Source organism: Gobius niger (genome assembly GCF_951799975.1).
Source record: "Gobius niger genome assembly, chromosome: 5".
Taxonomy (NCBI): domain Eukaryota; kingdom Metazoa; phylum Chordata; class Actinopteri; order Gobiiformes; family Gobiidae; genus Gobius; species Gobius niger.
In genome coordinates, this window is record NC_136856.1 from 29,578,366 (window position 1) to 29,650,454 (window position 72,089).

Genomic DNA, 72,089 nt, shown 5'->3' on the forward strand with positions numbered 1-72,089 from the left:
CATTACAGGTATGGTAACATTTAGATAATGGTACAGGAAACATAACATTTATGTATCGCTACATTTTGAAAATATTGTAACATTTCAGGTAAGAGCACATTTATATATTGCTAAATTCTGAAACATTGTAACATTACAGGTAACTTAACATTGTAACATTTCAGGTATAACATTTAGATAAAGCTACAGGAAACAACATTTTGATATTGCCTCATTTTGAAAACATAACAGTTCAAGTAACATTTATATAATGTTACATTTTGAAAACATTGTAACAGTTCAAGTAACATTTATATATTGTTGCATTTTGAAAACATTGTAACATTTAGACATTGTGACATTTAAGATGCAGACATTGTAGCATTTTCAAATAATGTAACATCTTTGTAGCATTTCAGACACTGTTAAATTTCAAAGATACAGACACATTATAAAACATTTGAAATCATGACATATACAAAGTAAATTACTATTTATAAACTGTGTTAAATTGTCACTTAAGACATGCTGTTCCATCTTGTTTTGGTTTTATTTTGGTGCATCGCAACAGTGGTACAGTGGGTCAAGTGTTTTCAATCAGGCCAGTTCAGTTGCGTTGCTGGGCTAAACAACAAACAACAACAAGTGGCGGATTGCGACCCTAACAGAGACATTCTTCTACTTCATTATTGGTTTATTTATTGGTTTATTTGGTTGGGACAGTGCGTGTTAATGAACACACCACGCCGGATTGTAGCCTTGGGCTACTTTGCATCCGTTGTCCCACACTCGCACACTCAATCACACTGTCATTCGTCCTGGCCTATTATACATGTTTTTAGTGGTAGGAAACCGGAGTACCCGTAAGAAACCTACGCAGACACGGGGAGAACATGCAAACTCCACACAGAAAGGCCTCGTCCAGGTGGGAATCGAAACCCAGGACCTTCTAGCTGTGAAGCACGATTGCTAACCGCGATGCCGCGAGCATAAACAAATTAAGAGGGAACTAAAGAAAAATATTTGATGTGGCAGCCTGAAAAAGGTTTGTATTTTGGTCGGATTTGAGGAGACGGACCATGAAATAATTTAGCTTTTACAATGCAAGTTTCACTCTAATTCAGTTGACAACGGCCTCAATAAAAAGAGAGACAATCCAAATCGTCGGCATTAATAATTAGTAAACTTTTGCGAGCTTGGGAGAGACGAGGGAGACGGCAGAGGCTCTTGTTGTGTTGCAGAGTGGGGATGTGCATGTGTTTGTGTGTGTGTGTGTGTGTGTGTGTGTGTGTGGGGGGGGTGTATATATGAGGGGGTCCGGGATTAGCAGTGTGCCAGGGGAATCTAATGCAATTACCAGTGTTTGCTTACACCATGTGTCCCCTTCCTTCCGTCTGCGCAGAGGCATGGAGGCATCGGCACTGCACCCTCCGCATCCCAGCCTCTCTCTTCCTCCCCCTGTCCCCACTCGGCTCTGTTTGTTTTCACTGCTCCCCCCCGCCCCCTAGCCAAGCCCCACGCCTTTATCACAGCAGTGCCCCCCCCCGCCCCCCCCCAATATCACTAATTAAAGTCAATCAATACTGTTGGGAGTGGGTAGATGGGGGGCTGTGCAAAAGGGCCGTGCGAATTTGCTCCACTAGGCTATATGTATCTTCTTGCAAGCAACATTTGGGTTTTATTAAAGATTGCAAAACATATTTCTCGCAATGCATTGTGGTCTATGTTGTTGCGCGATTGTTGGTAAAAACCACAACCACTCTGCGATGTGTGGTAGCTACTAGTGATGCGCGGGTTGCGGGTTCCACCGCGGGCCCCGCGGTCTGCCCGCGGTTCGGGTCGGGTCGGGTCGTGAAATTCTCCTTCGATCGCGGGGCGGGTTGGGGCGGGTCAAAAAATGCCGGTCGCGGGCACTCTATGCCTCCGTACGCGCATTCATTGAATTCATTCACAACTTATTCCGTCGTCTTTACAGCAGGTTTTTGGCGTAAATATACGTCGGATTTTCATAAAACAAGCAGCGTTTTGCAGCTTGTGATCCAGAGAACGCTTTTGTGGAGCTCATGTTTCCTATTTTCCACTGTATGTGCGACTGTGTGTGACTTCGCGTTAGGCCGACCTCTGCTCTCTTCCTCTCTCCCTCTTGCCCAGCGCTCTTCGGAGGGAGAGAGAGAGAGAGAGAGAGAGCGCGCGCGCGCGCGAGGGGCTGACACGCCGGTACTGTTCATACGGATCATAGTTGTAACGCGTAATTTTTAATGGTTGCGGGTGCGGGTGCGGGGCGGGCTGTAAAAATAGAACAACGTTGCGGGGCGGGCCGGGTCGGGTTAGAACCTGCTCCAAATGCGGGACCCGCGGGTTGAAAAAAACCCTGACCCGCGCATCACTAGTAGCTACTATTTCTTTGCGCTTTCTTGTCTTTCATATTTGTCATGAAATTATTAAACAATCCCAAATGAGTCACAAGTCACTTCAGTGCTGAAGGGTGTTGAATACAGTCGAGTTAGTCCAGTAGGAATGTTTTTTTGAAATCTCGTGGCCATCAAGCTAGGCTAACCGTTAGCATGTTCAAATCTTTCAAAAACAGAGGTGCTTTTATAATACTAACTTAAATTTAGGATTGTGCCTCTGATAACAGACTCGGAGGCTAGTGAATGATAATTATATATATTATTTATTTTGTATTCACGCGTAGATGATTTGATTTGCAGCAATTTTAAAGGCACGGCTTTTTTCTCTGTGGGTATTTGAACATCACAACAAAATGGTCTGATGACCACTATACCGGGCACTATATACATGTGGGGAATATTGTGGACATTCTGACTGTTTGTGATCTTACTCACTGCCATAATACCAGCACCTATCTCCAATTAAATGTATGTGTAATGTGTACTTGATCAAACCCAATTAGTGCTAATGAAGACCTCCATTGGATTGCAACCCTCTGGGACTTTAAAATTACACAATTTAAGGCAATCCAGGTTACATTGTGATTGTACGCGCTTTTTTTTATTATTCATCTTTTTTATTTAAGTTGGTACAGTGCATATTAATTAACAAAGTCCTCAAAGTCAACATGTAAATATGCCAGAGTTAGCCACAATGGCTATTTTTATCTGTAGTCCCAGGGTTGCTGTTTACATCTTTAATCTAGGTAGAATAAGATTCAATTTAAACCTCTGTTTTCTTCCAAAATGCATGAGGGTCGTTTAAATACTAAATATGCATCCCACTGTACAACATTTTGGCTGGAATGAGCAAAGGTCCAAGAGAGTCGAGACACAGAGTTTCATGAAAATAACATTTGTTAAGCCTGGGGGTGAATTGATCATCGTTTGAAGTTGTATTGGTGGGATCATTTCATGGGTAGAACAAAAACATTATTTAATTAAATTCCAACAAATTCTGCAAACAAGGTCTGCAAAAAAAGCTGAAATTAAAAAGCAAATGGCTTCCACAAATGGGTAATTATCCTGACACACCATAAAATCCACAAGGGATTACGTCAAGAGGTGCAGTCTAGAAGTTGTTCCATGGTCTTCACAGTCTCCTAACCAAAATATCATTGATAATCTGTGGATAGACCTCCGAAGAGCAGCCAAGAAATATCTCAGTTCAGGAAGAACTGTTTAAAGCTGTGATACCTGCCACACTGGGGGGCTATAGGGTGTTAAGTCTGCAAATGTGCCCAAACCATTGCTGTTGCCATTTTACTTTTATGCTGTTTTTAAAAGTTCAACAATGAAAAATAAAACCTGCTTTTTAATGTTATGGGAAAGTCTCATCTGTAACTTGCAGGTCATTTCATCTTCTCCTTGCTTCACTGTTCAAAGAAAATAGAAATTTGGATCCTAAACTTTTGTATAATGAGCGCTGTTCAGAGATGAATTATGGGCCATAGAAATGCTGGGGACAGGTAGGTAATGTGTTCTTTAAGACACAATGAAATCCGCAGATGGGAGCGCTTCAGAAGAAATGACTGAGGTGAGCCGGATCACACAAACCTGTGCGACTGTGGATGCTTCTCCTCACAATCACCCCGGATGTGGTGTTTATTTAGGTGACCCCAGGCCCACACAAATCCAAGCACCGCACCTGGACAACCACAGACATATTAAAGCGTGGCCTAATGATTGTCTAAATAAAGCAAACCAATAACGCTGGGGGGGGTGGGTCTTTCCAAATAAGACCTATTTGAAGACTATATTGAACTCTTCCAGGGACCCCCCAAGTCAAAGAGACACCCGGGACATCAGGAGGGAGAGGCGGCAAAGCTGGGAAAATATACATTATTTATAAGAGCGGACAGAAGGCCACATATAGGCCTGAGTGCTGGTTTGCTCAACAGATTAGCCGCGCAGTGCTTATTAGCTTTAGCGCTAATTCCCTGTCATTTGCCTGCTCCTCAGCAACCTCAGGCCATGCACATACAAGGAGCTAAAATATTGATCAGAAAGTCATTTTTAAGTAACGAGAAAAATGGTAATAGTCATTCTCACATTATCCAAACGAGCTTCGCATTTGTTTTTCTTCTTCTGTCTCGGGCATTAGCTGCATCAGATGAATGGTTTTGAGTTTCCATAAAGCATATTCTTAAGTGTTTAGAGCGGTGGTTACACATGCCAGTGCACAGGTGTTTGAAATTCCCATAGTCACAAGACGATCTCTGCCAAAAATCAGATTCAAGATCCAGTTGGTTTCGATTTATTGGACTTTTATATGATGTTGATTAGGACTGTACAATATATCACCAAATTATCGACTTCTCATAGTATATTCATCCATTTCTGACTTGTTTTGGCACAATTTTATGTAAAGGTTTCATAAGATATCACAATGTTATTGAATAGAGGTCTGGTTCACAATTCCTTGTTTTGTTTTTCCTAACGTGAAGCCAAATTCGAAAATTATGACTAAATTTTAAGGCTGTCAATAGATTAATTTTTTTAATTGCGATTAATCGCACTTGTGAAATGCGAATAATCGTGATTAATCGCAGTTAATTTTTTTCTAATAATTATATTCATTTTTTATGTTTTTATGTTTTATCCAACATAAAACACTTACATTTAAAGCATGTGATTACTGATTACACATTTCATTGACCAAATCCACAGTTTCATATTTATGTGAGAAGCCCAACAGCTGAGAACCAGGATCTTCAGCCATTTCTGAAGATCCCGGGATTGATAACTCACTTTTTAGAGACATTTTCTTTTTGTGCTGAACCTTTAGGACAGAAACTGCAAACTTTAAGGTTCATGAAATAGAATATAAGGACAAAATATATATTTTTTGTTGTTGAAATAGGATGATTAAATTAATCGCGATTAATTTAATTAATCGCGATGAATTATTTTTGCGATTAATTTGATTAATCGTGATTAATGTTGACAGCCCTACTAAAATTTAACAAAACCTTGTGATTCTCCATGGATACTCCCCTTGACATTTGACTGTGTGTATTTAGCGCCAAAATTGATATTAGACTAATCTGCTCCGCTTGTATTTGCTCTCAGGGATTTGGGAAGTTGAAGCAAATGTAAAACTCAGTCAGTCTCCGGCTCAGTTTTAGAAGGCAAGTGTTGGTTCTCTCAGCCAGTGGTCGTCCCCATACTACAAGGTTGTTCCATCGATGGATTCTAATCAGATTAGGACCGATAATAAAACATTTTACTCAGAGCGACCAAGAAGCAACCGTTCTCAAACCGCAAGAGGGGTGGTAAGTTAATTTTAGCCTTTCTCTTGCAAATCCTTCCACGGTCAATGTCGATTCTTCATGATGAAATCAAGAGTTCATTCACTGAAAAGGAGCTTACAGTGATGGGAAAACTGAAAACTCAGAGTTCATCATTGATAAATATGGTTCATAGTATGATGCAGTTCTCAAGCAGCGATATCTTACTTTTTCCACTAAAAACAACTCTGCTTCTATACTATAAACTATGAGTAGTAGGGGCGCATTATGAACTCACTCCTCTCCCGGTGCCGCCACCTGCGATACGCATAGTGACTGAATGGCATTGCACAGTATTTGCGCCGCTGTTTTATGGATGCGGCTGACAATAAACGTCCCATATTCAATGAGAACGACGAGGAAGAGGAATAGAAGAAACATGCGCCAACACGGCCAGCGATCAGGGGAGATTTCACACACAGGCATCGTGCATGAACTCTCCGTTCATTCATCAGGCATTTCAACCTGGATAGACTCAGACAAAAGCGGTGATTAGGAAGATTTATTGACATGTATATAGGTTTGGTGATCAGACCCCGGCGGTAGACATCGATGTATGAAAGTCAGTATGGATAAACAGCTTGTAGTTAGGGATGCCTTCCCCGGAGCCTGGACACTGGTGGTGGCAATGGAAGACCCGTGAAGCCGCAGCAGGTCGAAGCCGTGATGGAAGAGGTGGCGATGGGGTGGAGGCGGGTCGCAGCGCAGCTGGGAAGCGAACGAACCATGATTGCTGGGGCTTAAAAGCAGGACCGAGGGTGATGATTGGCTGCTATGGAGGTGCGGCTCTTACGCTGATGGCTGAGGTGGAGGTGTGGCCCTCTCGGAAGCGATCATTGACTGGAGGTATGTGATGCTGAAAATCGTCTCCCAGGTTGAATTAACGCCTAGGCTTCATAAGGTAAAACAATCTTCAGCAAACATAGGTTCATATGCCCCTACAGAAAGTTAGCCACCTGTACTGTTCTCTGCAGCCAGTCACAGCAGAGAGTGAAAGACAGGAGGCGCAGAGAGAAAGGAAAGATGAGTTTCCTTGTACAAAGTCTGAACTTCTGTCGATACTTCTGTGACTTCTGACGCTATTGACCAATGATCAGCAGCTCGATTCTTTTCCATACCTGGTCACCAACAGTGCTGTGGGGATAAGCCGGGTCGGGGACATGGGGAACAGACACAGTTTTTGGAGCAGAGCGATGCAACACTCTGCACAGAGATAGTCAGATGTGCGCGGTAGGTTCTGCAGACAAAGGTGCAGGACAGGGACAGCTGCCTCTACCAGGACAGCTGTCCCTGTCCTGGTAGAGGCAGTGAACACTGAATGATGCGCATCATCAGGTGGGCCATAGACAAAGCTACCAATGGCGCCGCGTATGCCACCTGGATTGAACAAAGTGTTCTGATCTGGTGCTGTTGCAGTCGGTCAGGTTTAGGTTCAGCAACACTATGTGCCCAAAGAATGAGATCAGCCGACGACCTAAACGTCCTGAATGACCAGGTTACTCCACCAATGTGTTCCTTCTTCTCGGGCAGCACGGACAATGACAATGCCAGGATTCATCAGCTTTGTGCAGTGATCACGTTTAATACAAGATCTTAGTGAAAAACAAATGCAACACTGGATCTGTTGACATCGCGGAAGCTTATTCCAACGAATATTCAAAGCTAAATGCGGTCCAACTAAATGTCAGAACGTGTGACCTAAAAATAACAGGCATCACCTTCTGAATATATTTCACCGCAAAAAGCTTTCTCTCGTTGCTGCGTACTTTGTATTATATCGTTTTTTGTGTCCACCACACAGAATCGGCCCTTTGAAAAGTGAACTGTGGCCAGAAAAAGCCCATTTAGCCTCCTGTCAGCTGCCGGCATATACCCATAGGCCTCTGTATGTTGGAGTAAGCCCCGGTGCTGTCTCTGTGGAGAGAGTGGATATAGGGTAGGCTGAAGGCGGCTATGGAAGAGCGCTCACTTAAGTCACTAAAGACTGAGGATGTTTTATCAGTAAATCCTGGTCATTATGTGCTAATGCTAGTGACATCCAGCCTCTGCAGCCTGACACTGTTAGCTTTGGCCACGCGGCGCGGAGGATACAGCTGCCTCAGAGGGACGACAGATCAGGCAGAGCACTGTGCGGAGGAGAGTCAATGGAACTGAAAAATATTCAAATGCAAATAGAAATGCTTTACAGTCGGGCGTCATAATCTGTGAAGCTCAGTTAAGAAGGAATTAAAGGAGCTATATCATGCTATTTTAGCCATTCCAAGTTAAGTATAGGCATTCATATGATATATTGTACCTCTACCATTATGGAGCACTCATTTTTGTGATAAATATAAGTGTTTTCTGGAGGTATTTTTCGAACCCGGAAGACACAACGCTTCGATTCAGTTAACTCCGCCCCCTCTCTCCGCACATACAACTTTACCGTAATATAAATAAACAGCAATAAGTGAAGTTACTTCACGATGCAGTTATAAGGAGTTGACATCTGCAACACAGCTTGATAAATGGCTAACACACATGCTAATATGCTAACACACAAGCTAATATGCTAACCCGCGTTTGGACTGACTCACCACTCTGGTCCATCGCTGTTTACATTATGGTACTCGCGTTGGTTATAAAAGTTAATCCACTTTGATTCTGGCGAAGGTTGTGTTTGTTTTGGCCACAGCTGACCTGGAAGCACCTCGGGCACATCCTTTTTTCTTTTTTTAATTCTTTTTTTTCCTCTTTGTTTCTCTCTTACGACAGAAATAATGAAAAGGCTGTTTTACAAATTAAAATCAGGCCGTAAGCATAGAATTAAGACATTACATTACAGACGTCGAGCACTTCCGTTCCGCTGTTACGACTCAACTGAACACTCAGTCGTTCACCAGGAGAGGGAGGAGCAGCTGCTCAGAGAGCAGGATTCAGGAGGATTACTGAGAGCTGCGTGAATGAAGCCACAAACCACTCCAGGGGTGTTTTTGATAAGGAAATAGCATAACAACATGGCTAAAAGCTCCAAAAAGTTGATTTTGCATGATATAGGACCTTTAATAAAAGCTTTCTGTGTGTTTTTTTAAGCAAGATAATTCCTTAGGACCTTTTGTTTCAAAAATGCCCAAAACATTTAGAAAGTATTGGTGTCATTTTCCCAAGCTGGTTTTCAATGACCGACCCTTATATATTTTTTCATTTTCGTTTTCAACTGTGTTTAGTTGGGGTGGCCTCAGCCCATCAAAATCACAGCCTTTTTTGCCCAAATTGTCCTTATTTGGTCCCAGGACCCAAAACATCTTCTACAGCAGGGGTTCCCAAACTTTTCAGGCCGCCATCCCCAAAATCTCTCGACCAATAACTTAGAACCCCCTTCTGTAAAATGTAATGAGGATTTATAATAATATAAGGTACTGTATTTTGATATTTGGCTTAATTTCACAAAAATATGCTGCTTTCAATCAAAAATACATCAAATTCAATATCAGAAATGTGAATAATCATCTTACGAACCCCACTTCAGTATCCCGTGACCCCCGCTTTGGGAACCACTGTTCTACAGGGCCGGATTGATTCAAACGAGCGATGTTATTGTTTACTTCCGCAATTTTCGCCAGATGTTTTGGTGAATGGTTGGCAACAGCTGATGCATACAGGCCTCTAGCTTGGTTTTATAAAATGATAGATCTGTTACAGCGCAAGAGAAGCAATGCCCTGTTTATGGACATTGTTTTTGCTGATCATAAGATTTTAATAAAATGTTTATCAAATATGAAAATGTAAAATGCCTACCATGGCCAGCGGATGTGACGACATGGCGATCGCTCGTATACTCAGGTGTTTTAAGCATTGAAACCATAGACTGTAGAAGCCTCTGCTCACTCCTCCCCGTTTACCATAATGACCACTTTCGAAAGGGAAATCATGGGGGATTTACAGACTCCTATACTCTGCTGTGACGGCACATGTTCCTAAAAAGGGAAAAAGGGCGGGATCTTCACTGTAGTTCGTTCATAGCCACGCCTGTGCCTTTAGCGCTAATGCTAATGGCCTGTCAATCAAAGTCCGGCCCTCATTAGTATACGAGATTTCAAAAAAATGTTTGTACAAAAACCCACCAGGTCCCTTTAATTGTAACTAACCCAGCGTTATCACAGGATATCTACCTATAGGATTTTTTTAGGCACCAGGCTTTAAAGTTGTTTAGAACGTGTTTAAAGTGCAATGCTTTCTAATGGAAAACTAGCTTGTTTTGCCCGCCCACATATGGAGGTACTGCAGCAAAGGCGGACAATGTCGGCCCCTAGCGTTGCGGTCATAAAGCAGTGCAACCAGGGGCCATTGGTTCAAACATTTAAGTATTTAAAGGTGAATTACGGGACTTTTTATCCCCCCAAAAAACAACAATGGCTAATGACCGTGTGGGTGGTTAACATCGCCATTACTTTCAATCAATCTGGCCTCTACAACGCTTCAGGATCAATTGTTTTGTAAGTTTTCCGGTGAAAGCGTCCATGATAGAGGTCTCTGTAATGGGAGGTAAAGGCGCCATGCTGACCACTCATACAGCCGGTGGGTCACTGAAAGGTCAAATATACCCTCACATAAAAAGTTGCAGAATGCACTTTATTTGTATTGCTACACAACAAGAAAGAAATAGTCAAAAGAAATCTAAAAAAAACTGTTTGAAACCATCGTAAACCATAGCCAATGTTTTTATTTGTTGCTGTTTGCGGTGCTTTGGAGACCCCTAGAGTGCATATGCCCCGTATCCCGTGTTGTCAGTGAGGTTGCAGCATGGGATAAAGATAAAAACCGCGGACCACACATGAAAATACTCCCAGGCGTGTTGGTGCCCGCCTGACAGCTCTAAGCCTTTGCTGTGTAACTCTGACTGCTGCCCTCATTGTGAGATTAGGAGCCATCATCTTTTGTTTAGGTGCCCACAGTTCCACAGAGCAGGACGCTGTGAGAAGAAACTGCACCTGACAAGCGCCCCCTCTTTTGCCGCGGTGAATGTGGCTCAACAACAGTAATGACGGCTTGGATTTATATGGCGGTTTGAACGGATTGACAGTAAGTTTGTTATTCATTCACTCCCACAAACTTGGTTAACTGCTTCTGTACCCACAGCTGCCCAGGGGCTGACTTGATGGAAGTGGAACAGCCTTTCCTGCCACCACCATTGTATTAACACAAAACATGTACAATGATTCTCCAAACAATGAAACTTAAAAATATCTCAAGATGGGTCCATGGGCGCAACACCATGGTTTCCAATAAACATTTTTCTTATGAGGACAGTAGATAGTATAGGACAGGTAATAATGTTAATGCCTTGCCACTTTAAACATAACATAGGCCTATTAGGCTTTCTTCAGGACCTTAAAACTACTTTTGGACATGTTAGCTTTAATATTTGTTTTAATTTACCTGCTGCTATATGACTATACAGCATATTGCTAAGTTAAGGGGAGGAGCTACTGCTAAAGTTTGTTGTAGCTAACGGTTAGCCTAGTTAGCCATGATTAGCCTGTGGTGCGTTCAGACTGAACTGTTAACTGCAATGTCACACAGATCTTAACTTTAGATCTATTGTACTTAACTTAATATGGCTAAACAATATATTGCTTATTATTGTTAATAATAATAATGAATTATTGTTTGTCAATATTATGTGACACACAATCTATATAACAAGATATGATACTGTATATCGAAAATCACAGAGATCTTCTTGACTGAGATTTACTTTTTTCCTTTTGCTGATTCACACATGATGAACACACGATAACAAATAATTGCTGAAGTCATATTTTAGTTGCATTTTTCCTCATTTACTTCCACTTTCTGTTCCAAAGAGAGAGGTGTGCAGACACTGTGAATCATGATTGAAGTTTTGACAAAAATGCCATCTTTTATGGGAAATTAGTTTTATCATGAGTGACTAGAACAACATAGCAACATGATGCTAACTTCATAATAATAATAATGCATTAGTCTTATATAGCGCTTTTCCAGACGCTCAAAGCCGCTTTACAATTTTGTGCATATTCATTCACTTCATACTCAGGGGTAGACAACCAGTCTTTCCGACCACCACCAACCACTCACTACATTCAGTCAGGCTTCCTGGTGTTCCCAAACAGTCTCCTATCCAAGTACCGACCAGGCCCCTCCCTGCTTAGCTTCCAAGATCTGACGGGATTGGGCAGAGCAAAGGCGGCATGGCCCCTGGCTAAACAATTGTACCCCTGTTTATTGAAGGTGTACATTTATATCATCATCATTATTGCTTTTATTTTCATTGTTTACTGATTTGTTTCATTGCTTTAATGTTTGTACAGTCCTGTGAGGCAACTGCTGTTGTGACATTGGGCTAAACAAAACCATTGATTGATTGATTTAGGTCAAAGCCTGTTTAGAACATACAGACAATTTGAATTTTTTATTTAGATACAAACTGGCATATAAAAGCAGCCTCTGAGCTAAATGCTGAATCACATTCACATAATCACTGCTTTTTGTACGGTCGGATACACATCATTTGTCCACTAACCAAAACGTATAATGTGTTAATGATAGAGAAATCACTGAAATTATATAAATGCCATACTTACAGGCTTACCAATACTAATATTGGGCCTGGCTTCAACATTCATTTGTATGGGGATAGAGCGCTCTATTCAAACAGGTCCGGGAAGCCAACAACAGAAGTATGCATTTGCAGGAACTGGCTCAGATAGCTATCGGCGTTTGTCATTTCTATGGATGCCAAGTACATAGGAGACTAAATGTAGACGCTTTAGCCTTGAAGTTAAAACGCTAATTTAATGCAAACAAATGATAAAATAGCAGCACCATCCAAACATTTTTTTTGGAAACGAACTCAGCTTGACCTTTAAGCTCATATTTAAGCTTATTTTATTTTAATCTACAGTCAAATTTGGACATGAAGTAGTCTTTACTCTGCACTGACCAACAGGAAGTTAGCCAAACGCATTCATGCATTAGAGCTGGCTTTCAGTGTATTGCAGTCAGAGCTATTCAGTTACATTGTTTACTGGGCCAGATTCTTTTGGAGGTCATTGGACACTGGGCTGGTCTTTTTGACCCAATGTCACCAAAATTCATATTTTGGAGGTTAATACATTAAATATGTATTACCATCATTGCTGCAGGTGCCGTAGCATGTTGCGATTTTTTACTCATGAATTGTCCGTGAGAGTAAATACAACGCTGACAGTAAAGACAAAGGGAGAGAGGAATATTGTACTTACAATTACAAAATGGAGATACTTTTTTCACTTAAACTTGGCTGTAAATACAGTTTAAGTGGTGCTAGCCCACAGTTAGCTTTGCCCGTTAGCCTGTTAGCTTCTTCTTCGTGATTCGAGGGCCTCCGCCTCGGTGGCAGGGAAAGTTTTCAGTTTTCTGTCCAGAGACACCAGGGGGAGATGAAAGACCCCCCAATCATCCCATCAACACTTGTATTACCCCCAGAGGGACTACGGAAAGGATTTATTAAAGTAAACAAGTTACTTAGTTCTTGTTTAATGATATGCAGTATTATCATGCAGTATTGTGACTGGCACTTATTATTTCAGCCCTGTTGGTGTCCAGCTCTATTTGATTATTTTTCAAGGAGCATACATCAGAAGCTACTTAATATGCGGAAACATGAGAAATGCACTTTAGCCCCATCACAGCTGTTGGACTTGATTCTACCAGAAAAGAAGACCATTAGCAGATGCGTCGCAACAAGCCGAAGAGGGTTTTATTTATTTGTTATTGGAAATTGCTACTGGGCCCGACCTTAAAACTCACAAAATGGTTTACAGGGGTGAAAAAATCCAATACAGACTTCCAGAACTGGAGCAGGCTGCGAGGTGAACTGGTGAGGACACTGTCTTTCTCTCCCTATCCCAGTTTTGACAAAATCCATGCTTTTCCGTTCCGTCGTTCGCCCGTCGCGGCGGCATATAACTTAATAAATATGTCAAATCTTTTAATCCGGATGTAAATATAGCGGAAAAACACCGGCGCTGCCTGGTAGACTCGCCTTTATTTGCGCGCTGGCATTTACCTCGGCTGTCTCTGTTTGTCGACGAGCGCGCCGTCCCTCCTCGACCCGGAGTTATTGCACTAAAACAGGTACAAGGCTAAAAGGCAGGCAAATATGAATAAACCCCAGCTCTGGTGTTTTTCCACTTCAAAAATCATTATCAAGAATGGATTTATGATTTGTTTGGGGCGCAGGTTAAGTTCCAGCATGTGCAAAGGTAAAATTGAATGGGAGCGTTTTGGCGTAATGTAGATATGAGTATGTGCAGCTCAACAGTCCCGCCCACCTGGAGAATATATAGATATAGGCGATAATTAACAGATTCCTCGGTTTTCCAAGCGCTACACTGCTCCTGATAGGTCGTACGGAGGCACTGGTTGAAGGATGGGTCAAATGCAGAGGACAAATTTCAGTATGTGCAAAATCAACCTTTCTGAGCTTGTAGCCATGTTGCAACCATAAATATATACAAAGGCTAGATGTCTCATACGCGCTGCTGGCCAATGGAGGGCGACGTCCGCACACGTTGGCCATCTTGCCACAGGGAGCTTGTGTGGCATTATCAGTTTTATGTATGCCTTTTATTCTAATAAAACTTAATGTATTTTAAAATAAATATTGGACAGCAGATGGCGCCAGCGCGTAAAAGGTATAAAAGCCCACCCTGGTTCACACGCACTTCCTGTCTCCTCACTGGCATCTCCCGGCTGGTTGGGCTGTGCCCAGGCTGTGCGTGTTGTTCCACGGCGTCCATGGCTCTCTCGGTGTGTCTGGTCCGGGGTTTGCTGGGGCCCTCGCGTAACCGGGAGGCTATCGAAGCACCGCACCGGCCGAGTAGGGCTAGAGATGGGCGTGCGACGGTGGACCCATCTACTGCTGTCTTGTTTCGTGTCTTGCTTCCTGTTTCGTTTTGTTTGTAAGAACTGAAAAGCTAGTGTGACCTAATGAAAATACTGTGAACCAACTGAAACCTAAAGTGTACAGACTGTTTAACTGAATGTAACGAAAATGGTGAAATGTCTAATGTGAACAAAAAGTATGAAACGTGGAACGGAAAGATAAAAAGTACAACATAGAAATAAACTAAACTGTTAATGGAACATGCTGCCTCTGTCCTTATGGGTCGAACCTGTGTGCCTTAAAGCACATTTTTCCAGTGTTACTGGATGGCGTTGTCTGGCAAATTAATTTAATATACCACAACCACTCGTCATGTCACACTCGCTCACTCAAAACATTGTGTTTTATGGTGCACATACTTTTAAATAACCATAACTTGCTAAATTTACTACCGATTTTCAAACGGAAAATCTTTATTTCAACATGTTCCAGCATTCAGAATTATAGCCGCGTTAATAACGTTTGTAATAAACCAAATCGTTTGTAAATCCGTGAAGATTTGAGCGAGATAAAAGGATTTGTGTTCGTGCTGATCACTCACTTACTTGAGCTCACCAGAAAGCTTCCCTGTGGCAAGATGGCCGCCGTTATGCCGGAAGTGACTCTGCCTTAAGACATCTAGCCTTTATATCTATATCTGGTTGTAACGTTATCTCGTTGTTGAATTGTAAATCGAAACTGATCCGCTTTCATCATTCTTTTAACAAGGTTTACGCAAGTAGCTGCAATTGTGTTTTTGATGCCACAAATACAACAAATCTAAGCTAGCTGTAAGCTAGCGGAGATGTGAATGGAAATATATTTTCTTTTTATTCAACCTTTATTTAAGCAGGAAAGTGCCACTGAGATTAAGAATGTCCTTTTCAGGCTCTGGCCCCAGAGTGGAACCTGTTGTATATGTTTTGAGCGGTAGTGGTAGTTCGATTCTGCACCAAATTTTGCCATTGCCAGAAAACAAATAAACAAAACTTGCAAATCCCTATGTTTTGGACCAAAAAATAAATAAAATTAAAAGAAAAAACATCTGGAGTTGAAGAAAAGAAAAAAGTCAAGCAATGTCACTATTTCCAAAGCTGTATATTGCAATAAATATATATGAAATACATGGACAATATAAAGAAAAACACACTTAAAATCTGGTTCAGAAAATGTACCTTCATTTTCAGACTATAAGCCTCCACTTTTTTCACATGCACAGAACCATGAGGCCTATACAACGATGCAGATAATTTAAAGATGTTTCCACGCTAACTACATAGTGATATCATATGAAGGATCTGACCCGTGGTTCAGCCCCTTTTCCAACTACCGCGACCAGACTGTGGCGGTGGGGTTCTGCGGGGGGAGTACTCGAGCTGAATATCGGCCACGTTTCTAAAGCATGGCGAGGCCAGAGCTTTTATGGCACTACACCCAGACCATTGCATTATGCTCTTTCTCCCAGAACAGTTTTAACTCACTGTGGGCTAAATAAGTAGGTCGGTGTCTATTTAGTGAGTAAAAGTACAGAAAATGCAGCGCGATGTTTGTGAAAAACGAGCGAGGAGGAGAGGAGAATGAGGCGGCAAAGAGGAGGGACTCTTGCCTGTGTTGCAGGCCGTACGCCATAACCCATCCCGCACCACGCTCATAGGCCCTGGTGCAGTGTGTGTGTGCGCTCTCCTGCTATAACATGGACAGACACCTGCGGCTTATAGACTGATATATGTACTTTTTCTTTTTTCTTTGTTTGTTTGTATAATTCATTGTCCGTAAGGAGCAGTCGTAGCGCCCGGGGACCCATCTCCGTGATGTGGAACCAGGCTGATGGTCAGAATCACCTGGCTGGAGGATTCACCTATTATACATGTTTATAGTGGTAGAGGAAACTGGAGTAAATGGAGGAAACCTACGCAGAAAGTAGTCCGGAATTGATAGTATTTCCACTGTTTATTTTGTTCTTTGACCTCAAGTCTCAAAATCTTTGGTGTTTTTAATCTTATATATTGAACTCTCAATATGATTGATATTTAAATATATCTTGAAATCATCTTGGGGCCCTCAGTTCCATCTTCGCGACCTCCTGGGCAGTCCTGACCCCACTTTGGGACCCACTGCTCTAGTCAGTGCACGTGCAGTTGCGGTGAGGGTCCTGCAGAGGGCACACTAATGACATGTATGATTCTTGTCTAATTTTGTGAAATGGGGCAGCTTGAAATACAAGAGTGGAGAAGCCACAATATTAACTGGTACTGGGTACAAGAGTAAATGAAAAGAAAAAAAGAAAAGAAAATGATGCAACTGTCCAAAGACAAACATGTAACATCATTTAACAATTCATGAATTAATCTGTTGCAATTCTTTAAGTTGATAATAAAAAATAAATAAAAAATCAATTTCAAACATTATTACGTTAATTTATTTCAATTTTATTAGTAAAGTGAAAAGTAAACATGGCTTTTTCATGATGTTAGAAGGACATCTAGTGGTGAAGCGGGAGAATGGCAGGCACACAGTTCATACAAAACCTTCACACGTCTGGATTCTTCATGAGCGGAGTTCTTCTACCACAGGCTGACGACAGATCGGATACTGGGGAAAAATACACACAGGTTTTTAAAAAGAAGAAAAGTACTTACTGAAACCGTACGGGCTGCAGTAATAGCTAATTGGGATTTTTCTGACCGTTTTCTTCTACATTTTGAAGGAAAACTGATCTCAAGCTTGACTAGAGTGCTAGAGTTTAAATTTTCCGCACAAGCCTCGCGGAGACTTAAGTGTATGGTTGCCATGGTCTAAACAAAACAAAGGCAAGACTGAAATTTGAATATATGGAAACTAAAATCTCACATCTTGGGAGAGTTTGTGGAGAATTTATTTCAATGCGATGGACATTTTATCCATTTTGTTGTCGAAACAAGCTTTTTACACCTCAGGACTTAAAGTAAGGTCAAAGACAGTCTCTACCTCTAACGACTTTACGGATGCCATTGCCTTGCGTTTCAAGGAGCAACGAAACATATGTGACACGTTTACAGCCTGAGGACCATGGCACAAACGCAAACAACAAAGGATTTTAATCTTGTCACGAAATAAGGTACACCCCATTTCCTCACATATGGACTATTGGGTTGACCATATACAGCATCAACAAATCATAATACAATGCAATCCTCACGCTCATTTTCCACCCACAAATGACGACTTTTACAATACTTTTATGGGGCAAAAAGAATGTTACCCTACAAAAAGATTTTAAAAAAACCTCAGATATGGGGCATTATATAAATTCTTATACAAAAGGGTGATATTTGTGAGCATTTGACCTTGCAGTGTACAGTGGCTGCATGAGTGGTTTGTAGGACGCTCCTGGATCATTTGTTTGGAAGGTTTTCACTGCTGACGGAGCCTCTCACCAGAAAAGCACAAATATCAATCATTTTTTCCCCACACACAAGTTGCTTATACCATGGTCTGGGTGAATACTCGATTCTGATTGGCTGGTGGGCGCTAACAAGCGTACATTATTTTGGTATAACCGCACACGTAGTCCGGTAGTTAAATCACTGGGATATCACTCCGCTGTGGTGGGCATCGCCATAGCAACGCATGACACAGCTGAATCAGATAAATGCGTAATTAGTGACTGACAGGAACGTATGAGCTGGATTTTGTTTAATTTCAACGTTTTTGGCCAAAACAAAACGTTTGATAAATGGGAAGTAGAGGAGAGTGAGCAGCTAGGTTAGCTACTGTTAATAAAATATGAGCTTTCCATTTCTATTGAAAACGGTTAAGGCTATTCATGATTTTCAGGCGTACATAAAATGATCCTGCATTTAAACATATTTGTCTGGATTAGTAAAGTCAATCATAAAAGTTTCAGTTCGTGGGGCCCAGGTGTGAGCGACTCCACCGCAGCTGTTTCCATAAACAGATGAGCTCGTTGAGCTAGCTAGCTAGCTTCAGGTTAAACAGCGTAAAAGTGAAATAACTCCTGCCCACGAGTGCTGCACATCGGTGTTTACTTCCACGGTAAAGTGTCGGGTTAGTCCTGTTGTGTTGTGATTCTGTGCTTATGTTGTTTGGTTGCGTCTGACTGAGATCCTCGTAATAGCTGCGGAGAATGACTCGCTCTGAGACGAGCCTTCAGTGACCGGCTAATAACCCACATAAAATAGTCCCGGTGGTCTGGCATATTTAGTGAGTTTAGAAAATGAAAAAAACATTTATTATAAATGTTACGTTTGTGGGACCAATGGTATAAGCGGATTAACTCCACTGTACGTCGTGGTGTTCTTGACTCCGCAGCGTGCATTATAACCGTCTATTGCACGGCTCCTCGTTGTTTAATCCTTACATAATGCACCTTTAAAGTGGTCATGTCATGCAAATGGAGCCTTAAAACAGACTTAAAAACATTCTTCTGGGAGCCTCAGCCTTGATATTGTACGTTTTATAATTTGAAGATATGTCTGTAAGAATGAAGGGAATAGGGCCACCGTTTTTAAATACTGAGATATGTTCTTGCCTTAGCTTAGACGAGTTGATATGTAACTGTCTGGTCTTTACGCATGCCCTCAGCACAGACGGGGTTCGCATATCGTCTCTCCTCTTCTCATCTATGGATCCAAACGGAGGTGAAATTAGAAGCGACCAAGCTCTTCCATGTTTTCCCTATTTAAATATGGTTACATGAGCCTGTACACAATCCAAGTATAGTCACACAAAATTAAACATGTCGATTTCCTAAGCGGATAAAAAAAAGGGAACTATATTGCAAGGTGTAATAATATTACTAGGCCTTGCAATACAGTTCCCCTTTTTATCCGCTTAGAAAATCGACATGTTTAATTTTGTGTGACTACGCTTGGATATTTAAAATTGGATATTTAAATAGTCGCTTCTAACTTCACATCCGTTTGGATCCATAGATGTGCTCTGTTCACGTGACTGAGGGCACGTGCAAAGACCAGACAGGTACATATCAACTCGTCTAAGCTAAGGTAAGTACATATCACAGTATTTAAAAATGGTGGCCTATTCTTTTAAATGCCAACAATGAAAGAGCTGGTGAAAACCTTGCCTGGGGCTCCTCCTGCGGGCCGTTCGAGCACAGAGCGGCTCAAAATACATTATAGGCGTAACCAGGAAATACAGAACGAGGCACTGACGCCGTAGAAGAAGAAACTTTGTTGCGCCGAACTGTGTGAATATTGTGAAATACTACTCCAGGTATGTCTTTGACGCTAGAACAACGTTAAAAAACATGGTTTAAACCTCAAGAAAGACGTTTTTGCAGGATATGTAAATAAACATTTGTATGAATTATATAATGTAGAAGAGAAACAGGCAACTGACAAAGTAACCAAGTAACTTTTTAAAGGCGGTATCAGTAATCGGGTTTCCATTTTCAAAGTAACCCATGGCAACACTGGTGGTGCAGGCGCAGAAGAGGTTTTCCATCTCATGACCAGGGCTGGCTTCACTTTTTGCATACTGCTGTTCTGTTCACAGACGTGCCTTTGCATTTCGCAGGCACCTCATAAACACCTCTGTCTCTACATGTTGTCTACGATGTTCTCACACTAACACTACACTGATCCAACCTGTTTCAAATTCCTAGATGTCAGTCCCTTTTGTTTGCATAAAATCAGCGAATATTACATGTGTGTGCGAGGGCAGGCAGCCACGATGCCAACGGCGTAACCGCACTGTTGACACAACGTATTTGCTTAAAACGCCTTAAGGATCTCGCATAGGCTGCAATCCATGGGCACGAGTCAAGTAAGACTTTTGAAAAGATGTTGCCCTATTTCTTGAACAGCAGATGGCTAATGGGACATCTCACCTGTCTCCACTTTTGAACAGTTGGAAGGCCTTGTTGACTTCACTCAGGGACAAGGAGTGTGTGATGAACTCGTCCAGCTTCAGCTCTTCCGCCATGTACTTGTTCACTAGTAGAGGCAGCGCGTCCACTCCCTTCCACCCTGCGACAAACACAGCTCATTTACGACGGAGGTTAAGATCTTGTATTGATGATGGAGAGAGCGTGACCACTGTGCAGAGCCTTCTCCTGCACATCCCAAAGATTTTCAATGGGGTTCAGATCTGGACTCTGTGGCAGTGTTAATTTTGACAACATATTTTAATTTCGTTTTAGTCTTAGTCTTTTGACGAAAATGTAATTCGATTTTAGTCTAGTTTTGGTCAAAAAAAGATCTTCAATTTTAGTCTAGTTTTAGTCGACTAAAATTGCATGTAAATTTAGTCGACTAAATTTAAGACGAATTTAGTCGACTTTGCATTGATAATATTCATTATAATCATATTTAATCTTGTTCCTCTGCTCCACATGAACAAAGCTCAGAGCTGATCCTTTGGCAGAGAATTTACATGATCTGAGGCTCTTTCAGACGGTCAATAGAAGTTTGGCTGATTTTAGTCTCTCCCTTTCATTTTTATTTAGTCTCATTTTAGTCGACTAAAATATCTGGACATTTTAGTCATAGTTTTAGTCTCATGAAAAACTTTTAATTTAGTTTTAGTCCAATTTTAGCCGTCAAAAATAACACTTTGACTAAAATTAAGACTAACTATTTTAGTTGACGAAATTAACACTGCTCTGTGGCGGCCAGTCCATGTGTGAAAATGATGTCTCATGCTCCCTGATCCACTCTTTCACAATGTGAGCCCCATGAACCCTTAGCCTGGCATCCAGACTAATCTCCGATGTTTATTAATTAATAAACAGGAGATTAGTCTGGCGACCCTGTCGTAGAAAAGCTACTGCTTGAGGCGGGACTAATGTGGGACAACAGAAGAGCGCAGCAGCCAATGAGAACATAGCGGATGTGACGACAGAAACAGCCACAAGAAAGTTGTAGACATTCGGACGTTAACAATGGCGCTCCTGCCACACGGAGTTCAGTAAATGACTTGTCGTTTATGTCAGAAAAACTTAAGAATACAAGCATACCGGAGCATTACGTGAAGTGGTCGCTTGTGTTGAAAAACTACAAAACAAAGGCGCAACAACGTGACGTTCAGGGAGCTGCTCTGATTGGTCGGTAGGCTCCATATCGCTGCGTCACTTCCTTTGAAAGCGCGCAATGGAGTGTTGCCAGACCCTGTTCTGTGAAGAAGCGGAGTCTGGTTGGCGAGACTAATGAACCCTGGCATTGTCATCGTGGAATATGCCAGTGCCGTCAGGGGCGAAGAAATCTATGTATGGATGGAATAACCCGGTCATTAAGGATGTTCAGGTGTTTGTCTCATTCTTTGAGCACATACTCTAGTGTTGCTGACCAACTGCAGCAACCCCAGATCAGAACAGTGAGTTGGCAACTTTTTTCGGGGTCAGGCAGTGTATGTTCACATTGTAATGCAGATAATCTTTATTGCTAGTGTGATTTACAGTTGTAATATTGTGAGATAAGAATATTCTCCAAAGGTCATCTAAAACTGCGTCAGCTAATAATAATAAATGAGGTAGTGGATTTTGAAAAGGGAAAGCAGAGGAAGAGGAAGTGGCCTCGTGTTTGGTTCCCACTTGCATTAAGAAGTGAAACGCGGTAAAGTCGGCCTCACCTCCAAAGTACGTCCCCTTGATAGTGCGCCCCAACAGCAGCTGTTCCACCTCCACGCTCAGCTTCTCCGTCTCAGTCCAGCCCGCGATCACACACACGCCCCACGCGTCGATGGTGGACTCCAGAGCCTGAGACTGCAAGACGGGGAGGACTCAGATTGAATCAGATGTTTGTCCATCGTAAAACCCGGAAGTGGCACCAATGCAAACAAACCACACGTTAGGAATGTGTTAGGAAAGTCATGGATGGAGTTTTGATCACCACCAACATTTTGATTTAATTCACTCCCACTGACACGGTTTGAGAACAGAGAAAATCAGGTACAGCGCCTTTGCTAGTTCCTGTTTCGAGGATAAAAAAACATTTCACATCTCCATTTGAGATTACTGTAGATTATTGATGTAAATGTGGGGGGAAAAATGTATTGCAAATTTTCACGTTTTCATAGGAAAATATGAATAAAAAAATACATCTGATCATGCAGAGAAATTAAATACTGGATCAAGCCAGGTTTAAAAAATTTTGCCCGACCCCCAAAAACATTCTGGTCAGGTTGGCCCCGCAATGGCGGCTCAGGACTGACCCTAACATTGTACTTACTTGTTTCCAAAGAATTTCCAAGAGGGGATTTTCAGATAACACGTTTAATTTTTAAATAAGCAAGTGAAAAGAGTAAAATGATCTTTAAAATATTTTCCCTTGTTTTTTTAACTTTAAAGCTACTCTAAGCAGTGACGTGCGGTCATGGGAGGCACAAAAACACAAAAATACAATAAACTTTATAAAAACAAGCAACTGCTCTTAACATGATATGGATTCCCTATGATTTTAATCAATCTCGTGGTTAAAAAATGCCCAAATGTTCATCAGTTGTCGATATCGTGTAAAGAGGGCGGAGCTTCGGCGAGCCTCCAGCGACCCGCACACACTTACAGTATGCTCAGCTCATTCACTCAGCGCTCTGTCCCATTCGGGGCTTTTTTCGCCCCATGAAAGTAAAATTCATATGTAAATGGGTTTTGGGTGGGTGCGTTGGCTTTCTATCACCTGGATAAAGAATCAGGCATAAGAATGACTTGTTTAACCTGTTAATTTGACTTTAAACTGGGAAAGGCGTAATAAGTTTTCACTTCAGCCTAAACCCTTTCGGTCATGTTGTACACGAATAATTGGAAATGTTTGATAGGCCCGTAAAAGGGGAAAACTGATTAGACTGACATTTTAAGGATGAAACTAGCTAAAAATGTCAACATTTGCCACTGCGTAAGAAATCTGTGTTTCACCTGGCTGTATCTCGCCTAAATCAACTGGGAGTATTTTGTAATATTTTGTGCCACTTAAGCCCAGAGAATCCAAACAGGTGAACATGATGTGTGTGTCTGACCATGACGGCGGTGTCGCCCACACACTCCAGGGCGACGTCCACTCCTCCTCCGGTCTTCTCCTTCACCACGTCCTGGATTTTGGTTTTGGGGTGGTCACTGGGGTTGATGCACTCGGTGGCCCCCATCTCTACGGCTTTCGGGAACTTAGCCGGGTTTGTGTCTATAGCGATGATAGTGGTGGCCTTTGCCGCCTTACAGCCCATCACAGCAGACAGGCCCACCGCGCCCAGCCCGAACACGGCACATGTGGAGCCGGGCTCTACCTGCAGGAGAACAAAAGAACATTTTCATGTCACACAAAAGCACCACTCAAGTCCCATCCTGTTGCTAATGAGTACAAGTGCCAAGAGGTCGAAGTAAATAGATATTTGAAATGACAATAAAAACATTAGGCTGTGTGACCTTCTCTTTGTGTGTTGCACTAAATCCAGTATTTCATCACAAAGCTTCATCCATAGGTTATCGCTACTATCAAAGCAATCAACAGTTTATTTATGCATGGTGGGTAAAATGTCTACAAATGTAAGGTGCTTCAATGACCTTTCGCAAAAGCCCCGCCAAGACAGATGGCCGCTTTGGAATTGCCCATATATGGTCATGTTCAAAGCAGCCAGAGGGGGAAACAAAGAAGAGAATAAAAGAATAACTTTCTCCCTTTTCTCCAACATTACTTTAAAGGGACTATAGTTTAAAGATGTTAAAATTATGTATTTTCCTCCCCCTACATGTTTCAGCCATGTCCTAATGTGTAGAATGAGCTCAGACCTGTTCACCACAACTGCCTCTAAAATCCTGCACTGTCGCTCAAAAAGTTGTTACTTTGGGCCCGAAGTGCCGTCACGCACAAGCTTAATATAGAAAGCGCAGTTACGCATAAGACCTGAGGTGGCAGTAGTGAGTATAAAATGACCAACTTGCATCTAGCCCCTTTAATTTTGAATTATGTTCCTTATACACTGCTCACAAAAACTTAGGGCACACTCAAAAAACACAATGTAACTCCAAGTCAATCAAATTTCTGGGATATCAGACTGTCCAGTTAGGAAGCCACGCTTATTGTGAATCAATTTCACTTGGTGTTGTGGAAATGAAACAGACAACAGGTGGAAATGAGCGGCAATTGGCAAGATCACTCCAAAAGAGGAATGGTTTTGCAGGTGGTGACCACAGACCATTTCCCTGTCTTCATCCTTTGTACCGTATTTTTGGAACACTTTTGCATTTGTCCAGTGTTCTCACCACTAGAGGTATCATGAGGAGCATCTACAACCCACAGAAGCTGCTCAGGGAGTGATGCTCATCCAAAATGGCACGTCCATTCGTGCTGTGGCAAGAAGGTTTGCTGTGTCTCCCAGCGCAGTGTCCAGAGCATGGAGGAGATACCAGGAGACAGGCCAGTACACCAGGAGACCTGGGGGGGCCGACCGAGGTCAACAACCCAGCAGCAGGACTGCTATCTGCTCATTTGTGCACGGAGAAACAGGAGAAGCACTGCCCGAGCCCTACAAAATGACCTCCAGAGGGCCACAAATGTGCATGTTGGGACTCAAACGGTCAGAAACCGACTCCATGAGGGTGGTATGAGGGCCCGACGTCCACAAGTTGGGCCGGTGCTTACTGCCCAACACCGTGCAGCCCGATGGGCATTTGCCCGAGAACACAGCGATTGGCAGATTGGCCAATGGTGCCCTGTGCTCTTCACGGATGAGAGCAGGTTCACCCTGAGCACATGTGACAGACGTGACAGAGTCTGGAGACGCCCCGGAGAACGTTCTGCTGCTGCAACATCATCCAGCATGACCGGTTTGGTGGAGGGTCAGTGATGGTCTGGGGAGGCATTTCATTGGAGGGCCGCACAGCCCTCCATGTGCGAGCCAGAGGTTCCCTGACTGGCATTGGGTACCGGGATGAGATCCTCAGACCTATTGTAAGACCATATGCTGGTGCTGTGGGCCCTGGGTTCCTTCTGATGCCTGATAATGCCAGGCCACATGTGGCAAGAGTGTGTCAGCAGCTCCTGCATGATGAAGGTATTGATGTTATGGACTGGCCTGCCCGTTCCCCAGACTTAAATCCAATAGAGCACATCTGGGACATCATGTCTCGGTCCATCCATCAACGCCACGTGGCACCACAGACTGTCCAGGAGCTGACTGATGCTCTAATCCAGGTCTGGGAGGAGATCCCTCAGGAGGACATCCGTGGTCTCATCAGGAGCATGCCCAGGCGCTGTAGGGAGTGCATTCAGGCACGTGGAGGCCACACACACCACTGAGGATGATACAGACTCGTTTGGAGGAATTTCTACAGAATTTGGATCAACCAGTGACCTGATACTGTTACTTTGATTTTGACTATAATTTTGGATCCAGACCTCCAGGGGCTGAGAATGTGATTCCCATTTATCATTCTTATGTTATTTTGTTCTCAACACATTGCCCTACACTATGAATAAAGATTTTCATCCGAAAAATCGAATTGATTGACATCTAGGATGTGTTTTTTGAGTGTGCCCTAAGTTTTTGTGAGCAGTGTATATTATGTTCCTATAATCCGAAAGGGAGTAGGTAGTAAAACTTATGCTTCCTACCCCTTTTTATAATGTTTTTCTGTTTTCTACAGCCATTGGGGCTGTATTTCTGAAATGGTTTTGGTGCCCGGCGGCACCAAAACTAAACAAACTAGAAATTGTTCCAGCTGAGAGTGAACTAAAGGATATGGCCTGAGGGTGAAAAATGCAAATATCTTTAAGCCTTGTGTAACTGCCACATAGGAACAAACGATTTGAAACATCATGGGTCTAGAATTATAGGACACATTTTCCGAAAAACTATAACGCAAAATGAAATGCAAATGTGGGCCGTGGCCCTGGGACACACTGGGCAGTGTTTAGGAAGTTTAAAAACAAAAAATTATTAGCATTTACAGACCAATTTTCGTTTTAACTTTTTTGTGCTATGTAGGAGAGCAACTGTTTTTTAAATTACTACCAACATACATATCATAAGTGTGAATTCATATTGTGTGGGCGCCCTGTGGGTAATAAAGGGCAAAATAAAGCAGGCTTGGAAGCATGTGTCAAGCTAAAGTGTGAGCGTCAAATGAGCCTTTGCGTTTCATGAGCCAGATCATGTGACAGAAGCCTGTGTTTATGGAAGTTATGTTTTCATGTGTGCCTAAAACTTTGAAAGGACACTTTTATAACCTTCAAATGCATGCACATATCATATAATACTGTACTTCACCGGAAAAAGCAAATTCATCATTTATTTATTAATTGTAATACATTCAAATCATCAGCAGTGTAGAGCGAGGCTTCAGTTTTGACACATGTTCCCCTGCATCTTGGCCCCGACACTCTTGAAAGACATTTTTAATCTCAACGAGTTTTATCTTGACAAATAAAGGACAAGTAAATAAATAAGTAAATCAGGCTTTGGATCATTGAATCTAAAAGGGTGGCCATGACGCGCTGGACTGTGGGAATGTCTGATGGGAAAAGCAGGTGAAGGTGCATTGACTGTAAGAAACTGTACTTTGTGGAGAAGGTGTGCACTAGGAGGGAAGATTATGATTCAAAACACCAGAAGGTGAGGATAAGGATCCTCTAGAGCACGGCGGCTCAGCTCTCACCTTTGCCGTATTGATCGCTGCGCCGTAGCCTGTGGACACCCCGCAGCCCAGCAGAACCACTTTATCCAGAGGGGCGTCATGGCGGATCTTAGCCAGGGAAGTGTCTGGAACGACGCTGTACTGGGAGAAAGAGCACACGCCCAAGAACTGGTACACCTGCTGCCCGTTGTAGGAGATACGGCTCGTCCCGTCAGCCAGAACGCCCTTCTGAGTGTTCGCCCTGCACAGAGAGGCATTCACTTGGAGCATGGGTGTGTCTTCGTACATATTTTCAGAACATAAAAAGACGGGTTTGATAAGTTGATAACATTAATGAAACTGAAAGTAAGTAAAACGTAGTTGTTCCAATCATTTCTCAAGTGGGAGGAGTAAAAGTGTTTTGGACGCACCAGTTCTTCCTGCATTGGTTGGTCTTAGTGCTGAGGCATCTCTTACATTCCCCACACTGAGGCAGGAACAGAGGGATCACTTTGTCTCCTGGGGAAACATGTGAGCAATATTCACCTTATTCCGGAGGCTTGCATGGGCGCCGCCATGAATTGTGCCCGCCCCTTTTCTCCTGTCTGTTAACATGGGACTGGAAAAGTCCACATAAAATCAGTTACTACACGGAAACAAAGCCGTTTTTCAGCCGCGCAGAGAAACGGTGCAGTGTTGACATGTTGGTGCAAATGAACACAGGCCATTTTACACAAATCAATCGACTAAACATCAGATTTGAGCGGAGAATATTTCCCCTCGTTCTCCGTTTAAATGAACAGGCTTCACGCTCGACCGGAAGTGTCAGGACAACGGAAGTGCCGAGACAAAGCAAAAAGTGGCAAGAGTGGGCGGGGCGGAATAAGGTGAATATTCAGCATTGCCACAATGCACAATTTCAGCCAAAGCTACTTTGCCCTTAGCCTTGATATTTCAATAAACATAAACGCCCAGCAATTTACCAGGTTTGAATTTGGTGACCTCGGTGCCCACACTCTCCACCACGCCGGCCCCCTCGTGTCCAAGCACCACAGGGAAGTGCCTGGGGGACATGCTCTGTCCCGTCTCGTAAAGATACGCCCAGTCTGTGTGGCACACTCCGCTGTACATCATCTGTGGGGAAAAATGTGGCGTAGATACTGAAAGATCAGGAGGGAGTACAGTAAACTTAATTCATCTAAAGCGCATTGAGTTGCCTTGTGTACGATATGTGTGGTAAAAATAAAGTTGCCTTGCCTTGCCTGAACAATACAGAAGCTCGTCATATAATTAGAATATCATGAGAAAGTGCACCTACTTCTGTTATTCAACTTAAAACGTTGAAACTAATATATGACTAAGACTCATTACATGCAACGTGGCATATGTCAAGCCTTTGTTTGTTATAATTTTGATGATTATGTCTGACAGTCCATTTTCAAAATATTCTTATTTTCTGAGATCTTTAATTTGGGGTTTTTACAAGCTGTGAGCCACAATGATCACACATGAAAAGTGACATAATTATAGCCTTTATTTGTTATGAGTCTGTATCATATATTAGTTTCACAGTTTAAGTTGAATAACAGAAGTAAATGCACTTTTTCATGATATTCTAATTATATGATTGAGGCAAGGCACAAGCACCTGCACATTTCTATCAGTATGGAAAGGGGTTGTCGAAGGGTTTGGTTGCAAAATAATTTATTTAAAATAGATGAATTAATCTTAAAATGAAAATAGGCAAGTCAGCAAAACTTCTGACTGGTACATGTCATTCCTGAAATAGAGGAAGTGGGTAGAACAAACAACAGCAAGCAGCTGATCTGACATTCAAATGCCAGTTTTACACAACAGGCAACTTTTGAGCAAACAACTGCATACAAATTCAGCCAAAACTGCATTTGAATGTGTTTTAGGACTGCAGTTATTTTTGGCAAATAAATGCAGTAAAAAAATAGTCGAACAATGTTATCTTTTAACAGTTCGAATACAATGTTATGTTTTAATGGTATTTAACTTTTTTTTTTTTAATATAGAATAACTTTAAATACAAATTGGATAATATAAATTGGAAACCCTGTATGATTGCAGTTCACTTTCTACACCACATTCGACCTTTTCGGGATGGATTTTGATGATCCATTGTTATGATCCGACCATTCCAGTCCAGACACACTGACCTTGATGCGCACTTCGTGATCCTTGGGCGGATCCACCTGTACCTCCTCGATCTCCAAGGGTTTACCTGGCATCCACGCCACGGCCGCTTTGCACGTTATCGGCTGAAGGGCACAAGCCAAACTACTTTACTCGGTCACGCCAATGAAAAAATATGAAAAAGTTTCTAACACAATGAAGTGCGGGCATGGTAAACAAAACGCAAAACATCGGGCTAAAATAACCGGAACTAATACAAATAATCGATTGGTAGTGTTGATAACATGAATAGTGAGACTGGTTTGACTTACCCGGCCTTGGGTCGACATATTTACAGAATCACCCGATATCGATGTTTATGAGGCGTGTAACTGTAGCGTATCAGATGGTTCTCGCATGAATCGACTTGTTTTCACGCTGCTTTCAAGTGCTGTGGTAAAGATGAGCCTTTCCAGCTGTGACGTGGAAATTACTAGTGCATTTGTGTTGTAGCAAGATGGAAAAAAAAATAACTACACAGTACCAGTACACTATAAACAAATACATCACGCAAGAAAGTCGACAAACCGCTCACCTACTGCTGCTTTGTATCTGCTTTGATCGACAAACTTATAAAGATTGGCTTTTTTTTCACAAGACGGTAAGTAGAAAAAGAGACGATATTAAGATTTCAGCTAAAACACATATCCTGCTTCTGTTGTGTTGAAACGTCAACGGTTGTCTCATCTCGGGAACGAGATGATGAGGCGTTCATGAGCAATTTTCTACTCAACAAGTGGTATTTACCATAATTACGAGAACACGTGAAGGACGCATTGTACCGCGTTTGGTTGCACGACAGTCCCCGCTGGCTCCGCGACACTTGCTGTTCACTTTACGGCATAGAGCGCACATGTGCTTCTCTCGTGTGGTGGTGAAAGTAAATAGCAGCCTGGTAGCACCGTTTTGAAGGTAAGATTTGCACTTTTGGAGTGTGCATTGCCCCTTGTGAAGTTGGACACGTGTGTCGTTATTATCGTAAATGTTGTTTGGGTGTTTTGGTACCGGGAACGGCCATTGAATTGTTGGACAAGAGGTAAATGGTGTTAGCATGTGGATGCTAACTGGTGCGGTGCCTGTGCAGCCCTGACCGGTAAAGTTTCACAAGAGTGTATGAAATCCATATATTATCAGGAGAACACTGTTATTTTGCCTCTAGATTTAGATTGTTGGATTGTGAGCTGGAATTGCTGTAATGTTTTCACGCTATTTCAAAAGAATCAACGTAAAACTACCCCATCCACACATCATGCTTTTTCGCCTTATGTTATTTTAATAATCAGTGAGCTGTAGCGTATTAAAGCGCTTTTTTAAACATACGAATAAGCAATACATTTAGTTTACTCCACAGGGTTCTATGTTAGCCTGTAGCTCCAAAGCTTCCAGCTGCTCTCCAGACCAGACCTTTCCAAGTTAGCAGCTCACTAAAGGCTTTCTACGGTATTACACAAGCTCAAAGAGCGAAATATTTGCAACATTTTTGTTCATTTACTGACCCATTTAACACACATTTAAACACTTTTTTAATGTTAATTGATAATTCTCCTATAAAGTATCAGGAAAAATATGTAACAACTAAACTTGCTGAACATGTATTTCTAAAACGTTTTCTCGCCTGAAATGGACCTAAAGTAACATTTGCTTGTATTGTCACAGCATTATATGTGACAGCCTAAGTTTTATGTGACACTAACTCCTGTTGACTGTGCTCTTCATTGTATTATGTTGTTGTTGTCTCTTGCACAGGGCAGAGCAGCCATGTCGTTCCGAGGTGGAGGAAGAGGAGGCTTTAACAGAGGCGGGGGCTTCAGAGGAGGAGGAGGACGTGGCGGGGGATTCGGCCGAGGAGGGGGCCGCGGGGGTTTCAACAGACAGCAGGACTATGGACCCCCTGAATATGTCGTAGGTGAGAGAATGACACTGGGAAAGATGGTCATTCAGGTGACAACCAACTCAAAAAGTAGTGAAAGAGGAACAGGTGGGAAGATATTAAGTATAATATACAATTTGCACAAGTTGGAGAGGACAATTACGATTAAGTTAAAATCACATTTTCCCTCCTGGAACCGCCACCATAACGTGGTGGAGGGGTTTGAGCACCTGAATGATCCTGGGGGCTTGGTGCCCCTGGTAGGGTCTCCCATGGCAAACGGGTCCTTGGTGACGGGTCAGACAAAGAGCGGTTCTGAAGCCCCTTATGAGAGACCAACAGGCCTGGTTAGAATCGTGAGGCCGTCCTTCTTTGGACCCACCACCTGCAGGAGGAGCCATAGGGGCTGGTGCAATGTGATTTGGGCAGCTCCAACAGCTGCCCCCATAACCCGGCAACGGAAAAGTGGAAGAAAATGGATGGATTAAAATCACATTTTAATTTGACAATTATTTTTAGGCTGTACCATAACTTAAGTAATGCTTAGAGTTTTCCGTTTACTTTCTAAAAGCAACGAATAACATATTGTGTAATTCACCTTATTTTGCTCTTAGTTTGTGAGCTTTACTTGCTGTTCAACTTTAACCAACTGTACTTGTTTATTTATTTTTTTATTTCAAGAACACTACATGATGATGCTCTTCTTATAGTATACTTTTATATATTTATACTGACAAATGATCGCAAATCTACAAGTTCTGAGAAGTGGGTTTATCGAGCTGTTTTTAGCAGGGTTTGAGAATTTTCTATGGCTCTGCTGGTGAAGCAGAGCTTTCAACATCAGAAAACATGATCAGCAAATAAAAGTTAGATGCACCAACACGTAATAAAATATTGCAGAAAGGAAGGTAAATGATCTACGTTACGTTTAAAATGGATGCTACCCAAAACATTTTGCAAACAACCTATGTTGTTATGGATATAACCTGTTTACCCTGTTTAAACAGGATATAACCTGTTTAGAGGTTTAGACCTCTAAACAGGTTACTTTAGACCTCTAAACATGTTAGTTTAGACCTCTATAAACATGTTCTGAAATACATTCTTGTATAAGTTAAGAAGTTCATATTTCAATCTTTTCTAGAATGATGCTCCTTCATCTCTTAAAAAATATTTATCACGAATGCAATCTTGAATTGAAAACATAAACTGCAAATCAAGTCGCAGCGTTTTTCAGGATAATCGCTCTTTGGTGCTTTACCACAATCGTCTGGCCCCATTCTAGAAGTGCAGTGTTTGTGGTTAACATTAGGTGTGTTCAAGATGAGTCAAGCACTGCAGACGGGCGGTGCTGCAATAGACACAGACAGCCTGATGCTCCCGCAAGAGCAAAGCGCCTGGCTCATCTTAAACACATCTAATATCAATACAGTTCTAAAAAGAAACTTGCTTAACCGAGCTTCACCCTGAACAAGTGCCATGTGGTGCCACAAGTGCTAAGTGGTTAGGTTGCAGCACATATGCCTGGCTCTGTGCAGATCATGTTAACGTAGCTTTGTTTTCCAATGTGCTAAAACGTGTTGGTGTTTCTCTCGTCAGCGCTGGGGGAGTTCGTGCATCCGTGTGAAGACGACATTGTTTGTAAATGCACGGCAGATGAAAACAAAGTGCCCTACTTCAACGCCCCCGTGTACCTGGAGAACAAGGAGCAGATCGGGAAGGTGGACGAGATCTTTGGACAGATCCGGGATTTTGTATCCTTTCTAAGTTGATTTTGCTTTTACACTGTTTTCATCTTAAGTGTTGTTCAGACCACTGTTCTAAAATACTTGTGCCTCAATTTTACTGTCTTCTTCCACTCTAAAGACTAAATGAATATTAATAAGAACTCTAATTTCAAATATAACGCGCAAAACCGATCAATCACACCAATATTTGTCAGAGAAATCTTATCGCTATTGTATTCCTTAACTAATGTTTTCAGTACTTTTCAGTGAAACTCTCTGAAAACATGAAGGCGTCCTCGTTCAAGAAAATGCAAAAGGTATTTGTTACGAGCGTGAATATTGTTAGTCTTTTGGCTGAATTTCTTATTAATGTTACAAATGTGTGTCAGTTCTACATAGACCCCATGAAGCTGCTGCCCCTGCAGAGGTTCCTGCCCAGGCCGCCCGGAGAGAAGGGCCCGCCTAGAGGGGGTCGCGGGGGCAGAGGAGGAGGCAGAGGGGGAGGCCGTGGAGGTAAGGGTATTGGTGTGGTTAAAAGGAGTTGTTCATATATATATAAAAAAAGAAGGCGTCTACATGTTGAAGCAGAGCTATTTTCACTGATAAAGTATGTTCAAATACTTGTTCTCAAACATTTAAGCAGAACAAATCCCAGGGAACCTCAAAGTTCGTCCCTCCTCCCCGAGAGTGATTTTCTCATGCATTGCTGAGTTCAACAACATTAGATCATTTAAAGTTATTGTCTGTGACTACACTAGAGTTTGCAAATGATTGTGTTAAATATGTGCTGTGGAGGTGCACTTTTACGTGTCTACAGTCAAGATCACAAATTTCTTTCTCAACAACAGTGATAATATCCTACAGAAGTGAAAACACAATTGGCAACTCATCAAACCCATCGGAGGAAGAGGAGCGCAGTATTGATTTACAAATACGGTCACATGGATATTATAAAATCACGATTTTTAAATATTTTTAGTTATTTTTTATTAGTATTTATTTCATAATGACAAACAGGGGCGGACTGGCCATATGTCCATTCTGGAAGAGCACAGAAGGGCCACCGGCTCTAGGGCCAGTCTAGCCTCTCAATTTTCTCCTCTTATCCCCCGCCTTAACCAAGCTTTACCTATATCTAAAAGCTTAAAAGAAAAGCATCAAAATAGCGACGAGGATGAAAACGGAACAAAAATGTGCCGGAAAAGCAACAAAAAACGTAACAAAAAAGCAACGATAAAAAGCTATGGAAAACCAACAAAAATGCCACAAAAATGTGATGAAAACACAACTACAAAGCAACAAAAAAACACAAAAAGTGGGGGGAAAAAACATGACAAAAATATAAAGCAACGAAAAAAAGCAATGAAAAACCAATAAAAACATGACAAAAAAGAGACAAACACAACAAAGCAATGAAAAACCAACAAAATAGCCATAATAACATAACAAAAACACAAGACAGTGACAAATACACAACAAATACACACAAAAAACAACAACAAAGTGTCGAAAAATGTGACACAAATGCGGCGACGTGACAAAACGTTTCAATCCCTTTTGTAGGTCTTAGCTTTCAAATCAGGCATTACACTGTTGCTCTTCGGTCAAGAAGTGTCGCATTTACGCTAATTTGGGCCAGGCTGGTCAGAGTCCAGGGCTGTTTTTCAGTCCCAGTCCGCCCCTGATGACAAATAGAACGGGTCGTCTCCCGATCGGAAGGCCGGCAGTTCGAATCCCGGGTCCTGCAGGTGCACACTGCCGTCGTGTCCTTGGGCAAGACACTTCACCCACCTTGCCTCCAGTTTCTGCGCACACTGGTGTATGAATGAGCAAGTGAATGGGTGACTGGTTCCTTGCTGTAAAGCGCTTTGGGCCTAAGTAAAGAGCTGTATAAGTTGAGACACACTGAATAAAAGACAGATGAATAAATATACTCATTTATTTAACTTTGTGATAATCAACACCGTGATAACATACTTCTATTGCAAACTCACTCTACAAATTATAAAAACTGAGGTAAGAATGAAAGTAGATAAAAGAGTAAGAGAGTAAATGCGTGTTGGCGTCAGTTTCGTCGGTCTGAGATACAGGAAGCATAACTCGAGGACCCTTTGTCTAATATCGTCATATCGGCCGCTCTTTTTGTTTCTTCATCAAAGAAAATGCTACTTTAATGATGCTGCTTGACTGTGTGTATATAAATCTTTGAATAACTTGTTTGTCTTATCGTTTCAGGTGGATTCCGAGGAGGTCGCGGGGGAGGCTTTGGAGGGGGCCGCGGGGGAGGCTTCGGTGGCGGTCGAGGGGGAGGCTTTGGCGGCGGTCGAGGTGGAGGAGGGGGCTTCAGAGGGAGAGGAGGAGGAGGTGGAGGCGGCAGAGGATTCAGAGGTCAGTTTGTCACCACAAAAATAATTTAACCCTTTATTCTATAATACTATAATACTGACTGGTGTGATTTCATAGGTGGGAGATGATCTTATGTGGAGGGTGAGTGTCATCCCAGGCTTCCGTGACGTCAAGCTGAAGCTGCTCCTCCTGTGCCTCGACGTACAATATTCTCTCAATGGACTTTTGGAGATTCCATTTTCCCTCTTTGTTGTATTTTTACAATATGTTTTGAGTGTTTTTTATTTTAAAGAGATATGTGTAAAACGCTTCTGTGAAAGACACGTCATAATTTTGTGCAAGCGATAAAATGACTTTTACACATGGTCACAACTTTGATGCATTCAAGACATTAGACATTATGAGCGATACAATGTATTTTAAGACTTCTGATTTAACACATGTGAGAACCTTTTTTGTTCTATTGCCTTGAATAAAAGGTGCTTTGTAGAATTTTGTTTTCTCTTTAAATTTTGCTGCAGGTATGTACGTGAAATTAATGAAAGAATATGATGAGATGATGAGGTAGACGACAAATGCATTGTGGATCCTTTTGAAAGATTAAAAGCACTCGGCAATACAGCATCATTTGTAGAAGATTTTTAGTGTTGTGCGGCATATGCTACTTTTACCTGTGGCCTGTAATATAAAAAAATACCTAGCCTAATTTTAAGATGTTTTTAATGTACTGCTTTCAACGTTTCTCCATAACTGAGGGCATTTTCTCCAGTTTGGCTCTACCCAAATCTAAAAGCTTCTCGGTTGGAGAGCAACAGTGTAATGCCTCATTTGAAAGCTAAGACCTACAAAACTGATAGTAACTTTTTTGTCTCGTCGACACATTTTGGTCGTTTTTTTAAAAGCGTTTTTATCTTTTTTTTTTGCTTTTTCTCATGTTTTTGTGCTTTTTTGTTTTTTGTTGTGTTTTCCGCTTATTTTGTTTCTTTTTTTTTGTGTCACCTTTTTGTTGCTTTGCTGCGTTTTCATCCTCGATTTCTTCGCTATTTTGATGCTTTTTTTTAAAAGCCAAAACTAGAGAAAATGTGCTCGGTTCAGGTGGGGGTTAACAGGTTAATGTTTACTGTTTTTAAATAACTCCCCACTGGTTACATCCTGAGCGGGTTGGCTTGTTCCGCTTGCTCCTGCTCTGCGTGCGTCCTCTGCGTAGCCCTCTCCTTCTGCCTCCTGATTGGCTGTGAGGTGAACTCCTTTCCGGCCTCGCGCTGCTCCCGCCCCCCTCGTGCGCACGACCCAACATGGCTACAGCTGGAAAAGTAAGCGTTCATTTATTTTCAGCAAAATGCATCGAAAATATGCATCAGCTACGGACTTGCAATGTTTTATAAGCCGCTAAGACCGACGGGCAACGTTTGATGTCACCATTTTGACTTTTGAAGCAAATACGGGCTTTGATTTGCAGCAGAGTATTACAAAGAACTAGTGTTGGAAAGTAGGTTAGCTCGTTTATTCCCCAGCCATTGACTTTAGCATTGGCGTTGCAAAGGTTTTCCAGATTGGGGAATTCGTAAATGCGTTGCTGAATGAGGTACAATTGTCGCGCTATTGTTAAAAAAAAAAAAAAAAAAAAAAGGTGCACTCACTGCACACGTCTGTCAAATGGCTTTGCTACAACTTTTAAAATTACCTTTTTAACACTGCTTGGTGCATGTCCATGTTATGCATGTGCACAACAACGTATAAACATTGATGAAAGTAGAAATGAATTAAAAGTGTGGTCCGCGGGCAAGGCTTGGTTCTGCAAGAGGTTTAATTCGGCCAGTGAGATTGCTTAACAAGGAGTTTCTTTCATTGTTATGTGCACGGACTCGACGTTAATAGTAAAAAAAAAATACTATATGCATAAGTTAAATAAAGGATATTCAATCATAGATCTGTTGGCTTTTTTTTTTTTGCAAGACAAGGTTTCAGTCATTCATTTTTCATTTTGGGCCTCTATGGGAAAAAATGCAAGCCGTGATGTTTTAAATATTTTTCATATGGTATTTGTAGGCTTGGATTTTGTCTTTCAGTAGTGACCCTCAGTGCAACATATCAGTTGTGGGAATTTGACCATGTCGGTTGGAGCAGTACTAAGTAACTCTTCCCCCTAGAGGCCATAAGCGCAACTGCAGGTGTAATAGCAAGTTACGATTTTTTAACTTATTAATTGTCTTGGAGAGTAAATACTACGCTGACAGGAAAGGCGAAGGGAGAGAGGGTTACTGTGCATCCAATTATACAATGGAAATATTTTTTTCACTCAAACTTTGCTGTAAATACTGTTTAAAGTGACGTTAGCCCGCAGTTAGCTTTGCCCGTTAGCCTGCTAGCTTCTTCTTCGTGATTTCATTAGTGCGTATAGGTGACTCCGGACCGGTGGCAGTCAAGTTGCAAACATGGTTTTCTGGTCAGAGACACCAGGGGGAGATGAAAGGCCCTCCAATCATCCCATAAACACTTGTAATCTTTCAGCCACCGTGCTTTGTATGCATGCATTCAGATTGAGGTTTGGTCTTTCTTCCACAAAGTAAGTTGGAGTGACTTGTTAATGCCGCCCTGTGTGGGTGTGATTTTAGGTCATCAAATGCAAGGCTGCTGTTGCCTGGGAAGCAGGGAAGCCTCTGTCCATTGAAGAGGTGGAGGTAGCACCGCCCAAAGCCCATGAAGTCCGCATCAAGGTAAAATCTTTGTCTCTGTGTGATACAACACAGAATTGAAAATGCAGTCCATTTCCATGTCTTTTGTGTGTCAGCTCTTTGCCACAGGGGTGTGCCACACTGATGCCTACACCCTGAGCGGCAGTGACCCGGAGGGACTGTTCCCCGTCATTCTGGGCCATGAAGGGGCTGGGACAGTGGAGAGTGTGGGCGAGGGGGTCACCAAGTTCAAACCTGGTAATATACCCACACGCACAGAGCCTACAGAGTAAGGCGGCACATTTAGTGACAATTGAATCAAAATGAAGATGGCCACACTTTGTGAACCACATAGACTGCAGTTACTTAAGGCAACACATTATCCTTTGAAACCATTTAAATCTCTGTTCTGTATGGCAAGTTACGTTGCCGCAGTAGCTCAAAACCTCTGTTTTGATGCGATAAAGGTTAATTTTGCAGCCCTACTATGTGGTTGTCTTTATATTAAGCCTGTTAACCTTGTACTGCTCCAGGACAAAATGCAAACAAACCATCGATCTTCCTCTTTTCAAAACATTAAACCGTCCTGCACCCAAAAGAGGGTCAAGGCCACTCCAACCTTCTCTGGCGGGCTCTAGAGTGGTTTGCCTGGGACCGGCTTGATAAAGGAGGAGCTGTTTACAGCTATGTTTTGATTAGATGAGGAAGAATGAGCGAGTACAACAAGCCTACTATCAGAATTAAACATTTGTCTTATTTTAACCAAGCACTGTCTGGACAACTACACTATGTACTGTTTTAAACAATAAGCCTTTAATGGAGACGATAGAGATGATTTTTGACTGATTTGTGATTTTGTTTTTCCCCCAAGGTGACACTGTGATCCCTCTGTATGTTCCTCAGTGCGGAGAGTGCAAATTCTGCAAAAACCCCAAGACCAACCTCTGTCAGAAGATCAGGTAGTTTATCGCACAATGTTAAACCCTTAAGAGAATTATGTTCTCAATCTGGTGTTTTATTGGACAGAGAGGTGCGACGACCAGTAGAATCAATTGTAAAATGCTGTAATGATGTTTTAGGTGCGGTCAACGTTTCAAAAAGAGACTGGTTGAGCTCTGTGTTTCTGTTCCGTGTCTGTGTTGCAGAGTGACCCAGGGCCAGGGCCTCATGCCCGATAAGACGTCCAGGTTCACCTGCAATGGGAAGCAGCTGTTCCACTTCATGGGCACCAGCACCTTCTCCGAGTACACCGTGGTGGCCGACATCTCTCTGGCCAAGGTCAACGACAAGGCTCCCATGGACAAAGTGTGTCTGCTGGGCTGCGGCATCTCCACCGGGTACGGGGCTGCCATCAACACTGCCAAGGTACGCGCTTTTGTATTCTAGTGTGGCTACAATTTTCTATTTCTTTATTTAGCCACAATGTCTCTGCCCTTCATCTCGACTTCTAGCCTTGCCAGAGGCCATTATGCATTGCAGAGATGGATATTACAATTATATGAACCTGGCAAGAGAGAGCTGATAATGTGTTAACAAACAGAATACAAATGTAGACTCCTGCATAAAGAAAGACTTCTTTTTTTTAAACATCTTCCAAAATACAAAATTCCGCTGAACTAAAACCAATTTTACAGATGTCCACGGGGACTAGTGTAAAGCACAAAACATAAAATTAAATAAAGGCCTTGCAGAATAAACATTCTAATGATTTAGGTCTTTTTTTGTGTTTGGGATCCTTTTCAAAGAGCCATTCAAAAGACTGGCTTTTTTAATATAAAATGTAATAACTCACAATATCTAAGACGCGATCGTTAAAAGACACTTTTTTAAAATAAATGATTAATAATGGGACTGATAGTTACGCTTTGGAAACCATGTTTGTGGAAAAAAAATTAACTAAAACATGCAAGATTTCTAGGCTGCAACAAATCATTTTTAGTGGATTAAAATAACTTTGAAATGGCTTTTTTTCTTGTATTTGTATACCTGAGTTGTGTCAGAGAGGAATAATGGGAGATAAATTTGGTAAATAAATGGGAGAGACACTATTAACAGCAATGCATCTGTTTTTTTTCCTGTAAGAAACCAGTATTAGTGACAGTGTGATGCATTATATTTTGCTATTACTTAAAGGCCATATACCTTTTTTATAAATCGCAATCAATGAAAGAAGAGGCCACTAGAATAAAATGGCACAGGCAGATAGGCACATTTCACAACTTGCTGGGTCACTTTTATGGATCATTGTCATAAAAATGCAAGAAAACTAACCTGCAAGTTCATAAAATTGATACAAATGTTTTAGAATTAGATGTACTAAAAGGAGTACATACAAAATTCCCTTCCCCCATTTGAAAAAAATCCAGTATAGTGCCTTTAATTTCCCCACTAGGTGGTGCCTAAAAGTCTTAATTTTCATAATTATACCAGTTTGTTGGTGCCCTAAAACTTTATTTGGAGATTTAAAACATCTTTTTCTGTTGAATATTTTTTAATTTAGAAGCCAAATGGTATTTTATCAATTTAAAGTATTTTATTCAATACTATTAAATGAATTTTAGATAATTTCTGGACCAGACTTTGGAGGTAAAATCTGTGTATGGTCTGGTCCCTTGCTTGGAACCATTATTCCGGCTACTGATGCCCGTCTTCCCCGCTGTCCCCCTGCAGGTCGAGCCCGGCTCCACCTGCGCTGTGTTCGGTCTGGGCGCGGTGGGGCTGGCTGTCATCATGGGCTGTAAGGCTGCAGGCGCCACCAGGATCATCGGAGTGGACATCAACCCAGACAAGTTCGAGAAGGCCAAGGAGTTCGGGGCCACCGAGTGTGTCAACTCCAAAGACCAGAGCAAACCCATCCAGGAGGTGCTGGTGGAGATGACCGACGGAGGAGTGGACTATTCCTTTGAGTGCATCGGCAATGTGCACGTCATGGTGAGACTGCCGGACAGGAGGTGTAGTTTGTGCAGTATCAATTCATTTTCCTCCCATGTGAACAACAATTATTAGCCCCGAAGTAAAGTACACAAAGATGGAACATGAGTTTTTGTTAACTCATTGACTGCCAGCCATTTTTTAAATCAGAGAGCTCCCCACTGCCAGAGGTTTTTCAGGATTTTGACTTTTTTTTTACCACAGAAAATTTAGGTCTAGGTCTATGTCAACACGAAACCCACCAAAAGAAAGATTAGACTCTCCTCTTTCATCCAAAAAAAAGTTCGTACCTCTTTCCATTCTTTAGTAATCATCCTTAATCATCCCTTAAAAATAAATGAATTCACCCAAAATGCGAAAATGAATGAGAAAACGAAAGAGCAATGCTGCCACCTAGTGACTCAATAAAAGAACTAAGGTTTTAACACCAGACATGCTCAAGGCTTTGCTGCAGCTGTTCCCATTGGAAAACCTAATTGACGTCTATAGATGTCATTGGCATTCAATGAGTTAATCAGTGACCGAGAAGACATTGAAATGTGTATAATTTTATTCAATGTGCATTGGTTCAGTAATGGCTAACTGATTAATCGTCAGAAGTCAAGTCAAATGTTATCAAATGTTAAACAGACTGGGTCTAACCAAACCAGACAAACAAAGCACAGCCTTACATGGTCCTATTGATCATAGCCCTGAAATGCAAGCTTTTGTCCTGGAATTTGAAACCAGCCCAAAGGGTCTTGAATATGATGCCAGCCCTGGATCACTATTAGTAATTGCCTGATGAAAGACCAACACGCACCTTGCCCAGAGCACTATAGCACACACTACAGTGATGTTGGACTCTGTGTCTCAGTCTTCAAAAACATTTTATTCTCTTGATCTCGCCTCTGCAGATTATACAGGCTGCTCTTTGTGACTGGTCTGTGATGAGACACAGGGACCACTGTAAGGGGCTGTTTACACAGCAATTATAGTCTCCTGGAAAATGAAGCAATCGCGTCTTCTCACAATCTACTTTTACATGAAAACGTTGATGTGTCAACAAAACTCATGGAATTGAGGAATTGTTTCAACGTTCTGAAAACTTTTGGACCTTATGGCTTTCTGAGGCAACTCGTGCATTCCACTTTACAAAATATTTACAAGCCACTATAAATATTAATACAGGCCACTTTAAATAATGAGAGAACCAAGAAAACACTATCATTTGTGATCCTGAGTTAGCGGTCAGTGTTCAGACTTGTGCTGTTCCAATACCAGTTCTTCCTATCCAATCCGATGCTAATACTTGGGTTCAGAGTAGTCGCTGATACCGAGTGCCAGTCCGATACCACAGCAAGTGAAGGGGGGTATTATGCAAAATCGACTTTTTCAAGCTTTAGGTCATGTTATTATGTCATTCCCTCATTAAAAACATGCCTGAAGTGTTGCCTTGGCACATTCACATATTTTTGAGTAATCTGTAAAAACTCTGATGGCGGCCATTTTAGGGATAGGTTTGCCTGAGTCCTCCTAGGAACGCCCCTACCTCCTGGAGACGCCTCCGAGCTTTCGTCACCAGCCGAGTAACCAACCACTGCTCCTCAGCAGAACCCCCTCCCCACTGATGCCACAGACAGCGTGTGGAGGGGGGCGTGTCGGAAAGGGTCAGAGGTTCCTACAGACAGAGGCCTATTTCAAGACATTGACTACAGCCATTTTGAGAGAGCAATCTTATACAAGGCAGTTATTCTAATTTACTGCATTTACAGACCAACAGAAGGTTTCGTCATCATTGTAGTGTGCTATAGACTGGTGCTATGTGATTGAAAAAAGCATAATACCCCCTCTTTAAAACAATATCAAATCCTGTAAGAATATGCCAAAATCTATAACACTCAACTCATTATGCAATTTTGAGCAAAGTCTGTGCATTGTGACATAATATTCTACGGAGGCGAAAAAAAACAAAAACGATAGAGTAAATGTGATCATTAGGGGTTTTATTGTCTACACAGCCCAAAAAAAAACACAGTTTGGTATTGCGGTTTCAGAGGGCTGCCCTGGAGGCGTGCCACAAAGGCTGGGGAGAGAGCGTGATCATCGGTGTGGCCGGATCGGGACAGGAGATCTCCACCAGACCCTTCCAACTGGTCACCGGCCGAGTGTGGAGAGGAACTGCCTTCGGAGGTATTGGCACTTCATTGTCAAGGCTGTCAAAGCCTTTGCACATCTTTGAGTAACCATGTGTTTTTACTTTTGGCTGTTGGAAGACCTTAGTGATTATGAGTAATACATTTTGAGATATCCATTTGGAACTCTTGCTGTAGTAAATAGGAGGGGACAGAATGTAGGCAAAAGTGGAAAGTTGATCTTTTCCAACGCTGTTTGTCAGGCTGGAAGAGCGTGGAGAGCGTGCCTAAGCTGGTGGAGGATTACCTGAACAAGAAGATGAAGGTGGACGAGTTCGTGAGCCACACGCTGCCGTTCGCTCAGGTCAACGAGGGCTTCGAGCTCATGCACTCGGGAAAGAGGTGAGGGGGCGCCAGAGGAGTCCGCTGTTTTCAAACTTAACATTACATAGTGCACTTCTGTTTGCGTACGCGCTCAGTATATCTTATGCATTTTACTATTTAGTTTTTTTTTTATGTCACGCTAACTATATTCACTGTCTTTGTTTTGGCAGCATCCGCACAGTGCTCACCTTCTGAAGTGCCTCGCAGACGAACATCCTTCACATCCGGCCTTTGAATTATCTTTAGTTGGAGCACTTAATCGTCCTACTGTACAATTTCAGTATTATTGTTTTCTAATCTAACAAAAAACGGTAAAGTAAAATTGCTTTGAAAACCTCTTTGTCTGGTTGTTATTTCTTAGCAAAGTTATTATTGTGTGAAATACTGTATGTTTGGGCATTATTTACACGAGGAACACTGTGGTGTGTGTGTGTCCAAAGAGAGGATTTATATCTGCTGTAAATAAACAGTAACTTTATGTCAGGCGTTCTCAAACTGTGATATATCTCCCTCTGGTGGTACTTGTGCCTCGTCAGGTGGTGGGCTACACGGGTTCATCTGGAATTTAATAGATGATTTACACCCAAAAAAGACATAATTTCAAACTCACCAGCCATACAGCCGATGAGTCACTGAAAGCTCAAATATACACTCAAATCAACATTTTTTGCCACAAAAGTTGCATAGTGCACCTTTAAAAACCTCTTAAGCCCCACCTTGAGCTTCTTGAAAAAAATGTCAAATAGTGACAGAACAACAGTGAACACACAAGTTGACGTAACGGAGCAGCAGTACTGTGAACTGTGTTGTACATCTCTGCAACTGAAAAGCTGATTAGACTTTAGTTATGTCTAATTCTAGTCATATGTTCATGATTGGATTTTGATCCATGTTGTGCTAGGAAGGTTTAACATTTGTATATATGTGATGGTTGAAGGTCCCTGTATAGCTGTTAGCACAGGCAAAATTCTACAGAATCTCTTCCCTTGTATTAGCTGCTCATGGTCTCGATCAGAGCCCGGCCGATCAACTCTGAACGACGGCTTCTTCCATCCCCTCCTGCAGGCCCCCAGTTTTGTAAATACACTGTTCAGTAGGCCTATATATGGCCTATATATATATATATATATATATATATATATTTGATATTGCTCGGTTCACCTCTTAACCCCCACTTGAGTGCATTTTCTCCAGTTGAGCTTTACCCAAATCTAAAAGCTGGAGATCTTACTGCTATATGTTATAAGCTAGGGTGACGCCTCATTTGAAAGCTAAGACTTGCAAAACGTCCCTTTTCTGTAAATCACTGTTTTTTTTTTTTTAAATTGTGTTTTGTCACATTGACATTGTTTATAGTTTTTTGTCACTTTTATTGCGTCTTTGTCACATGTTTGTCATTTTATTAACGCTTTTTATTGCGTTTTCGTCACTTTTGTTGTGGCTCTTTTGTCACTTTTTTGGGGGGGGGCGTTTTCGACACATATTTTACGCTTTTCCCCACGCGTTTTCATCCGTTTTTGTCGCTATTTTTGACGCTTTTTTGCGAGAAGCTTTTAGATCTTTTCAGACGGGGGTTAAGAGGTTAAGTGTCGATTTTTGTCAAACATTAAGCATCGTTGTTTTATTATTTAACAATATGATCATCTAGACATGTGCAAACGTTATGGCAAGGTCTAAATTGATGAATGGAAACCTGTGGTAAACGCTCTCGCGCATGCGCAGTACCGACAGACCCACCTGCTCCAATCAGCTATTTGAACACAAGCTCCAAATCTGCCGTGATTTACAGAAGATGGCGACCGCTCTGGTGGTGAGTGCTTTTAAACATCCTTTATTTTCCTCTTGTGGTTCACAAAGTGCTTCATTCCCGTAAGATCAGCCACTTTTCGAGCTCCACTTCAGCGGTGACGGTGAAAAGTTACGTGTCAACGGATGGTGACACGACGCGGGCATTCACTCCAGCTGAACTTAGAAGAAGTTCTTTGCTGCGATAAATATTTAATGTACGAAGTGTCATATTAATGTAAACGCCTCCAAATGTGCACTGAGAATTCATAGTGAAATAATGGAGTAACAGTGGAAAACGATTGCTGTCAGAAATGCACAATTCTCTGGATTGCAAGTGGGAGACGCTCCAGGCAAAACTGTGGGCAAAACTCGGGACGTTTTCAGGTTTGGGGACAGTTTGCTCTCAGTCTAACTCACTTTAACCTGGAAACAACAACAAAGTGTTTTATTATCCCAGTGATTCCGTGTTTCTCCATTAGATCTAACTTCAAAGGCTATTTTTTTAATAACAATTTATCCAAGGCTCAACAAGATTTCCAAAATACCCTCAGAAAAAAAATCGTCTAGTCACCAAAATAAATAAGGATTATATTTAAAAAAAAAACATTAAATAACAAATTGTAGCCTAATAGATGTTTGAGAAAAAGTTTCAAATGATTGCTGATTCACCTTCATTATCTCACTTAAGGGGAGACGCTACAGGCAAAACTCAATTTTTTCAGTTTTCAGGTTTTGGGCCAAATTGGTCTCTGAACTTATAAGCTTTCACCTGGAAACAGAAAATATGCCTAATCTTCACAATAACATGTTTAAATATTGCGCTGATTCAATGTTCACCCATAGACTTATATGGGACAATGCAATTTCAGGGCCCCTTTTCTCAAAACACATTAATCTGTCATTGTGGCGACACTATGTTCACGTCAGTCGGACCTAAAGACTTCACATTTTCCAGCCTTGGACTGAACAATATTTGGAAGATTTTTTCAAAAGTTTCAAATTGATATCTGTAAATATAATTTTTTTCCCTATTCACCTGCAGTGTCTCGCCTTAAAGGTGCACTATGCAAAAAAAAATTAGAATAAATAATATTAGTGCGTGTTTGACCTTTCAGTGGCCCAGTAGCTACTTGGGTGGTTAGCATAGCCCATACCTATCAAGTTTTGGATTTGAAAATACGGGACATTCCGCTGCGAGCCGTCCCACCAGCCCAACCAAGCTTCAAGACGGGGGAAAATACGGTAGTTTCCCGGGCAAAACCATAGACCGTTAAAAAGAATAGACGTCTCCTGCTCACTCCTCCCCGTTTGCCACAGTGGCTGTTTCCCAATTGCAAGGATCCGTCCTCCGTTTGGCCACTTTGTTGACGTCCTCGGTGGCGGCTCCTCCAAAACAGAGCGGAGTGTCCTCTCCCCGCCGCCTTTGAGCTCAAATGGAACGGCCTCCGGAGCGAGCGGCTGCGTCAGGTCACGTGTCAAATCATATAATCAAATGTCATGTCAATCTATGCTTATTAAAACAACTGTTTAATGAATAACGGAGGCGAGGAAACTGTTTATGTGAAACAAAACTTTTTTAAAGTGAGTTAAAACTAATAAAGTTTTGCGAGAAAAGAAACTATGCTGCAGTGCATCATGGGTAATTTCAGCTCTCCGAGGCAGCGGAGGATCCACTGCTGTATCCTTCGTAAATGAGCGAAACGGAGGAGTCGAGCTGCGAGGGGGCGAGTGGTCCAGGTGAAATGGAACACCACTTGGCGGCGCCGTGATGACGCGAATGACGTCCGAAGTGGTCGAGACGCCGAGGATCCTGGCAATTGGGAAACAGCCACAGACTACACTCGAGGGGGAAATCATGGCAGGTTTACAGACTCCCCCTCCCCAGCTCTGACGAGGCATGTTCCCAAAAAGGGCATCAGGGCGGAATCTTCACCGTAGACTTGGCCCTTGCGTGATGTGTAGTTTGCGCTGCTCCAATGCTGACAGTCCGGCCCTCAGTATGAGATTTCGAAAAAAAAAATCTTACGAAAACCAGCCTGAGCTCCTTAATTATCACAGGAGGATTATCTAGCTCTAGATAGTTCCAAAAAAATTGGGACCAGGTTTTAAAGTTGTTTTTACTGTGTCTAAAGTACAATGCTTTCAAATGGGAGACTAGCGGCGATATGGAGGTACTACAGCAATGGCGGCCCCGAGTGTCATTGTCAAAAAGCAGAGCAGCCAGCGGCCAAACGGCAAAACGGGACACTTGACCGCTACTCAACCTCACGAAACACTCAGGCTTCTGCGGGTGGCATTTGTCGCGAGGCTAGTAGTGACATAGTTCAGTTCGGAGGGGCAGAGGACTGTGTTTTTTTTTGTTATAATACGGGAAATTACGGGAGGACGACGGGAAAGTGGGGCAAAATATGGTAGTTTTCCGGCCCAAACGGTACACCTGGACAGCTACCTTTCATCAATTGTTTTTCTGGTAGGTTTTCAACTGCTGATTGAACCGTCTCCGTGGTGGTTATGTATACTTTCCATTCACGAAACCTAAAAAAAACAGGCCTGCCAGTATGGTAAGTAAAGGGCCTTTCCTCCGGGCACTCTACCACACTCTACCACACTATAAACGTGTATAAATAGGTGAATTTTCCAGCTAGATGATTCTGACCATCAGTCTGGCTCCACATCTGGAGATGGGACCCAGTGCACATCACTGCCGTCACCCACTGCTCCTTATGGGTTGCCCAGTGGCATCAAAGGAGGGGTCAAATGCAGAGGACAAATTTCCCTACGGAGATGATAAAGTATACCATAACCTAACATCTCTGCAATGTCTCAGAAACTCGGACTGATTGCGCGCATACAAAGTGCCTATCTCACCAGCCTGGAGACTAGAGTTGCTGCTAGTCACGGAGATGTCTCTGATACGTGCCCCGGCAATAAGGCGAGTCTCCAGTCAGGGTCACTGAAAGGTCAAATACACGCTGAACACTTTTTTTTTTTCGGATAAAAAGTTGTGTAGTGCAGTTTTAAAGGGACTATATGGAGTTTAAAAATGTTAAAATTAAGTGTTTTCCTCCCCCTACATGTTTCAACAATGTCCTGATGTGTAGAATGAGCCCAGACATATTTACCAGAACTGCCTCAAAAATCCTGCACTGTCACTCAAAATGGTGTTAATTCGGGTCCGAAGTGCCGTCATGCACGAGCTTTATATAGAAGGTGCAGTTACACGTATGACCTGAGGTGGCAGTAGTGAATATAAAATGGCTAACTTGCATCTAGCCCCTTTAAGTTTCACTCTTAAAAAAAACAAAATTTAATCTACAAAAATTTAAAAGAACATAATAGTTGGATAACAAATTGTATTTAATTCAAGCTGAATGGTACTGGAGGGAAAACATTTACTTGCAGGAGGTTTGAATGAATGAATTATTTATTCGGAACATAAACAAAAAAACACAAACTTATGAACTCAAAACACAACCTGCCATGATTGAGGCAGTTGTGAGCTCAATATCAAATGTGCACTTGTGCAGCTCAATACATTTACAGCTTAGGACATACAATTTTGTTTTATCTTTTGCACATTTTAGTTTAGCCTGTCCGAAAAGGAGTGGGGGGAAGTAAACACTTATTTAGCCCCACCCCTTTTAAGTACTCTCAGTATGTTGTTCCGTATTACTTATTAGGCTTCCTTATAAGTTATAACAATCATTCGAGCACTGTGATCTAAATCCAAGGTGTCAGGGATACAGTGTGAATAATACTTACCAATCAACTGGTTTACAACACAACAGCTGAACATGAAAAGTCATATATTTAGAATATCCTTTCTTTGTTTTGATACTTAAACTGTCTGATATTTGGACATCGTGTGTGGTCGTAAAATATGGAATACAATACATACCTCAAACGGACACAGAAACCTTTTCTGGATGTCCAGGCATGGGTAATTGTAAATTGATTCAAGCCCCTTAGATTGTATTTTCCCTCTTTCAGAAAAAAAGCAACTGTTTATTTTTAGCTTTATACATAAATTATACATTAATTGAGCAGTTTTGAAAGTGGTCCTGTCATGAAAGTCTTTGAATTTTGGCTTTAATAAACAGTGGATTGTTGTCGTCTCGGTAACCAGCATCGACGTAATTATGTACATTTGTCTGGTGTTGTAAAGCTTTTCCTGTTATTATTTTTACAAAAGTCAGTTGTATGTGGCGCGGATGACAAAGACAATTCATTCTGTTTGAGTAATTGTTTTTTGTTTGTTTTTCATTTTAGGCGTCAACAACAGTTCCAAGTCCCCAAAAGGAGAAATGTGACAAAGCCGTTTCCAAAGTTGTCAATCCTGAGGCGTACATCAAGCACCCGCTGCAAAACCGGTGAGAAGCTACTGAAGAACATCCCGCGCGGCTCATTTTTCAACCACATTGTACATTTGCAGACGGTGTGGAAGTGTTGCACGTTGGTCGAGCGGTAAATCTAACTGTGGTGCTGTTTGCAGGTGGGCTCTTTGGTTTTTCAAGAATGACAAAAGCAGAACGTGGCAGGCCAATCTCCGGCTCATCGCCAAGTTCCACACTGTAGAGGACTTCTGGGCGTAAGCAACAAGAACTTAAAGCCACACTACAGAACATTCCTCTTGTCATATTCTACAACATCATAAAACTCCAAACATTACCACGCATGTTCCTAATAATCAACTAACCATGATTTTGTGGTGTATTATTAAAGTAAAGTTTTTAGAAGAGGACTTTTTGTATTTAAACATCTAGTTGGGCTTTCGGTGGGTCAAAGTAAAGTTCAATATCTCCATGAAGATGAGAAGGGACTAGGCCAACAAGCTGCAACCTACTGTAGGGCTGGATGATGTGGCAAAAACATTCATCAGGATCATTATTTTTCTCCTAATGATCGATCTAAATTTTAAATATTGCTAAATGGAGTCAGCTCACAGTACAGAGTAGGTATTTTTCATTGATAAAAGTTCTAATAATGCATCAGATTTACGTAGTGTTTTTGGACACTGTTGTTTTTCATAAAAGGTGCAATAGTCAAGTGTTCCTGTCCTTTTCACAGACTGTACAACCACATCCAGCTGTCCAGTAACCTCCTGTCCGGATGTGACTACTCGCTCTTTAAGGTCAGTCTCCTCGTGCAGCCGGGATCGAGCCAAGCTTAAGGCCAGACGCTGCAGGTGAAGGGGCAAAAAGTTAATTGATTAAAAAGTGATAAATAGCTTTTAAACCTTTTCCAATTACTGATATTTAAAGTGTAAAACAGACCCAAAAAGTCTGTTTGTAGCCGCTAAATCTGAAGAAAGGATAGAGCCAGGTTTAAATTGATTTATCTGATTTGGTTTTGGGGTAAAATGAAATCCAATGCATTTTTTTGGGGTTCAATATACAGTTGATTTGGTAGATATTGATAAAACTGTCTGGAAAACCAAAAAGCCTTAAGTCTTAAGCACAAGACTGGATAATTTGGTGTCTATATATGCAAACTTGGAAAATTCACACCAACAAAGTGTAAAGCGGTAAAATAAAAAAAACTTATCCTGAATATAATGCAATTTCTTAATATCCAGGTGAAAGTTTAAGATCAAACTGACTGAAGGTAAAAAAAAAATGAATACACGGGTTTCTCTTCTGTTGAAGCGCTCCCATCTGTACTTCCTGGATTTATTGCATCAAGGGGGAATACAAAACTATCCTCAATAATCCATCAAAAGGCTGTTATTCTTGGCACCATTGTTTTTTTTTTAGCATGCTCTTTGGAAAAGAAATGCTCCTCAACAGTGAAAACAAACCTTCACTTTCACCTCTGCTGTAGACTAGGGAATGAGACTCTGGGCTAGCTTCATTCCCTAGTCTTTTTGTCCTAATATGGCCACGATTTGAAATGTGAAAGTCTCAATGCTGAGGTATTAATATAAATGATAGTTGTGTCTCATTGTTCCCTGTGCTGGCAGTTATTGAGGTGTTTCTGATGTTGTCGCAGGATGGCATCGAGCCCATGTGGGAGGACGAGAGGAACCGGCGCGGAGGCCGCTGGCTCATCACACTGTCCAAACAGCAGCGCAGGAGCGACCTGGACCGCTTCTGGCTGGAGACGGTGAGTTTAGCCTAATCCTCCGGCTAAGTGCTCGAGATCTGGGAATGGGTTTGTTTGGGATGTTGTGAACGTGCAAACAGACTCTGAATCGGATTATTTGATTTGTGAACGCGGCTGAGCTAGAGAGCGGAACAAAAACAGGAAGCGGTTCGATTCCCACCTGGACCGTGGCCTTTCTGTGTAGAGTTTGCATGTTGTCGTAGGTTTCCTCCGGTTTCTCCTACCACTAAAAACGTGTACAATTGGCGAATTCTCCATCCAGGTGATTCTGACCATCAGCCTGGCTCCACATCTAGAGACGGGTCTCCAGGCGCGGTGCAGCGATGTCGATAGATGGGTCAAATGCAGAGGACAAATTTCGTTGTACAGTGTTGTATAATGACAAAATAAAGAACCTTAACCATTCATTTAGCCCATCAATAACGCAAACCGCGCCAGTTGGAAAGATGAAACAATAGGTTTGTTCGATGGATGATCAGCGAGAGTAGCCGACGCAATGGGGGCGGAGAAAAAAGTCTGAAGCCCATGTGTGGCCTCAGATCACGCAGCATCTCGTTCAGATATCTCGTTCATTTAAAGTTTATCCTAAATAAAAATAATTTGCCTCCTGCTTGGTTTACTTTACTCCAGCGACATCATTTTTCATCAGAGAAAACTTTCCCATTTGTTTGTGAGATAAAATACGTCCTTTTAAATCATGACTTCTGTAGGAGCATCAAACATGAGCTCCATTTTAGGGGGGGACACATAACTTAAATAGTTTCAGTCATAGTTTATTTGTTCAGATCTAAAGAAGAGAGAGATGGGGGCGAGGAGCACGTTTGTGATCACACAGACTGGCATCCGCTGACAGGTGGGCGTTTTCCCATCATGCACGGGGCCGTGGAGCCGCTGCAGTTGCCTCTGGAGAGATGCAGCGGTTGATCAAGTCGGCTGCTCTTGTTGGGGTCTCACGATCTTTCTGTGCCCCATGTGCCTGTGACATCAGAGCGTGTCTGGAGCAAGTCGGACAGAAATCTGCACCGTTCGGCTGTCAAAACTGCGTCCGTCTGGCTCATCTCGAACACGCCTAATGTTGCAATTTTCGGCTCCAATCGTACAGTCTCGGGTGTGAATGCAACTTAAATCTGACTCAAAATGTACACAATCCTATGACTAATCTCAAGAATGACTGTTGGCCCAATCCCTAACCAAAATGTTTATTTCTATTAAAGTGTTGAGTAAAATCAACTTGTCACTAGCTTGTTTGTAGATAGATGTAGTTTGTACATCAAGCCACTCGCACTTTTTTTGAGTAGTCTTTGAAAAGGTCCCATACTGATGATTTGTCGGACCGCCTTCTGTGTGTGTTTTTAGCTGCTGTGTCTGGTGGGAGAGGCGTTTGACGACCACAGCGACGACGTGTGCGGGGCGGTCATTAACGTGCGCGCCAAAGGAGACAAGATCGCCATCTGGACCACAGACTACGAGAACAAAGAGGCCATCACACACATCGGGTGAGACGCACTCAATGCTGAAGCACACAAGCCCCTGTGCTGTAAAGTGTATTCTATAGAGTCCTGGCTCCCGAATGTCCAGAGAGAAAAAAGTAGTGCACTTGAAACATTTCCCACAATGCATTCTGAATGCTTCACTAGCTGAGTCAAAATAGACACAATGCACGACTGAATGAAAACAGCTGTTTCATATTTTTCATGAATAAACCACTAAATCTAAGTTGTTGCAATGATAAGTTGCTAACGTTAGCTGCTGACCTTTAGCTTGACCTGTTAAATGATCAATAGCTTCCTCTCACCAGCTTCGGACAGAGATGTCACGCATGACAGTTGGGTTTGGGTTGGCCTCTGGCACCAAAACTAATTAATAATATAATTATTGCCTTTAATAAAAGTATACTATTGACTTATTGCACAATGTTTATGAACGAGGGAGGAGGAGACGTGAAGAAAGACTGCGTTGAGGAGGAACAGCTGCTGTTGCTGCTCGTGCGTGTAACCTGCCCCGTGCTGCATGCACCTGTCGGTCTTCACTGCGCAGAGTGCGCTTTGACAAGGCCTTAAAAAAATAATAATCAATAAATAAATTATTGGGTTTGTTTCGGGCTCGGGCCTACAGCTAAAAGACAATAATCCAAGGTTTCTTCATTCATGTCATATCCATGTTAAATTAAAGTCATCAGCAGGGACAGCTGGTATCAATGGGCTAGGTGGGCTAAGCCCCTCCTGTCATTTTTTTGACAAGAGAAAGAAGTTGTGTTTTTCATTTATTATAGTTCATTTTATATCATAACTAATTGCCCAATGTCATAACTGTATAATCATTGTAGTTTTATACATCTGATCACAATTTTTATCACAAGAACAAAAAAGGTCTAGTTCTGAGAACGTACTTGAACATGACGGTGATGGATAGATGGCAGTGCCGCAGGTCCCGCCTCAGCACATACACACACATACACTTGGCTCTGGAACTGAGCTGGACTGAGCCCCGGACCCTATCACAGGAGCAGCTCACCACGCTGAAGACTCCTCATTGGTTACTTTCACTCTCATTGTGCACGCAGTGTCTGTAAACTATGGGACACTAGCTAATAATTATACGGACGGACATTTTTCTTTTTTTGTGACAACTCTTTACAACGGGACTTTTCGCTGGCGACACATGTAGTAAGGAAGCAGCTGTATGTTTATGGAGTTTTAATGAGGACAAACAGACATAAGGAGGACGTGATGCGCCTCAATGCTACGGGTGAGTCCATGTTTACACTATGGTTCACATCTATCCAGGTTCAGCTGTTGTTAACTTTAGCAGGACATTAACCACTCCTATGCTTCCATATCATTGTGCTGAGGGTAAATGCACTGCAGGTAATCTGCTGTTTAGCATTATTATTTCCAGTACACATACTCAATTTGTTGGTGATTCGGACACGCAATTCACTTCGCACGTGACAACCCAAACACGATCTAGAAAACTCGCGAGGTGCGTGTTCAAATAGCCAGCAGAATGAGTGTACTCTACTACATAGAACGACTACATGGTAAATGAGGAGTTTGGGGAAAGTATGGACATCTGGACACAGCCACGGTTTGCAAGGATTAATGAAGAAAAGGTATTGATGCTTTGCTCCTCTCCACAGGCGCGTCTACAAGGAGAGATTAGGAGTGCCCCCCAAAGTCATCATCGGGTACCAGTCCCACGCCGACACGGCCACCAAGAGCAGCTCCTCCACCAAGAACAAGTTTGTGGCGTGAACAAAGCGCATGTCCTCTTTCCAAATGGACCTATTTCCTTTGTCAAAATGGGTGGATATTTTTAGTTTTTATCATAAGTTCTCGAACAGAAGTAGAAATCGACTATTGCAATGCGACGTGGAAAAGGCGTTTATTCTTCGGACCAAAGATGAGGAAACTTTTTGTTTAATATACTTGAATTTTTTATTTTTTTTTGGAGGGGGGGGGGGGGGACTAAAGTGCCAACTTCATTAAAAGCTCTTTTACAGATTGTGCAGATTTGGACGTGAAACTTGAATGTATTGGTCTTAAGGTGCTTTCTTTTTTTTGTTTTGTATAGATCTATTGAGAGAAAATGTTAAGTTAAAGAAAGCTGCTGTAAGTGACTTTTTCTCCTTTGCTGTAAATGTACAAGTAAATAAAAAAAAATACTGATGTCAGATTGTAGTTGGTATGATACATCAAAAGTCAGTTTGCCTAAAAGAGCATCTTCTACAAATAACCTACTCACCTTTTTATGCCTTTTTATCTTCATATAAATTCATCTAATTCAGGTGTTGAAAGTGGAATGCACTTCTCAGAATATCCACCAGGTGTCGGCAAAGCACCACAGATGATAGTTGCCTTTGCCCAGAAGTGCAGCTGTAGTTTTGGCTTGAACAGTGTTACAATGTAATGAATAGAGCAGGCAAAATATGAGTGTCAGATTTTCAGCACTGATGTAACGGGCCAAACAAAACGCAAAGTGATGCTTCCAAAGATTTAGCCATAAAAGTTGAAAGATGAGATGCAATCGAATTATTACAGTGAGACACAATATTCCGTGCGCCGCACTCAGCTGCCAAGTGATTGCACACATTTCTCCAAAACAGGACTCATTTTTCACTTTTATTTTGTCACTAGAACTCTACCAAGCAGAATTAGTGCACTGCTCCAACGCGATCGTTGAAACAAACTGCACTAAAACCTGTCATTTTTCATGTTCTTCTTGAACCGTTTTTGCATTTGCAGTTTCATACAAAACACATTGATTGAACAACAGTGCTTTGTGTTTTGACAAAATTCACAAAGAATGAAATCCGTTTCCAGTAGGCATTAAAGTGCATTCATTTATATAAATAAGTGGTGTTTTTCATTTGATTACTGTACATGGGCTATACATGCACAGTGTCCACACGTGATTTCCACCTCTATCTCTTACATTCAAAATGAGCAGGGTTCTGCACAAATGAAGCAATAGCTCAAGATTTGGTAAAGGACAGAGAGTAGCCTAAAAGATGGGATGTGACTTGTTATGGGGGAAAAAAAAGTGTGGTTTGGTCTAAGTAGAATGAAAACTGGATAAAGGTTGTCTGGATTAAGCGTGCAGGTTTATTTGACACATGTGTATGGAGAGACATTTTGCACAGGTTGTACAAAGATACCTTAAAGGGATATTTCAGGATTTTTGACATAGGGCCTCATTTCCTAGTTATCCAGAGTGTTGCTAAGTTCTGGATATTTTTTTTTGTATTTCGTGCAGTTCTTATGTTTGAAGAGTTACGTGGTGCTAGGCTAGTAACCTGGCTAACACCAGGCTGCTGTGTGCGCTCGAATTATTTCGAACTGCACAACAGCCTGGGGACCATGGCCGAAATCTCCGGTGGATTTGGGAACCAATCACAGAGCGAGGAGGGACGGCAAGACGATGACGCGCTATTCGATATATGGAAGCTTGTAGATTATTTACGGATAATAAAAAAAAAAGTTTATTTACGGATCCAACGTGACGGCAGCAGACACGATGGTATTTTTTGATCAAGCTTTAGACCTTGTTCTAAATAATTTAGCTCAAAAGTTTACAGCGGGTACGTCATACGTCATCTCATACGATGATACGATTGGCCATGGCTACGTGCAGACGCATGAGACTTTTTTTTTTTTTTTTGTATCACCCAATAAACGACTATGGACGATCGTAAACCACACCTCTCCTACGAGAAAATGAATTGGTGGTCCCCAGACTAAATATCACTTGTGATTTTAGTCTGGTGTTAGCCAGGCTACTAGGCTAGTGCATTTCTATGGTATCAGCTAGCCTGCATTAAAAATAGTCTGACCCGCTCCACAGAGCACCTGAGGCAAATCACTTATAACACCAGACTAATGATATGAATGTCTATGTTGATAGAATAATTTGAACCATTTTGCATTTAAAGTAACTTATATTTGAGCAGCATCAGCTTCGTGGTTGTATAAGCTACGCGGCGGCGGAGTGATCTGCTAGAAAATAGTCCCTCAAAATGCGATCATTCATGTGATGCAAGGTCAGTTATATTCCAAAAATTATTCTATTGACACAAACATTTATATGGCTAGTTTAGCCTTATCATTAGTCTGGCGTTATAAGTGATTTGCCTCAGGTGCACTGTGGAGTGTCAAACTGTTTTTAATGCAGGCTAGCTGATACCATAGAAATGTGCTAGCCTTGCATTAGCCTAGCGCCACGAAACTCTTCAAATATAAGAACTGCATGAATTACAAAAAAAGAATATCTCCAGAAATCAGCAAGAATGGATAACTAGGAAATGAGGCCCTGTGTCAAAAATCTTGAAACATCCCTTTAAAGTCCATTTTCAAAATATCCTAATATTCTGAGATTTTTAATTTGTGATTGTTTCAAGCTGTGAGCCATAATCAAAATTAACGAATTCAGGCTATACATTTCTCACTTTGCATGTAATGAGTCTATCATATATTAGTTTCACAGTTTAAGTTGAGTAACAGAAAATTAATGCACTATTTAACAAAGTTCTAAGTTTTTGTAGATGACTGCTTATCTCCAAGGAACAAATGATGTAATGGTCATTGTATGTAATGGTCAAATGTCCATAAAGCAGATTGACATGATGAGAGGAATAGACAGTTAAAGGAACAGGCCACCGTTTTTCCATACTGTGATATGTTCTTACCTGAGCTTAGACGAGTTGATACGTACCTGTCTGGTCTTTGTGCCCGTGGAAGAGCGTGGTAGTTTCCAACTTTACCCCTGTTTAGAGCTATAGGAATACATTGGGAGAGGCCAATGCTAACACTTTGGTCGTTTTGCGTGACTGAGCGCACGCACAAAAATCGTTGCTTCTCCGGGTAAATTTCAAATTGGCCTGTACAGACACATGCCTTTTGAGTACATCAGTCTGACAGCCCTTTCATGTGTTGTTTTGGGCTGAAAACACAGCTACAGTTTATCATAAAGCACACGTCTACAGTATAAAAGTGCACTATTGACATAGTTTAATATGACCGTAATGAGTGTATATTCCATTACATAGCTGAGACTTTCGCACAATCGGGAACGTCTTTGACAACGCAACTACACATGTTACTAAACAATACCCATACAATCCAGTACAAAAGTAAATTAGTTCAGTGTGCTGCTCCTACATAAAGTCATAGCACAACGGTCGCTTAGCGGGAGTTAAGCGACCGTTTTATGCAGATTTAAATAAATCTGCATAAATCTAGAAAACATGCAGATCTTTATTTTTGCACACTCACCACCACATGACACTCAGTGTCATGGCCTTGGCTGTTGAAGAGCCAGGGTAGTGACTGCCTCGCTCTTCACACACAGTTGCGTGGTGAAGCCATGTTCAACCTCTACATTTTATGCAAAATCCTGCGTAACATGTAGATCGCAAACTCCAGCCCAAGCCAATAGGAGTTATGCGCTACGACTTCTGCATTCATGAGTAACTACCTCCCGGGTCACAAAGTTAATTAATAGGAGCAAGAAATTATTACCTCTGACATTTTTTTACACATTGTAAAGTGGATCAAGTTTGCTTCACTTCACAAATTCTTCGCATATTTATTAATTTATTATGGACACATGTCCCGTCAATCAGGAAATTCAAATGTAGTAGCAGTGTTAACCCTAAAGAGAGAGCAACCCATTCGGTTTCAGGCCAAAGTTTGCACTAAAATGTCAGAATAATGTCAGGGACCAGTAGACAACACTATTAGACCCCCATTTAGAGAAAACAGATGACAATCTGCAGTCCTACATCTGCAGTGGAGCCGGAGCCGCTGCAAATTCAGGACAGCAGCTGCTGCTAATGCTATAGCTAGCCACTACTGTTTACAGCCACTAGGCTGTCAAGCAGAATGATGCCCGTATGTATTTTATAGAGTACACGGGAATATCAGTCCGGGCAGGGTGCTCACTTTAGCTGCTGCTGCCAAATTCAAACGAGCCCATGCAATCAGAATAGTTTATTTGTGGTCACGTGTTGCTCGGGATCTGTGCCACTCTTGGTATGTTGAAGTCCCCTCAATAACAAGCTACAGCAGTGCAAGGGAGAGAGAGAACTTTTTTCTAATCACTGGGTGTGTTTTGTGATTCATAATTCTGTTTTAATATTAACCCAAAACCGCTAATAACGGCGCCGACTGCCCTTCACCGACTGGTTTAATCCGCTTCCTGTTGCGTATGTCCTGCTGTGGGAATGTAGTTGATGCCAACTCTTACCAGAGGCTGGATTTTAAAAAACAGAACATTCACTGAGGACACTCAGCAGTCATGATAATGGCAAAGCATTTATGCATAATAATTATCCATGTGGTCCTACATGTGCTAGTTCAATAGACCTGAATGGCTTTTAGAGGCCGATAGAGCTGAAACAATAATATGTGTTGTTTTGTGAAGGGGATTCAAATGCTGCAATTATAAAACTTTTTTTGATTTAATGTAAAATTCCTATTTTACCTTGTGTTTCAAAATTCAATGCTAAATTTCTTCTTGTACATTTATAGAAAGGCCTGTAGACGCCAATTGGTGAAACTAAATTTACTCTCCCACTGGGTTTTTGAGTTATTCCTCGCCATGTCCCGCGCGGCTCGTCCCCACCTGCTGCCAGTGCTTATTTGGACATTTTATTGTCTTGTTTATTGTTTTGTTTCATTGCTTTAATGTTTGTGCAGTCGTGTTGGCAACTCCTGTTGTTATATTAGTCTATACAAAACCATTGATTGATTGATTGATTGATTGATTGACTCTTGCAAAGAATATAACCTATGAAAATATATAATTATTAATATATATTTTGTGTAATATTTAAGACTATTGGAGTGGTGTCAAAATATCAAATCAGAAGCTCAAAAAGCGGAACGTGGACATCCCTAGAACACATACTCATTAATTTATATATTGTATTTTCTCAACAATAAAAAGATCTATAATATTGTGTTTTATTCTAAATATTCAGTGAAATGTACCATGATGTGGTATACGTTTCTGGCATAACAGAAATTGTGTCATGAAAATGAAAAGCACTATAACCACTTGCACCAGAGTAACACATTTATGTAGTGAAGTAAGAATGCTCTTGTTATTATTGAACTAGGAGTAAACAAGTACCATAAGTCATTTCCGTGTATCATACTGTACAACACCTTTATAACTTTTAATACGGTTTAAACAGATGCAGCCACAGAGACCAGCCCTGGTGCTGCTGAAGTCCGCTGAGTTTACTCATGCACGCCGCAGGGCAGAGCCAGTCGGTGTGGCTCGATTTGTCCAATTACGTGTCCGCATCTGTGCCACCGCCTGCCGACCTCACACATGTGCTCCCAAATGTCCCCCAAATGCCATGGGAATTATGAATTAGGATCACGTTTGCTCTGAGGGTTCAGAGTAAATCCAAATATCATCGTCGTTTTCCTAATCCAGCTGACTGGTGCTTGTCATGTCGGTGAACGTCTCAGCTAAATTAACGTTAGCTGTGCAATTTTTTAATGGGATTATGTCACAAAAATCTGTTCTTTTTTATTGTATGACTCCAGCATACATTCATTCTCCCTGTGTGCTCTGTTCTCTATCTCTCCTTTTTTCCCCTGTTTTTTTGCAAAACATGAAAAAAACACCACTGAATTGACTATTGGCTTTCATAGAAGCTTACAAGAGAAAGAAGAGAAATGAAAATGCGTGGCCAGTGTGCTTTTACTGCCCCTTTGAGCTGCACCAATTATACCATCTCAAGTTCAGACAGGTGGGTCTTGCTCTGAGAGATTCATTTGCCAACCTTGCACATTTTAACCCTTGAGGTCGAGCCAGTCCTGGTCACATGACCTGCACATGAGCGCGCTAATAACACTGTTCAGTGGAGTGTGTCCTAAGCACTGCAAGGTCATTGGGCAGATCAGTGAGGGTTAGTGGAGGAGAGCACCCTGTACTCTGAAATCATCATCATGTGGACACATAAAATATGAAGCCATTTGATTTAATGTGGGCCCCCTCCTACATCACTGACCTGCACCACGGCTCACACCCTGCTGATGAGATCATGTAATCCGATCCTAGTTTTAGGCCCTGTTCATACAGTACGAAGTCAAGCTGAGGACCAAACGCAAAGATATTTAATCAATCCAGTGTATCGTCCACCCGAGCCCGGCGTTTCGGGGTCTGTAAACAAACATTTTCAAAACTACGTCCCAGAGTGGAACGATCTCAAAACACCGTTTACGAGGTGCCGTTGTTACGACGTCTCCGCAACTTTTACTAAAACGATAAGATCACAGTGCCAGAGTGGTGTCTGTTATCCATAATCTACTGACCTTATAATGAGTTTTACTCATGGATCTATGATGATTTTACTCCGCTCCTCTTTGCTCCACCGCAGTCCACAAGCCACAGGTGACAAGTAGAAAAACACCGAGTCAGTCTGTGTTTTTGGACTGACAGTAAAAGTCACTGACAGGTTTTTCTGCTTTAGTCCTGTTACGTCTGAAGAATAAACTCGCCTCTTCATCTCTTCTGTAGATCCTAAATCTTTGAATCAGTTTTATTTTCATTGTTTACATTCCACAAAAGTTAACTGCGCCTGCGCCCTCTACATCTTGTTCTACTATCTGCGTTAGCGTCACAGCGCCTCACACAGGCCCGGAAGATGAATTGGAGGGAAGGATTTCAAGGTGGATTTCAGGATGAAAATGTAGCTTAACTTTAAAATTGGTCAAATAATCAATTTGTATTAATTTTAATTGTGTATATACTTTTATTTATATTTTGCACTGGATTTGTTCAACTGTTACGGTGATGAAGCAGATAAAGTAGACATAGGCTACCAATTAAGCCTTTCAGTTTAGTAAAGTGAAAATAAAATAATCTTGTCATCATGAAATAAACCCCTAAACAAACTAGAATAACAAACAGAAATGATACATTAAATATTTCTGTAACTCATCACTGGGTATTAACTTCAACAAAACAATCATCAGAGATGAACCTGTCAAAAATAATGTCTAACAATTGCATTGCTTACTACACAGTGTACACTGTAAATGACCCTATGTTGGCTCTTCTACCTGTTGTTCTTTACATTGTGATATGTTGTCCTATTTAGAGCACTGGTGACCCGGATTTGGTCATTTTTAAAACTGTGTATCTGGATCAGTGTGATCCCATCCAATGTTGCTTTGAAAAAGCGGCACAAAAGTAAGATGGATTACTTGATCCTGGACAGCAAAAAAATGGGAATTCCGAATCCAGATCATTTTGATCCAGATTACATGTTTTGAACAACTGGCCCCAAGGGTTCAGAATTGATACCAGTAGAACATAAACTTTGTTTAGGTTTATCATACTAGTATTTACTAACAGTACATAGCCCTAATTATGCATATAAATAATCTCTGAAACCCTGGAAGTTCAAGAGAATATTATTATTCTCATCTATCCAGGCAGCCCAGTAAAGGTCACATTATTCTTATTGATTATGTATAGTGTCCAACAGAAACAAGGCAGAGGCATGAATATGGGCCATTTTAGCAAAGAACCGAAAACAAAACTCAATGGTGACCCAGACCCGTGTCACCCAGATGATGTATTGCTGTGGAACAAAAAGTCAGTTTTGCCTTATGAAAACTGCAGAAAGCCTTTTCGTTAGTCTGCAAATGAGCCCATGCTAACACGCTTTCCCTTAGAACACAAACAGTAAGTAAATCTGATTCAAATCTCCAGAGAGGCAACGAGAGAACCAACTTGTTTCAAAAATACAAATTCCCAAACATCCGCGGGTCTTCATTATACAGCCGAACATATTCGGAGTGTGCTTTGCTCCATGCTGATTTGTCCTTGAGCCAGACAGTGAAGTGGTACCTGCTCCTGGCAGCGCTGCCGTCCCCCCCATCTGCTGTGTCTGAGCAAACTCCACACATCCTTTTGTCTTATTCAGCTACACAGGCACACTATGATAACGTGCCAGGACCGAAAAATAATTGCGCTAAATAGCTGTTGTGAGGTTTTTTTTCCCCCTCATTGTAATGTTGCACTGGAAAAATCTACCTGCAGAGGAATATTTTGCCAAAGTTCTTGCTAGACCACAAATGAATGTGGAAATAATACAATATGACACAACCAAATATTCGGGTGAGTAGTAGTAGTAGTAGTTGTAGTAGTTGTAGTGTGATTTAGTGAGGTTTCCTTACTTCCTTTTGTTTGCATAGAGCATCCATCCTTCATCTTCTGCTTTATCCAGGATAGGTTTGCGGTGAATTGAGAGCTTTGCCTTTACAAAAACATTATTTCAAATTTCAACACCTTAAATATCCACGCTGAGATAACCAGAAGAATGTAATGAAGCCTCAGTCAAGCAAGATGTGTCCACTGAAATCATATTTTACCTTCAAGACCATCTCAAAGAACCCTTTGTCACATGGGTACTGCACAGCAATGAACCTGTCCATTCAGAACTTGGAGCCATGGTTCCCTTCCTTCCTGGGTCAATTTCTTCTTTTTTTTTAGACATAAACTACACAAACTATCTTTTGCGAGTCGACCTGAAGGCGGATGTGTGCTTTAGAACGCTCATTTTGTCTAAAGGTCTTTAGACTTCAGGTGTCTCCTGGAAGATTCACAATGAACTGAATTTGGAAAAAAAAACAGTTTGGACAAGATAAGCTTGAATCCACCCAGAATCATCCCCCTCGAGTGGAGCGATGAGAATTTAGGACACATCGCTCTGCACATGGAGTCCAATCAATTTCTGTTTGTTTGTGGTCCAAACTTCAACCGAAATGACAAATAAACCGACCTATGGACATAAAGGTGCAAAAAGTAATAAGTAAACGGAGAACATTCAGAAACAGATTCAGAACACAATGTGCGATGTTTTAATGCTTTTGAAAATATGGCTTATGTAGGTGGATAACATCTGTTGAAAGTAATAATTATCATTTTATTTCAGTGAAGAATCAGTTTCAACAAAGAAAGGTGTTAATTGTATCCTCTACTTGCACATGAGCCATAATGCTTTGCGCCTTGGGGAGTAGCTACAACCTGGAGGCCTTTGAGTGCGAGTGAAGCCACAGCCCAACAATGATGAAAAACAACTTCTGCAAAATACAGATTTTCTTAAGCTTTGGTTTAGTGGATTTGTATATTTTTTTAAGGTATTTGGAAGATTAATTTTAGTCTCTTCGATGACAGCTCGCAACGCCATATTGTTTACAGCAGCGAACCCCCAAAGACGAATTAATGCAAGTAGCAATTTGGACTTTTAAGGTGCTGACAGGAAGTGACATATAAAGAGGTAAAGCTCCATAGCAATTTGACTCACTCATTTCTCATTGACATAATATGGTCGGCACAGAAACAGTTTAAAATTGTTTGCGTCTATGTCGATTCCTATCAGTGTATAATAAGGAAGTTAAACTATGAACAGCACAAAAATGGTCAAACTAAAGAAAGCTAGCCTCCAGCATGATTAGAATTGTTTATTTGCGGTCACGTGTTGATCGTGAGCTGTGTCACGTTTGGGATGAGGAAGTCCCCTCGATTACAGTGTACAGGCGGCGCCCGGGAGTGCCTCCTGATCAACGGTAAATGATCAAAAACACATTGGCACTAGGTGACTTTTGTGATTCATAATTCAGTTTGAATAGTAACACAAAACCGCCACTGACTGCCCTTCACTGATTGGTTTACTCCGCTTCCTGTTTGCTTGCATATGTTACGCTGTAGAAGTCAGGTTGATGCAGAGTCTTACCAGACGATTATCCATCCATTTTCTTCCGCTTTATCCGGGGCCGGGTCGCGGGGGCAGCAGTCTCAGCAGAGATGCCTAGACTTCCCGATCCACACACACCTCCTCCAGCTGTTCTGGGGGGACCCCGAGGTGACACCAGGAAAGCTCGGAGACATAGTCCAAGGAGGCATCCGAAACAGATGCCCGAGCCACCTCAGCTGGCTCCTTTCGACGTGAAGGAGCAGCGACTCTACTCCGAGCTCCTCCCGTGTTACTGAGCTCCTCACCCGATCTCGAAGGGTGCGCCCAGCCACCCTGCGAAGGAAGTTCATTTCGGCCGCTTGTATTCGCGATCTTATCCTTTTGGTCATTACCCAGATCTCATGGGCATAGGTGAGGGTGGGAATGTAGATCGATCGGTTAATTTGAGAGAGTAAATATTTATGGGCTTGGGAGGAATCGATATCGGTATCGATACTTTAGCAATTCAATATTGTGTACTCCTTTCTCTCTCACTCGGGAATCTTCTCATCTGCGCATGTTGCAACTCAATTTTCACAGATCTTAAAAGAGATAAAAAAGTTATATTGTGAAACTCTTTGATTTGTCTTGTGTGTGAATTGTGCTCTACAAATAAACTTGCCTTCCCATTATAATATAGCAGCGATAGATACAGACGGCATCTCTGGAATCGCCCATATATGGTCATTTTTGAAAACAGTTAAGGGGGAAAACAATTTTGAAAAAATGTATATTTTCTCCAATTATTCAAAAACGACTGTAACAAATGCTGAAATATGAACATAGTTTCTACTAAATAATGATATAAAGACATGGGGAGGAGCAAAGTGGTTCAACAGTCCATAAATACATGAATAACGGGGAATGCTAACTTGATGCTACATGTTAGCATCGGGCTAATGCTAACGGTTAGCTAGCGCTTGCTACAACTGCCTTTTTTTCACTTCTACTGAACAATCTGCTGTGAGAAAATATCCATATGGGCCCGATTTATACTTGACTTTATGTGTGATAAATAAGTTGATATTCCACCAGAAAATGGCAAAAAAGAGTGAAAAATGGTGTTTCTCTAAAGATTCTATTTTCCCCCTCGGCGAAGCCACGCCCCCTTCTATGACAAAATGCCGTCTGTGTCTATGGGGATTCTTGTTGGAAAATGGGGGGCAGATGAAACCTTCTAGGCCTGGGCTCCAAACAAAACCAGGAAATAGGGACAAACGATGATAGACATACACCGTTTCTGGTGACCACTTCCGCACACTACAGGATAGAATAGACACATTCGCAGTAAGGTTGTCTTTAAAAAACCTGCTCCGACTCAGCCCCCCCCCCCACCTCTCCCAGGACACAACTCTGACACTTATGTAAAAATGCCATTCCCCTGGAGTTCTACGGTCCCATCCATCTTGGTGCCTGGCTACGAGGACCCAGGCCGCAGTCTGACCCACTTCTCTGCAGCACATTTGAATAAGGTGAGGGAGGTTTGCGCGGAGGTCAGGCTGCCGTACGCAAATGGAGTTTCCAGGGCAACGTAGTCTCGAGAGGCACAAATTAGAACTGAGTGAGGACTTGCTTTGAGTCGACATGTACAAATGTAGACCAACGGCAAATACTGAACAGCATTTGCGGATAAAAAGAGATATTGAAAGAGCCCTTTTGAATCTAAGTACTTTTTTTTTTTTTACCCAGAGCGCGGGTTTTGTAGTAAAGTAGGGAGTAGGGAAAGAGCTTGGACTGGATGATTAAAACCTAAACCCATAAGGTGTATTTGTATGAGAGATGCAAGCTGCTACATACAACATCTTAAATATAAAATGCTCCAGAATGCAGGAAATGACAGATACTAAAGTTTGATTAATCACAACAGCTGGATACATCTCGATTATACAGCCAACATTTTGTAACTAAATGACTTTCTTCAGGGCTTTGTTTTGTGACAGAGTGTCCCTCGAGATGCTGAAGTGGGCGCTGGGCAGAGACACAAGTAACAGCACAGGTGTGAAAGATTACTCACTGTCACCAAGCAAAAGTTGCCTTTGTATCCAGCTGTCTCAATTGATGGCTTTGTTTTTTAAACCTGCCTGAATGCCTTCATATGCCTGAATACAAAATGGTCAAGTTTTGCCTATGGGTTCCTGCCTTCTTCAACATCTATCGGGAAATTCTGTCGCCTACGAATCGGTCAAAAAGAAAACACGTCGCCATTGCGGAGGTATTAGCCTATCAGCACACGATTGATACCATCAGATACCACCAATCAGAGTGTGTTGATAGGCTAATGTCAACACAACGGCAAAATCCCAGTGTCCTCTGGTTTTCGGCATTAAATGAATCAAAGTTAAGTGACATATTGCATTTTTAATGAACATGGCCATCAAAATGTTTCACTATGTGTTTTAATGTATGCCCTTTAGGCCAAAATATTGTTCAATCAAAGTTTGGCATGAGACTCTTGGTCTGTACTGATAACATTTATTGTGATTTGTGTATTGCAGAAATTAGTATCGAAAGCAAAATGGCTTTTCCTAACCACAAATGAACAAACACACATAACTGACATCATTCTGCTGTTTACACACATTCTGACGTTCATTTCTGCTGGACCAAAGGCCGTCATCTACATCACAACTCTATCTTCTCACATATAAACATTGAGGAATGTCATGTGCACTACAGGCTTCACTGTGATGTTAATAATATAATAATGATTATGCATTTGGTTTTAAATAGTGCTTTTCTGGACACTCAAAGATGCTTTACATGACATTATTCATTCACTCTAGGCAAGCTACTGTTGTAGCCACAGCTGCCCTGGGGTAGAATGACGGAAGCGAGGCTGACACTATGTGGACACTGATCGTACCATCTACTCGCACAGTATAATCTGTGCTATATGGTACACACGGGGCGGCACAGGGTTCCTCTGGGTACTCCGGCTTCCCCTACCACAAAAAATAAAGTCGGTGAATTCTCCAGCCAGGTGTTTCTGACTATCAGCCTGGCTTCACATCTGGAGATGGGTCTTTGGGCACAGAACTGCTGCCCCCCACTGCTCCTTATGGGTCGTCGCAGGGGCGTTGAAGGATGGGTCAAATGCAGAGGACAAATTTCATTGTACAATTGTTGTATAATGACAAATAAAGCAACATGTCCAACATGTTCAGGCTGGACATGAAGAGTGAGGTGATGACTCACACAAGAACTGCATGATCTAAGTATGTTCTAAGTCAAATCTCGCGGGCCGAGATGATTTAATGTGACCCTTTCAGAGCATGAATTTCTGAGTATGTAAAAAAAAGGGTCTCCCGCCCATTCCTGTGCAGAGTTATGGATTTTTAATGAAATAGCCAGAATGCTCACTCCAGCCACTAGGGGGCAGCTTAAACCAAAAAAAGGAAAGAATTCCACATGTGTCCAGCAGAGGGCAGTGACATAATAAGAGATCAGGATCTAAACAGCACATTATAGCCACGTGGTAAATGGTCAGTCTGCCCCTGGGCGGCTGTGGCTACAACAGTAACTTACCGCCATCGAGTGTGGAGTGAATGAATAATGACTTTATGTAGCACTTTGAGAAACATATGACACAGGCTGATCTTAAAGTATCATCTTATCTTATCTTATCTTAAAGCGCAATAAGTGGAAGTCATCGTTATTTATGAGGCCACAGTCCTTTACAGTATATGCGGCCCGCGACCTTAGCTCAGCGTTGTATTTCCCCGAGGTAACCATAAAAGGAATAGTCATGTAGTCATGTGTAGTCACATGGAGGGCAAAAATGCAGAGGAGGCATGTCTTGAGAAGGAGACAGACTGAAAATAACAACATTCTATTCATGGTGATAATATCTTGTGTTGAGTCCACATTCAAACTGAGCGTGTCGGACATTTGTAACTCCAGCTAGCTCTTTAATCTCCCTGCTGTTTAGAGCCGGCGTGTTGTGCTTCGATTAGCCGCGCGTGTAATCCTGCTCAGTGACAATGGTCAGTGAGATTAGGGGCCCCCAGCCTCGGAGCCGGGCCCTTTTTTACTGGCTAATGGCTAAAAAGGCGCGTTAATTGCCCTTGACTGGTTGGAAGTAAATTAATTATTGATCGCACTCCGGACCGCTCTTCTGTACTTACACAGCCTTACAAATCCCTTTATCTCCGACGCGCACCCCGAACATTTCCCGCTCGCCCGTTCCCGTTTGTTATGCAGGCAGTCGGCGCACGCACCACTGGCCAAGCCTGACCACCACACGTGCGGAAGCGAGCGAAGGGCGCCTCTATAAAGCCCTCATTTCAAAGCACGGCCGATGCAAGCTCCTTTTCTGGGGTCATTGCAGTTCTAAAGGATCCACAGAAAGTTAAACAGACTTTTTACTTTCTTGGGGATAGGGGTTTAACCATGATACTAATGGCTGTACAGAATAGGTGAGTATTTTGCTTTGTAATATATGGGCATGTCCTGGCCTCTTTGCACTTCAGAAGAATGTCTGAGTCCGATAGTGGAAAATACGAGACTGACCTGTTTAAAGTTTTACATTTTAATTATTTATTTATTTTGGGCCCTGTGTTCTATACTAACAATAAGACAACATACACCAAAAATGGTAATAGGCAAAACACCAACAATGGTATCTCTCAACATTGTAAAAACACAACTTTCGCCAACTAATCTCAGTGACTATGGGCATGCTGTATTTTGAAGCTTAGAACCTGGAGAATTCAATTGCTGAGTTAGTTTAAACCTCCGCAAATGTATTTTTAATTGCTGCGGCTAGCAACAGTGTGCTAATGCAAGTGCATGCCAATGCTACCAGTCAAAGCTGGGACAGAAATGATGATCGGATCCCCTAATAACATAACATATTCCTAGTGATCAGATCACTTTATATGAGTTGTCCTATCCTGATTTATTGAGTTTAGAGTTTAGTTTTTTCCACTCATAAACAGCTTATTTTAAAACAAAAGATATCGAAAATTCCCTCTGAAAAAGTCTTTGTAACCATGTCAACTAAGTAAAACCATAAATTTAAACCTGGCTCTCGATCCATTATTCAGATTTCAACGCCGAAAATATGGGAAATTTGGGGCATTTTTAGACATAAAAGGCCCTCCGCCTGGCCTCTCCTCAGGCTCTGCTCAGCCTCCCCGGGTCTCGCCCTACCACCACCAGTGTCAGGGCTCCGGGGAAGATTCAAGTCATCATCCTTTGATGCCAGGTATTCCATATCGTTAATGCAATCTTCCGCCAGGGTCCGAGCCCCAATGGTAAATGGTCTAAACTTATATAGTGCTTTTTCCACCTACATTAGGCACTCAAAGCACTTTACAGCAAGGATTCAATTCAATTCATACTCCCATTCATACACCAATGTACGCAGACACTGGGGGCAATGTGGGTGAAGTGGACACAACGACAGTGTGCACTTTCATGAGATGGGATTCGAACCCCCAACCCCCTTCCGATCATGAGACGACCCGCTCTACCAGCTGCGCCACTAAATGCGACAATCACATGTCATGTTCAATAAAACCTCTCTATCGCAGTCTGTCTTTGTGAGTCTCTTCAGGTTGAATTGAATTTCTTACAAATCCTTGCAGAAATGTCATTTTATTCAGGCCAAAATATTCAAACAGTAAGACATCAAACTAAAAATAATATCTTAATGTGCCGCCCCTATTACAGTATATATTTGCCAGTAATCGTTTCCCTATTCACCTTGCATTAAAATGTTCTCCATGTGCGGGAACAGGAACAATTAAGGCAATTTTGTTTTAACTAAACCCTGACTCTCAGTGGAACGATCTCAAAATATCAGCATGTGACAGATTATCAGATCAGCACCATCACCCGTCACTGCTGTGCATGTGCAAACCAGCAGGGGCCATGTTTACACCTTCACAGAAGTCTCACTTGGTATGTGTTTCCTCCTATTGCCTTCTTCCTAACCTTTCTCCCTCCCCAATTCTGTCTCATCATTCTTTATAACAGCGGGTGTTTCATATGTGCATTATATTGTAGTGTCCTTATATAAGACACTATGAAGAGAGTGAATGAATAATGCTGCTGTGTTGCACGTACATAAACCTTACAAATGTGTAAAGAGAGCCGCCAATGAGTCAATCCTTTGGTCGCTTTGCCTCAGCGAATAACTAAGAGCAAATGAGTGAAGTGAGAGGGCAGTGGTGATGAATTCATGTAGGACAATATAAGGCTGTAAAGCAGCGCGCACAACAGCCCCATAATTCTGAACATTGATTTTTCCACGGCTGCAAAAAGGAAAAGCCTTGTCCGTGTTTGAAATGAGAGATAAACGCAGAACAACGAGGTACAAAGTGTGATGTCTTTGATGCGACAACCTAATTTGTATTCTCTCTATTTTTTCAGGTTGTTGAAATGACAAAGTCCCTTTAGCATCAACTTCCCAAACTCTCTCATGGAGATTACTTGTTCATGGACATTACAGTCTTGTCACGATACGATAGGTATCATAAGATGAGTCTTTATTGATCTCACAATGGAGAAATTCACTTGTTACATCATACTCATTACAAAAGGACCAATACGATTCATATGAGTCACCCCTGTTGCCCACTTGTTCTACCTGCAGAGGCATCTCCTGTTCCCCCAGGTTGAGGTTAGGTGTTAAGGCCTGGGTTTGACTGAAGGCTTGGTGTCTGTAGAGGCAAAAGCGGTGTGTTTCCATGCGCTTCAGGCAGCGTGCATGATCGTCTGATGGAAGAGGAGGATGTGTCATGTGCCACTGAAATCCGTCACAATAACAATGATGTATGTGAATGAAACAAGTCACCTCTACTTTCCTTGGCAAAAACCTTAGTCCTCTGTTTGACAAGCAAGCAATTTAATTATGAATCGTGATTAAAATTCTGTTTGATTTGAGCCAAAAAGCCATTTTAGAAAATTCTAAAGCCGGTATTCTTATTTTAGTCTTTATTGAAACAGCTGCCCGGCAGAGGGGAGCAAGAGGCAGGGAGTGGGAGGGTCTTATTGTTAGCTCACTCAGAGGATCAGGAAGTGAAACTACTGGACATTTTTCAGTTTCAACTGTTTCATGTCACTATCTTAAAGTAGTAACTCTTGCCCCTAGAGGCCACAAGCGCAACTGCAGGTGTAGTAGCAAGTTACGATTTTTCAACTTATTAATTGTCTTGGAGAGTAAATACTACGCTGACAGGAAAGGCGAAGGGAGAGAGGGTTACTGTGCATCCAATTATACAATGGAAATATTTTTTTTCACTCAAACTTGGCTGTAAATACTGTTTAAAGTGACGTTAGCCCCCAGTTAGCTTTGCCTGTTAGCATGTTAGCTTCTTCTTTGTGATTCCATTAGTGTGTATTGCTTTCTCCGGTCCGGGGGCAGTCAAGTTGCAAACATGGTTTTCTGGCCAGAGACACCAGGGGGAGATGAAAGACCCTCCAATCATCCCATAAACACTTGTATTACCTACGAAAAGGATGTATTAAGGTAAACAC

The 72,089-nt window shown here is 41.8% G+C and overlaps 4 protein-coding genes across 4 annotated transcripts; 3 read left to right on the plus strand and 1 right to left on the minus strand.

The window, feature by feature from the left end:
* Window positions 1-17,081: 17,081 nt before the first annotated feature.
* LOC306963313 (alcohol dehydrogenase class-3-like) lies at window positions 17,082-29,821 on the minus strand. The gene is made up of 9 exons (XM_079556840.1): window positions 29,685-29,821; window positions 29,397-29,498; window positions 28,197-28,347; window positions 27,645-27,732; window positions 27,256-27,475; window positions 23,622-23,885; window positions 22,239-22,371; window positions 20,500-20,638; window positions 17,082-17,240 (listed from the first exon to the last, which is right to left on the minus strand). The coding sequence occupies exons 1-9, from the start codon at window positions 29,700-29,702 to the stop codon at window positions 17,213-17,215; spliced, it is 1,143 nt and encodes a 380-aa protein (XP_079412966.1). The 5' UTR covers window positions 29,703-29,821; the 3' UTR covers window positions 17,082-17,212.
* Window positions 29,822-30,240: 419 nt separating this feature from the next.
* Window positions 30,241-35,812, plus strand: gar1 (GAR1 homolog, ribonucleoprotein). Its single transcript, XM_079557317.1, has 7 exons — window positions 30,241-30,324; window positions 31,159-31,318; window positions 32,882-33,036; window positions 33,267-33,326; window positions 33,399-33,522; window positions 35,245-35,397; window positions 35,473-35,812. Exons 2-7 carry the CDS (start codon window positions 31,171-31,173, stop codon window positions 35,481-35,483), a joined length of 651 nt encoding a protein of 216 aa, XP_079413443.1. The 5' UTR covers window positions 30,241-30,324; window positions 31,159-31,170; the 3' UTR covers window positions 35,484-35,812.
* A 771-nt stretch (window positions 35,813-36,583) lies between these two features.
* Window positions 36,584-43,785, plus strand: LOC306963285 (alcohol dehydrogenase class-3). The gene is made up of 9 exons (XM_079556808.1): window positions 36,584-36,668; window positions 37,971-38,072; window positions 38,147-38,288; window positions 38,902-38,989; window positions 39,176-39,395; window positions 40,701-40,961; window positions 42,998-43,133; window positions 43,339-43,477; window positions 43,630-43,785. Exons 1-9 carry the CDS (start codon window positions 36,651-36,653, stop codon window positions 43,652-43,654), a joined length of 1,131 nt encoding a protein of 376 aa, XP_079412934.1. The 5' UTR covers window positions 36,584-36,650; the 3' UTR covers window positions 43,655-43,785.
* Window positions 43,786-45,251: 1,466 nt separating this feature from the next.
* eif4ea (eukaryotic translation initiation factor 4ea) lies at window positions 45,252-54,748 on the plus strand (the record flags this gene model as incomplete). The annotated part of the gene is made up of 7 exons (XM_079557319.1): window positions 45,252-45,269; window positions 49,517-49,617; window positions 49,740-49,835; window positions 50,315-50,378; window positions 51,236-51,349; window positions 52,706-52,845; window positions 54,489-54,748. 7 exons carry the CDS (start codon window positions 45,252-45,254, stop codon window positions 54,601-54,603), a joined length of 648 nt encoding a protein of 215 aa, XP_079413445.1. The 3' UTR covers window positions 54,604-54,748.
* Between the last annotated feature and the right edge of the window lie 17,341 nt (window positions 54,749-72,089).

Coding starts and splice junctions, on each gene's coding strand:
- LOC306963313 (XM_079556840.1), bottom strand. Junction 27,733..28,196: donor GGTCACCAAATTCAAACCTG/GTAAATTGCTGG, acceptor ATGTTTCCCCAG/GAGACAAAGTGATCCCTCTG. Junction 27,476..27,644: donor AACCAATGCAGGAAGAACTG/GTGCGTCCAAAA, acceptor CTCTCTGTGCAG/GGCGAACACTCAGAAGGGCG.
- gar1 (XM_079557317.1), top strand. CDS start 31,171: ATGTCGTTCCGAGGTGGAGGAAGAGGAGGCTTTAACAGAGGCGGGGGC. Junction 33,327..33,398: donor CGTTCAAGAAAATGCAAAAG/GTATTTGTTACG, acceptor AATGTGTGTCAG/TTCTACATAGACCCCATGAA. Junction 33,523..35,244: donor CAGAGGGGGAGGCCGTGGAG/GTAAGGGTATTG, acceptor TTATCGTTTCAG/GTGGATTCCGAGGAGGTCGC.
- LOC306963285 (XM_079556808.1), top strand. Junction 38,990..39,175: donor AACCTCTGTCAGAAGATCAG/GTAGTTTATCGC, acceptor TCTGTGTTGCAG/AGTGACCCAGGGCCAGGGCC. Junction 40,962..42,997: donor TCGGCAATGTGCACGTCATG/GTGAGACTGCCG, acceptor TTGCGGTTTCAG/AGGGCTGCCCTGGAGGCGTG.